We start from the raw sequence: 72,089 nt of genomic DNA, 5'->3' as shown, positions 1-72,089 counted from the left end.
TCAACAAAATGATAAGACAAATAAAAACAAAGGGAAAAAGATTGATAGACATTGCAAATTTTGTAATCGAGATGGCCACTTAGAATCCAAATGCTTTAAGAAGATGGAAGCCTTGGAAGCAACAATGAAGAAGCATAACATCCATTTGGCGCAATCTTCAACTTCAACTTCATCTTCAGGAATGGCACTTTCTGCATGTGGTTGTCAAGCATCTCAGTCTGGCTATGCACTAAATGTATCTTCTTCTTCTCATTCTCATGAGTGGCTCATTGATTCTGGAGCTTCTTATCACATGGCCAAAAACAAAGCCATGTTTTCTTCTTTAAATGATTGTAACACCAAAAATATATATGTTGGTGATGATAGATCTCTTAGTGTTGTAGGGACTGGAACTGTTCATCTAGACAATGGTCAGTTTAATGATGTATTATGTGTTCCAACCTTATCCTGCAACCTTCTATCTGTATATCAGATAACCCATTCAGGTGAAGGTAAAATCGTTGAATTTTCACCTCACGATGTTGTAATTAAGGACCTAAGAGATCCTAGACATATTTTAGCTACTGGCATTGCTGATGATTCTACAAGGTTGTATAAGTTTCACAACTTTGGGTCATCAAATCTTCCCTCAGTATTTGTTGCTCATAATGATGAAGTGAGCAAACTTTGGCATGAGCGATTTGGTCACTTAAACTATCGCTCTCTTCAAAATCTATGTAAAGAAAATATGGTGACAAGTCTTCCAATGGTATATTGCAGAGATGGTGTTTGTTCCGGATGTGTACTCCGAAAACATCATCGGGACAATTTTGAAAAACGTGCCTCTTGGCATGCCTCAGCCCCTTTACATCTCGTGCATAGTGATTTATGTGGTCAACTTCCAGTTGCTTCATTCTCTAGCTACAAGTATTTATTAACTTTCATTAATGATTTCTCCAGATGCACTTGGGTATACTTCTTAAAACTCAAGAGTGAAGTATTTTTTTAGCCTTTAAGTCCTTTGTCAAAAAACAATCTGGACATCAAATTCTTAAGCTAAGATCTGATAATGGCAGAGAATATGTTAAAAATACATTCATCAACTTTTGCACTGATAATGGAATTCAAATGACACATACTGTTCCATATACTCCACAACAAAATGGTGTAGCTGAAAGGAAGAATCGCACCTTAAAGGAAATGGCTAATTGTATGCTTCAATCTAAAGGACTTAGTCTTAATTATTGGGCAGAAGAAATTAACTGTGCAAATTACATAATAAATCGCATTCCTATTAAGGTTTTAAAGAATATCACTCCAGAAGAAGCATGGAGCTCAATCAAACCAGATGTAAGTCACTTTCGTGTTTTTGGAAGTGAAGCATGGGCCCATATTCCAGATGAGAAACATAAAGCTTTAGAACCTAAGAGTGAAAAATGTATTTTTGTTGGATATTCTGAAGATGTCAAAGGATATAGACTTATTCCACTTAAGTCCAAAAATGTTATCATTAGAAGAGATGTAAAGTTTGCTGAAATTATATCGGCCTGCGAGCCTAGTTCGGCGGATGTGCCACCTCTCCCTATCTCTTCTACTTTTGAAAATATTTCTTCTTCAGATGATGAAAGTGAGGATGAAAATCCTCCCCCACCTTCTTAGGATCCTCCTTCAGCTCCTCAGCTTCAAAAATGGGTCCGTGCTACTCGGGATGCAGTAGGTGATCTTGCTGGTGATCCTACAGATCAGCGACGTACACGTTCTCAGTTCGAGAGAGCCTCTTCTTTACTGGCTCAAGCTTCAGTGAATTATGATCCTGACACCTTTGCAGAAGCTTCAAGCCATCCAGATTGGGAAGCAGCTATGAATGAAGAATACCATTCATTATTGGAAAATGATACATGGGATCTTGTTCCTCTACCAAAGGGACGAAAACTTGTTAGATGCAAATGGGTTTACAGAACCAAGTATTGACTAGATGGGAAAGTTGATAAACATAAAGTTCGTCTTGTTGCTAAGGGTTTTTCACAAGTTGAAGGCATTGACTACACTGAAACCTTCTCCCCTATTGCCAAAATGAACTCTATCCACCTTGTTCTTTCCCTTGCTACTTCTTTCAAATGGGAAGTCCATGAGATGGATGTTAAATCCGCCTTCTTGCATGGGGACTTGCATGAAGAAATCTATATGGAACAACCTATTGGATTTATACAAACAGACTCCAGCCTTGTATGTCGGCTTAAGAAATCTCTTTATGGTCTCAAGCAAGCTCCTCTAGCTTGGTATGCCAAAATGGATAACTTTCTTTTAGAATCTGGCTTCTCTAGGTGCCATTCTGACAATACTGTCTACACCAAGAAAGTCGGCAAGTCTCTTATCATTCTTGTTCTTTATGTTGATGATCTTATCCTGATTGGTAGTGATCCCAACCTTATAAACCATGTGAAGTCTAGCCTTAAAAGGAAGTTTGAAATGACAGACTTAGGACACTTACATTATTTTCTCAGTCTTCAAGTCTTGCAATCCAAGGAAGGTATTTCCATTTCTCAGTCCAAGTATGCCTGTGATATTCTACGCCATTTTCACATGGAAGACTGTAAGCCAGCCCCTTCTCCCTTTCAGTCTGGAGTCAAACTTTCAGTCACTTTTACTTCCCCTGAAGTTGATGCTACCTTATACCATCAACTTGTAGGAAAACTTTTGTATCTAACCCATACTCGTTCTGACCTTTCCTCTGGCGTTGGCCTTGTTGCTCGGTTTATGCAAAACCCACATGAAAGTCATTGGAAAGCAGCTAAAAGAATACTTTGTTATGTTCAAGGTACAGTTCAGTTTGGGATTCATTACAGTTCCGAAGCAGCTCCTCTATTGGTCGGTTTCACTGATTCTGATTGGGCTGGTGACCCTGATGATCGGAAGTCTACTGCAGGTTATGTGTTCACTCTTGGTTTAGGACCTATTACAAGGGCTTGCAAGAAACAAGGTGCCATTTCACTTTCTTCAGCAGAAGCAGAGTATCATGGTGTTGTAGAAGCTAGTAAGGAAGCCTTGTGGCTTCGTCAGATCCTGTCAGAGTTTGGCTTTCAACAGCAACATCCGACTACACTTTGGTGTGATAATCAAAGTGTCATTCAGCTATGCAAAGATCTAGTCCAACATCAGCGCAGCAAACACATTGAACTGCACATGCACTTCATCAGAAAGCTCATTCATGACCATGTTCTTGAAGTGCAATATTGTTCAACAGATGATCAAGTTGCAGACATCTTTACAAAGGCTCTCACAGAGGCGAATTTCACTAAACTTCGATTTATGGTTGGAGTTCAGGAAGTTGTCACTAAGGGGGGATAGGCTCTAGTGCCTCCTTCCTTCTCTTATTGTGTCATATTTGTAAATCCTTCAATCCTATCCCAAGTTGTTCTTAAGGGGGGATGTTAGGATATTCCGACACAAAGGAAATAGTTAAGTACAACTTGGTCTAGTATAGAGTTAGGTATAGAGTTAGGTAAAGTGTGTTTCTTTACTATGTACATTTTGTAACTTACAATCCGACGGTCATGATATGTAGTGATCTGACAGTTCATTCTCTCCTCGGTATTACTGACACTTGATCCATGGCTTAGCACCCAATTGGTCTAGGATCTCTATTTAAAGAGCATGGAGGGTCATTTGTAGGGTAATTCGTCTATGAGAGAAGCATATGTAAATTTTCATTCTTTTATTAATAAATTGCCTGAAGTGGCCGCGTTGGCTCAGGCCGTGGACTGTTTCCCTCTTTGAGGGTTTTAACCACGTCAAAATACTGGTGTATTGATCTGTGATCTCTTTGTGAGCGGTGTCCTTTGGTGTTCTGTCTGAGGAACTTGCCCTGTAAATTACTACAATTATCTTGCCTCCAGAGGATATTTTGTTATGTACTACATATGAATGGGATGAATTTTACAGCTTTCATTGTTCAGAATAATTTTCGATTTGATCAATCATGTTATGTAATTTAAATATTGAGATAATTGAATGGTAAAGGGGAACACATTCTATAATGTATTTCAGACCACAAGAAATGATTAAAGATGATTTTGGCTTGAAATCTATTTTGCCTTGTTTCAATTGATTGAAAAGGTTGTCACAGAGGAGAACATGTATGGAGGGCCTAATGATGACCATATCGAGTTCAAAACTCTCCATAATCTGTTGGGTCTTAAAATAAGTGCATCTTAAAATGTTTACTCAATAAAATTCAAAATCCTCCATTAGAGTGTCGATTATATACACATACACCAACAACTACATGTAGAAAACAAAAGCAAGATCATAAGGGTCGCAATGGGCATGGTTGTATATTTGAGTATCCTCCCATTGACAAGGCTAGGTCATATGACCTCTTATCTACCAAAATGCATTTGCTAAAGACCATTGTTCATTTTTATGCATTTTCCTGATTGCTTTTTTTTCAAAATGATTGTTTCCTTTTACCATCCAAGCAGAGTTGAGGTTCAAATGGAATAATGCTCATCAATTAAAATTGTGCAAGGCTAAGTTGAGTCAAAATTCTCATTTCTATAGTCTATTTCCCACGGTGACTCTCACCCCAAACCCTTCCTCATAAAATTTGAAGTCAAATTTCCCATTGATATAGTTTATTCCCCATCCTTAGCCAAAAACCCAACAATGCCTAGGAAAGGTTTGGCTTGGTTCAGACTTCTGAAATTCGAGCCCCAAGGAGCCCAACCTTAGCTGCAACTGCAAAACTTGACCTACTGGAATGAAGCTATGTAACCTCTTGGAAACTACCCCAAATCACTAAGATGATCCCTCCTATGAATCTCCTCCCTTCCTAGCTTTGAATCTAGCCTATAGCTCTTCTCCTCAAGGTCCATGTATTGCCTAGACTGACTCTCTACGCTGTCTTCCAAGCCTGTAATTCGAACTGTAGGAATTAACAGGGTAAGTTCCTCAGACAGAACACCAAAGGACACCGCTCACAACCAGATCGCAGATCAATACACCAGTATTTTTGACGTGGTTAAAACCCTTAAAAAGGGAAACAGTCCACGGCCTGAGCCAACGTGGCCACTTCAGGCAATTTATTAATAAAAGAATGAAAATTTACATATGTTTCTCTCATGCACGGATTACCCTACAAATGACCCTCCATGCGCTTTAAATAGAAATCATGGACCAATCGGGTGTCAAGCCATGGATCAAGTGTCGGTAATACCGAGGAGAGAATGAATCGTCGGATCACTACATATCGTGACCGTCGGATTGTAAGTTACAAAATGTACAACGGTAAAGAAACACACTTTACCTAACTCTATACTAGACCAAGTTGTACTTAAGAACAACTTGGGATAGGATTGAAGGATTTACAAATATGACACAATAGGAGAAGGAAGGAGGCACTAGAGCCTATAGGTCCATGTATCACAACCAGATCGCAGATCAATACACTAGTATTTTTAACGTGGTTAAAACCCTCAAAGAGGGAAACAGTCCACGGCCTGAGCCAACGTGGCCACTTCAGGCAATTTATTAATAAAAGAATGAGAATTTACATATGTTTCTCTCATGCATGGATTACCCTACAAATGACCCTCCATGCGCTTTAAATAGAAATCATGGACCAATCGGGTGTCAAGCCACGGATCAAGTGTCGGTAATACCGAGGAGAGAATGAACCATCGGATCACTACATATCGTGACCGTCGGATTGTAAGTTACAAAATGTACAATGGTAAGGAAACACACTTTACCTAACTCTATACTAGACCAAGTTGTACTTAACTATTTCCTATGTGTCGGAATATCCTAACATCCCCCCTTAAGAACAACTTGGGATAGGATTGAAGGACTTACAAATATGACACAATAGGAGAAGGGAGGAGGCACTAGAGCCTATCCCCCCTTAGTGACAACTTCCTGAACTCCAACCATAAATCGAAGTTTAGTGAACTTCGCCTCTGTGAGAGCCTTTGTGAAGATGTCTGCAACTTGATCATCTGTTGAACAATATTTCACTTCAAGAACATGGTCGTGAATGAGCTTTCTGATGAAGTGCATGTGCAGTTCAATGTGTTTGCTGCGCTGATGTTGGACTGGATCTTTGCATAGTTGAATGGCACTTTGATTATCACACCAAAGTGTAGTCGGATGCTGCTGCTCAAAGCCAAACTCTGATAGGATCTGGCGAAGCCACAAGGCTTCCTTACTAGCTTCTATGACACCACGATACTCTGCTTCTGCTGACGAAAGAGAAATGGCACCCTGTTTCTTGCAAGCCCATGTAATAGGTCCTGAACCAAGAGTGAACACATAACCGACAGTAGACTTCTAATCATTAGGATCACCAGCCCAATCAAAATCAGTGAAACCAACCAATAGAGGAGCTGCTTCGGCACTGTAATGAATCCCAAACTGAACTGTACCTTGAACATAATGAAGTATTCTTTTAGTTGCTTTCCAATGACTTTCACGTGGGTTTTTCATAAACTGAGCAACAAGGCCAACATCAAAGGAAAGGTCAGGACGAGTATGGGTTAGATACAAAAGTTTTCCTACAAGTTGACGGTATAAGGTAGCATAAACTTCAAGGGAAGTACAAGTGACTGAAAGTTTGACTCCAGAATGAAAGGGAGAAGGGGCCGGCTTACAGTCTTCCATGTGAAAATGACGTAGAATATCATAAGCATACTTGGACTAGGAAAGGGAAATACCCTCCTTGGATTGCAAGACTTGAAGACCGAGAAAATAGTGTAAGTGTCCTAAGTCTATCATTTCAAATTTCCTTTTAAGGCTAGACTTCACATGGTTTATAAGGTTGGGATCACTACCAGTAAGGATAAGATCATCAACATAAAGAACAAGGATGATAAGAGAGTTTCCCACTTTCTTGGTGTAGACAGTATTGTCAGAATGACACCTAGAAAAGCCAGATTTTAAAAGAAAACTATCCATTTTGGCATACCAAGCCCGAGGAGCTTACTTGAGACCATAAAGGGATTCCTTAAGTCGACATACAAGGCTAGAGTCTGTTTGTATGAAGCCAATGGGTTGTTCCATATGGATTTCTTCATGCAAGTCCCCATGCAAGAAGGCAGATTTAACATCCATATGATGGACTTCCCATTTGAATGAGGCAGCATGGGAAAGAACAAGGCCGATAGAGTTAATTTTGGCAACAAGGGAGAAGGTTTCAGTGTAGTCAATGCCTTCAACCTGTGAAAAACCATTAGCAACAAGACGAGCTTTGTGTTTATCAACTTTTCCATTTGGTCCATACTTGGTTCTGTAAACTGATTTGCATCTAACAAGTTTTCGTCCCTTTGGTAGAGGAACAAGATCCCATGTATCATTTGCCAGTAATGAATGATATTCTTCATTCATAGCTGCTTCCCAATCTGGATGGCCTGAAGCTTCTGCAAAGGTGTCAGGATCATAATTTACTGGAGCTTGAGACAATAAAGAAGAGGCTCTCTCGAACTGAGAACGTGTACGTCGTTGATCTGTAGGATCACCAGCAAGATCACCTGCTGCATCTCGAGTAGCACGAACCCATTTTGGAAGCTGAGGAGCTGAAGGAGGATCCTGAGATGGTGGGGGAGGATTTTCATCCTCACTTTCATCATCTGAAGAAGAAATGTTTTCAAAAGTAGAAGAGACAGAGAGAGGTGGCACATCCGCCGGACTAGGCCCGCAGGCCGATATATTTTCATCAAATTTTACATCTCTTCTAATGATAACATTTTTGGACTTAAATTGAATAAGTCTATAGCCTTTTACATCTTCAGAATATCCAACAAAAGTACATTTTTCACTCTTAGGTTCTAAAGCTTTATGCTTTTCATCTGGAATATGGGCCCACGCTTCACTTCCAAAAACACGAAAGTGACTTACATCTGGTTTGATTGAGCTCCATGCTTCTTCTGGAGTGATATTCTTTAAAGCCTTAGTAGGAGTGCGATTTATTATGTAATTTGCACAGTTAATTGCTTCTGCCCAAAAACTAAGACCAAGTCCTTTAGATTGTAGCATACAATTAGCCATTTCCTTTAAGGTGCGATTCTTCCTTTCAACTACACCATTTTATTGTGGAGTATATGGAACAATATGTTGCATTTGAATTCCATTCTCAGTGCAAAAGTTGATGAATGTGTTTTTAACATATTCTTCGCCATTATCAGATCTTAGCTTAAGAATTTGATTTCCAGATTGTTTTTCAACAAAGGCCTTGAAGGCCAAAAATGTGTTAAATACTTCACTCTTGAGTTTCAAGAAGTATACCCAAGTGCTTCTGGAGAAATCATCAATGAAAGTTAAGAAATACTTGCAGCCAGAGAATGAAGAAACAGGAAGTGGACCACATAAATTACTATGCACAAGCTGTAAAGGGGCTGAGGCGTGCCAAGAGGCACATTTTTCAAAACTGTCCCGATGATGTTTTCCGAGTACACATCCGGAACAAACACCATCTCTGCAAGATACCATAGGAAGACCTGTCACCATATTTTCTTTACATAGATGCTGAAGGGAGCGATAGTTTAAGTGACCAAATCGCTCATGCCAAAGTTTTCTCACTTCATCGTTATGAGCAACAAATACTGAGGGAAGCTTTGATGACCCAAAGTTGTGAAACTTATACAACCTTGTAGAATCATTAGCAATGCCAGTAGCCAAAATCTGTTTAAGATCTCTTAGGTACTTGGTTACAACATCATGAGGTGAAAATTCAACGATTTTACCTTCACCTAAAAATGAGTTATCTGATAGACAGATAGAAGGTTGCAGGATAAGGTTGGAACACATAATACATCATTAAACTGACCATTGTCTAGATGAACAGTTCCAGTCCCTACAACACTAAGAGATCTATCATCACCAACATATATATTTTTGGTGTTACAATCATTTAAAGAAGAAAACATGGCTTTGTTTTTGGCCATGTGATAAGAAGCTCCAGAATCAATGAGCCACTCATGAGAATGAGAAGAAGAAGATACATTTAATGCATAGCCAGACCGAGATGCTTGAAAACCACATGTAGAAAGTGCCATTCCTGAAGATGAAGTTGAAGTTGAAGATTGCCCCAAATGGATGTTATGCTTCTTCATTGCTACTTCCAAGGCTTCCATCTTCTTAAAGAATTTTGATTCTAAGTGGCCATCTCGATTATAAAAATTGCAATGTCTATCAGTCTTCTTCCCTTTGTTTTTATTTGTCTTATCATTTTGTTGAAATGATTTTTCATTTTGGGGCTGAAATGGCTTAGGACCCTTGTTTGGTTTAGGACCATTCTTTTTAGGATATGACTTCTTAGGATTCTTTGAATTTGGTTACTGCTGGGCAGCTAACGCTTTCTTAGAAGAGTTTCCAAGATTAAGAAGACCAAGGTGTAAGAGTTTTTCTTGTTCTCTTATTAAAGAATCACAAAAAGAGTCAAAGGAAGGGGACTTGTAGTCTGTTCCTTGAGAAATGAAGACTTCTCTTGTGGAATGGAAGGTGGAAACAAACACAGAGTAGGTTGGTCCCAACTTAGTAAGAATGGAATAGATAAGGTTACTATCTTCTTTCTTAACTTTAAGACCTTCCAAGAGATATCTAAGGGTCTTGAACTTGGACAAGAAATCTTCAATGCAAGAAAAATTATTAGGGTCCAATGTAAGCAGCTCATTTTCAAGTTGATGGGCTCTAAGTTCATTTTTAATCCCAAAAACTTTATTGATTTGTTTCATTGCTTCATCAGGAGTATCAAGTTATGCAATATGGAATCTAAGATCTGGAGAAATAGACATCCCTATCAATCCACGTGCTTGATATTTCCTATTTTCCCATTTAGCAGCCTTATCTTCATCCTTCGGTTTCTTTTCTTGGCCTGAGGCTATTCTGTAGAGACCTTTACTTCTAAGTAAATCCTCAATGTAGGCCAACCATTGGAAGTAGTTGGTGCTTTCAAGGGTAACTTGGTATTGACTTTCCATTTCAACAGAAACTGAAGCTAAAGATGCTGAAACTAAGTGTTACAATGGATAGATCTCGAAAAATTAGGCCGGTTTAAAAAAAAGGCTCTAAAAACGGCTTCTGGATGAAGAAGTTATGGCTTTTTGAAAAAAGTTGATGAAGTTGCCGACGAAGTGTGGGAATGTGCGGAAATGAAAAAGTCCGCCCCCACAAAATGGAGACTTGAACCCAAGACCTCTACTCTCTTAAAATATCTTTGAACCAATTGAGCTATACAAAAAATTTGAGAGAGAGAGAGAGAGAGAGAGAGGGGGAGGGGTGCTTTGGGTTGCGTGCTTTCTTTGAGAAAGCTCTTTTTCCCTACAAAACAAAAAACACAAAACCCAACACGGACATGCAAATAAAACGAACCTTATGGCTCGAATTTAGCTTTAGCCGAAAAACTTAATATTTTCAAAAATGAACCTTGCGGCTCAAAGTTAGCTTTAGCTGGAAACTAAATATTTTTGTCAATGTTTCTGATTTTCCGAGATCACACTAAGGCACAGGGAAAAGAGCATACACATGAGAAAAATCCTTCCTTTCTATTTCTGATTTGCCCAGATCGCACAGAGTCGTAGGGCAAAGAGCATACACAGAAATGAAAGGTATAGATCCGGTAAAAAAAAGGCTAAATAAACCGAAACCGAAATAAACAGAGAGAAAATAATTGTAAACTGCAAATAAACACTGTATACCTCCAGATCTTAAAAATGACGTAGCTAGTGCTACCAGAAACCTTTTCGCATGAAATGAAAGGGGTTCCTCACTGGAACAGACGCTCCCAACGCAACAGAGTAGTCCTCTCGGATTGAAAACAGTCAGAAACAGTAGATGTAGGAAATGGCATTCGGAAACATTTCTACCGGCTTCAGATTTGGATCACCAACGGACGCGGCCCTTAAATAGCTCTGATACCATGTAGGAATTTATAGGGTAAGTTCCTCAGACAAAACAGCAAAGGACACCGCTCACAACCAGATCGTAGATCAATACACCAGTGTTTTTGATGTGGTTAAAACCCTCAAAGAGGGAAACAGTCCACGGCCTGAGCCAACGTGGCCACTTCAGGCAATTTATTAATAAAAGAATGAAAATTTACATATGTTTCTCTCATGCATGGATTACCCTACAAATGACCCTCCATGTGCTTTAAATAGAAATCATGGACCAATCGGGTGTCAAGCTATGGATCAAGTGTCGGCAATACCGAGGAGAGAATGAACCGTCGGATCACTACATATCGTGACTGTCAGATTGTAAGTTACAAAATGTACAACGGTAAAGAAACACACTTTACCTAACTCTATACCTAACTCTATACTAGACCAAGTTGTACTTAACTATTTCCTATGTGTCAGAATATCCTAACACGAACCACCTATTTTTTGTCCTCTCCTACTCCAGAAGTCCTGAATGCTGACCTAAGGGTGACCTTTGAATTCCCTAGTTTCTCTAGCTAATGGTTGGCTCAATGTAGCTCTTTCCTCAACTGCGTATTCTCTACTATTAACCCAGAAATACGCACTTCGTGGTGATGGCTGAATCGATGTGTTGTAGATGCTTCATAGAACTCCTCCAAATTCTATGGAACTACCCTCTTAGGGTGGCAATTGAATTCCCCCGAAGGTAAGGTTGAATCTCCTGCTTGAGAGATTCATGGCTAAATGGCCAGTTCACTCGGCTAAGCAGCTCAGGCAAACAATCAAGTAAAATTTGATATGCAAGATGAATGAGTGAGAAAGTGAGAGGCTCCTCCTCCTTATGAATTCGCGAGCCTTTCTTTGCCTCATGTGGGACCCTCCAACAGCTATATGAATTCTCTCCAAGAAATTTGAATTTCCTAGTATTCATTCCCTCGTGGGTGGAACCCACCTTCCACTAGCAAACTAATCTGGACATATTTTCTCCTAAGTCCCTAAGTCGAAACTGCTTGGGTCCTCTTCTTTGCCAAAATTATGGAAAATTATGTAGAGATAAGCCTGTTACAAATTCTTTTGGGAAGGGACATGACAGTCATCCCCTCTCAAATGTTGCTTGCCCTCAAGAAATTTCAGAGCTAGGTGCTCCAAAATGTGCTAACCTTCCAAGGTGGCATCCTCATCCGGAAAGTTCTTCCAATGTACCAAGAACTCCCTGATGGTCCCTCAACTTCCTCTCTCTCCTCTCTAAAATGGTGTCAGGCTCCAAAACCAAGTGCCCCTCATCATCCAATGGGGGTAACTCTAGTGTTGTTGTCACCTGTTGCCCCAACACCTATTTAAGGCATGAGAAATGGAATATATTGTGAATCTTGCTCCTCGGAGGTAGCTCCATCTCATAGGCCACCTCCCCAACTCACCTGACTACCCTGTATGGCCCATAAAAATGGGGTTGTAGCTTCTTGGCCACCCTTTGCTTCAACATGGACTACTTGTATGACTGTAATCAAAGGTACACCAAACCCCCCTCCTCGAAATGTCTCTCGGATTAGTGCCAATCTGCGTACACCTTCTACTGGTTTTGCGCTATCACTAAGTTATCCTTGAGAGCCTTGAGGATGTATTGGATCTCTTAGATCCAATATTTGGCCTTTGGGTCCAAACTATCTCCAAAAACAACATCAGCAAAAGATAATGCACCATAACCATACACGACATGGAAAGGATGAAGACTATTATGATTAGTCTTCACCTGAAACCTGTTACCCCCTAGATATTATCGGAACTTGGCAAATGCATGCTTGATGGCAAACATTTCTTTTTCATATATAGAATAGGACTGCTCATGGCATAAGAACTTCCAACTCTTGAAAGTAATGGGGTGCCCATCTTGAGATAGTAATACTCCAACTCCCTCTTTGGATGCATCACACTCCATGGTGAAGGGCTGCGAGAAGTCCAGGAGTGTTAAAACTGGACAAATTCTCATCACCTCCTTTAGGCAATCAAAAACTTCTTATGCCTCATCTATCCTTGCGAAAGCCCTTCTCTTGGTCAAATCTGTCAGGGGAGCTTCCAACTACGAAAACCCCTTGACGAAACTTTCGGTAATAAATCCAGATTGCTAAGAAGCCCCTCAACATTTTCACATCTCCATGTACTAGCCAATCATGGATAGCTCATATCTTCTCCTCATGGAATTTCACCACATCTGCACCAATGATATGCCCTAAGTAGAGCATCTCTGTCAGGCCAAACTCACACTTGGACAGTTTGGCATAAAACTGCTACTCCTCCAAAATATGTAAAATTTCCTCTAAGTGCTGGAGATGCTCCTCCTAAGTCCTGCTGTAAATCAAGCTATCATCAAAGAAAACTAGCACAAATCTCTGCAATTTCATCTAGAACACATGGTTCATACATGACTGAAAAGTTGTCGGGGTAGTGGTCAACTCAAATGGCATGACCAGGAACTTGAAGTGCCCATAATTGCATCGAAGAGTCTATCTTGGGGATGTCCTAAACCCTCACCCTGAACTGGTAGTACCCTGAACGTAGATCTATATTAGAGAAGTACTTGGTTCCTCTAAGCTGATCCATAAACTCATTAATGCGGGGGATGGGGTACCAATTCTTTAGTGTCTTCTTGTTGAGGGCCTGGTAGTTAATGCACATGCACAAGGTTCCATCCTTCTTCTTCACCAACACTACTAAAGAAGCAAAAGGATTGGAACTTGGCCTGATGTGGCCAAATGCCAACAACTATTTTATGGCTCTTTGAATCTCATCCTTATAGGCCTTAGGATGCCTATAATGGGTAGTGATCACTGCCTGCACACCCAACTCTAGCTCAATGGTGTGCTCGAAACCCCTATCTGGTGGCTGCCTTGGTGGAATATCCCCAAACACCATTGTGCACCTATCCAAAAAGGCTTGTATATCTGGAGGTGGTCGCTGGACCTGCCCTCGAACCTCTAAAACCCTTAGCTCCACTACCCGTGCTATGTTCCCATGTCATAGATCTGCCTCCATCATATGCACTGAGACTGTCTAGGGTGGATATGAATGCATGCCTCTAAGGACCACCGATTTGCCATCCCACCTGATGAACTCCATATCTAGTTTCTTCCAATTAGTAGTGACTCGCCCAAGGGAGTGCAACCACTGGACACCCATAACCACATTGTTGTCTAGCACATTAACCACAAATAAATGGTTAGCCATATAGTATTTCCCCATAACTAGTGTCAAAGAAGGCACATACGGAGTGCACTGCACGGTATGGTCACCTGGTACCAAGACCTATGTCACAAGGTTCGTCGAACTTTAACCTTGAGGTTTGAATTTTAGCGAACCTCAAAAAAGTTTTGAGGTTCGAAAAACCTCATCAAAGCTCATAGCCAATGACCAAGTTGATAGATCAAAGCTCATAAACTCATGTCACAACTCAAGCTTGTATTTTATCCTTGCAGTTTCCACATTTTTGATGGCATATTTTATGTTTATTGATGTTGATTTGTTACTATTTTATCCTATAATTCATTTTAAATTAATATATGTTTATATATATAGACAAACCTAATAGCGAACCTCATCAAAAAAATTGAACTCAATTCGAACCCAATCATTGTCGAACCCGAACTCAAACACGAACCATGTGACATTGACCAAGACTAAAAATCCCTCAAAATCAGTCATGGTGAGGCCCCTCCTCTAAACCAACTAGGCATCTATGAAGTTGTAGGTAGCCACACTATCAACTAAGACCAACACCCATTGTCCTTGTATAGTGCCTATGATCCTCAATCTCAAGAACTTGGGGACCTTGCATAAAGAAGCAAGGACTCCCTTGGATGGGGAAAAGGATGCCCCTCCCTGTGGAGGTGGTGGTGGTGGTCCCCTATCTGCCAGACTCTCACCATCTCCCATACCACACTCCTGCTCCACATCATCCTCTTGGTCACTTTTTGAAAAGACCTCAATATAATGTGCTTTGCTAGCTGTGTACAACATGGCCTCGTGCCCAGGGCTCTCGGCAAGTGAAGCACAACTTCCTCCTCCCGAGGTCCTTCTGTGTCTCATCATTTAGTTGCCCCTGTCCATGGGTGGTTATCTGAGGTGGGGGTCTAGTGTCATGCCCCTTCTATGGAAAAGGGGTCCATGCAGGAAAAGGTGCTCTGGTCTTGGGGATGCCCCCCTGCAAATACCTAGTGCACATAACTGCCTCCTACAGCATGGAGGGTCTACATGACTTCACCAGTCCATGCAAAGGCTCAAGTAAGCCCTCTATGAAGTTATATACCCTTTGAGCATCTGGTAGGTCTAAGACCATCACTAAAACTTGCAGAAACTTTGAAATGTAGTGCTCTAGGTTGCTTGTCTGGCGAAGTTGGGTTAGCTCCCTGAAATAGGCCTCCAAATCCCTTTGGTCAAAGTGTTCCACTACCCTCTTGGTGAAATCCTCATATAAAGCCATGTTGGCATGCCCTAGGGTGGCCAAACCATGAAACCACCAGTAATGGGCTTCCCCCTCCATTTGCAACATGGCCATTTTGATGGCTTCTAGCTCTGTTATCTGGTTGAGCTAGAAATAAGTATCAATATTCTCAACATAAGCCCAAGCAGTGCACTTGGTAGTGCCATCGAATGTAGGGAAGTACATCTTCCCTATGGTCCTTTGCGGCACATAGCTCTACGTGCCCTGTCCTCCATAGCCCTTACTCTTCTCATTTCTTGAGCTTGTAGAAATGTTTGAAAGGGAGTGCTTCCCTGAAGTCTGCACCCATAGATTCCCACTCTCGAAAGTGTTCTCCCATCTATGAGGGGTCTTCAGCCCCTACTAGTTTGAACTGTGCCATAGGCATGATAGAGGGAAGTGTGGCTATAGTTGGCCCACTAGCTGATAGTGGTTGTTCTACTGTGAAGGGTGATCGAATTACTGAGAGGCTCCAGAAGTTTCACCAAATAAGAATCCCCTAGAGGTGGTTCCCTCCTGGTTTTGCATTTTTATCTCCTCTAGCATCTCTTTCTGGCCCTTTGCTAAATCATTCAAAGCCTTCAAGAGGCTTTCAAAAGCCATCTCCTCCCTTCTCTTGGGATCTACCATATGTTCCTCTGCTACCACTGCTTTCCCCTTGTCCTTTGTGTTTGGAGTGATTTCTATCTCTCTTTCTCTCCTTCAGTAAATTTTCCTCCTATATGAAATGTTCTGCTGGTCCCCTTCTCTCATAGGAGAAAATCCCCACAGCTGAGCCAAGACCTAGGCTTTAATATCACTATAATGTTCCTAAATAGGAAATTAAGTGATAAACAAAGCATGCAAACAAGCCAACAATCATAAAGGCAAAATTCACATCAAGAACCCATGAAAAAGCTAGAAATAAAGAACTGTTGAGACATTTTATTAATTCTTCAAGGGAAAATACAATGATAAAATAGAATGGTGCACCTGGGCTTGTCTCTGAGGACAAGCATGAAAAAACCCAAGTGAGAAAATGTTAATCTAAAGGTTGCCCAACTGCTACACCAAAATTAATCTGCGCTGCATAAAAACTACGCTTTTTGCTGGAATCGAAGGGTTGGAATCACTCCTTCCCATGCTCAGAAAATTATAATATTTAAGCTCCTTTCTCCTTAGCCAAGACCCACCAAAACCTAGGAAGGGTTTGGCCTGGTTCAGATTTCTGAAATTTGACCCCTGAGGAGCCCAACGTTAGTTGCAACTGCAAAACTCGGCCAGGTGGAATGAAGCTGCGTAACCTCCTGGAAATTGCACCAAATCACTGAGATGATCCCTACTATGAATCTCCTCCCTTCACATCTGTGAATCCAACTTCTAGCTCTTCCCCTGAAGACCCACGTATTACTTGGGCTGGCTCTCTGCTTTGTCCTCCAAGCCTTGAATTCGAACCACCCATTTCTTGTCCTCTCCTACTCCAGAAGTCCTCCTAAATGCTGACCCAAGGGTGACCTTTGAATTCCCTGGTTTTCCAGCTAATGGCTAGCCTAGTGTAGCTCTTTCCTGGTGATGGATGAATGGAGGTGTTGTAGATGCTTCCCGGAACTCCACCAAATGCTATGGAACTAGATTCCTATGGTGGCATTCAAAGTCGAAGTCCCTCGAAGGTAAGGTTGAATCTCTCGCTTAAGAGATTTGTGGTTGAACATCCAGTTGACTCGGTTAAGCAGCTCGAGTAAACAATCAAGTAAAATTCGATATATGACTTCGTGGGCCTTCCTTTGCCTCATGTGGACCCCTACAACATCTATGCAAATTCCCTCCAAGCAATTTGAATTGCCTAGTATGCATTCCCACATGGGTGGACCCCACCTTCCACTAGCAAAATAATCTAGCTGTATTTTCTCCTAAGTCCCTAATTCAAAACTATTTGGGTCCTTTTCCTTGGAAAAATTGTGTAGGGATAAGCCTGTTACAAATGCTTTTGGGAAAGGACATGACAAATTTTGTTGTTGGATAGAAATATCCATAGGAGTCTTACACCAAACATATAAATGGCTATTTTATGTCACAATAAGAAGCATTAATATATGAAGATGTGGCAGACCCCAAGCTTTGTGCATTCAACCCATTGCTTTTTCTTTCATGGAAGATTAAACCAATGGTCAAGCATGAACACATCAAAGGTAGCAACTAGATTCATCCTAACTCTTGTTATTTCAAAAGTGATAGTAAACAATCTCTTCAATCTAAGAATTAGATTAATATTATTGTTGGTTATAACTAAATCATCAATATACACAACAATAGTCAACGTATCACCATGATCATGTAATACATAGATATTGTGATCAGATTCACAATGTTTGAATCCAAGATTGAAAAAGAAATGATTAATCTTTGCATACTAGTCCCTGGGGGCCTACTTCAAACCACACAAAGACTTCAACAATCAACAAAAAAGGTTGGAATCTTCAACAAGGTTGGAGACTTCAACAATCAACAAACAAGGGCCATGTCTTGTAAGCACAAATGAATCCAACCTCAGGCTAATAGAGACACCTCTAGAGGACATTTGATAATATGCTAGATTTCCTTGTTTGTCCATGATTTTAGGGTCAAGGACCTAAATTTTCAGCCCCGTACTCACCCCACAAGGGATTTTTGGGACATTTCCATAGTCTTTTGAATGGCGACATCGATTCCCAACACCAAAGAAAGGAGAACCCTGTTCTTCTTCTTCACTCTACAATTGCTTTTCCTCTTCCTTACTTTCTTAGAATCCTTTGAATCACAACACCTTGTTCACAGGAGGGTTTCTCCTTGAAAACCTCAACACCATTCTCAACATCAATTTGACCTTCCTCCATCACTGGGGCAAGGCTCTGCGTCCTTTCCACTGCATAAGAGGATCTCGGCCTGATGTAGTTTGTGTAAAAGAATTCACATAGGGGTTTCTATCATTGTATCATATAGGGATGAATCCCCTAAAACTAAGGATCTTTCGACTCAAGCTCTTGGCCTTATCAACACATCCAAAGCTTTTTCTTCAGAGAACAACAAGAATATTGGTCCATTCAACAAGCCTTCTCAGGTCAGACTTATTGGAAGATAGGGATTGAATATATATATGAATGAGTCCATATTATATCTTCATGGCTGTCAACCATATGAATGCTTAGAGTGGCTACATCGTACATAAGGATAGTCTTAAGATCAAAAGGAGACTCTACTCCACGGCATAATTTTCCAAATTTACTTGGTTCCTCCTGAAGAGCTTAATGGATCTGCAACAAAACTCGGGGTCTAGGACAAAGTTTGACCACTTTGTTTCTATATATGTCTCATAAATTAAAGGTATTTATTGCAATAATTCTTTTTATCCAATTTATGAGATCATGTCAAATAATTGGCAAATTATGTTGTACCAAAACTGATACCTAATGTTAGATGTGTTAAGCATATAGATCATTCGAGATTATGGTGCTATGACTAACTATGACCTATCATCATAATTCTTTTCTCTTGTAATAAAGTCATAACATGTGAATATTGATTCCATACATAACATGAATCATATAGTTGTGACATATAACATTGATGGCCTATACTTGTGCAAAAAGAATTAACTTTTTCAAAGAGATCTCTATAGTACAAGACACAGACCTGTAGATGGTGGAGGACTCCTTTTGAGGTAAATGAGCCATAGACAGATGTGAGTTGTAGTCCATTATCTAATGAATATTGGTCACCTATGCATGCTTGAATCACTCCTTCTGTCTAAACAACTATCTTTGATAAGATGTTTTAGGTGCCTTGAAGAAAGATATGGGTGCCATTTCAATACTTCTTCTAATGCTGACTGTATCTATGAATATATGCCAATATTGATTTTCCTACAAATATGATGCCATCTCAATTTTGCATAAGAGCTAATATAGGTATCCAACCCTCTAGCTAGGGCTTCCTATTTTCACAGTATATTACTTACGGTGGACTAATTTTCCTTTTGAGACTTCAACTTTCATATGAGAGAATTTTCAAAGCAGGTTTAGGACTTGTCCAAGAGTCAAGAACTTGAATTCCTTTAGGATGACACTCTTTTACTTTGATTGTGATGCATGCCACTTAGTATTCTCCTTATGCTGCTAAGACACCTGTAGATTTTTCTCTTTGCAAACTGGGCCCACAAACTTTCAGCAAGCACAAGAAATGTTTCTCAAGTAGATCTAATTCTTCTTCAATATATGAGGACTAGTTTTTCTTTCAGGGTGTCATGACTCATAACTTAAGACAGAGAGGCTGCTATAGGCCTTCTCAAAGATATATATATATATATATATATATATATATATATATATATATATATATATATATATATATATATATATATATATATATATATATATATATATATATATATATAGTCCTAAGTATGCTCCCTTGATTAGAGCTTCTTTAATCAGTGAAGTAGAAATTTCAAATTGTACCTCTATGCACAAAGATAATTTTATCTTTCAAAGTCAGCTTCTAGGATACTTGTTAAGACTAAGATCTCTTATTTATATATACCTAGAATGTTGTAAATTCAGACCACAAAGATAATGCCTTCTAGGTCTGTTCTTCGATATTAAAGAAGACTCTTTGTGGGTTCACAAAATACACAGATATTGAAGATGATCTTCGCTTCTTTGTCACTATTAAGACTTGGATTTCAGATCTTGAAGATAACTCCCTTTATAAAGACTATCTCTACAAACTATGATTTGGTTGAGTACAAAGTGTTAAACTCGGCCAGAAGAATCAGTCCTGCTGTTACTAACTCCTTGATTACAATTTCAGATTTCATGCCCAACATTTGATTTAATGTCTCAAGGAGCTTGGTCCTTGGAATGCTTATGATTTTTGAAGAGATGAAGCCTTGTCAACAAGTTTCTTGGTGATTGCATTCTTCTCTTTCTTGGGCCGATATTGATTAGTTGGTCACTTGGTAGTAACAGTTTCCCCTTACATTAGGACGAAAGGAGAGTAAAGATCGAGTTTCATTGACTATATGGTTGGAGCTGAGGAATAGAAGGTCGAAACAATGGAGCTATGTGCACTTGGAGCATGGGATATAAGATATGTAGAGGTGAACTTTACTTTTACTGGGGAAGGTAGAAGAGGAAAGGGGTTTTCACCTTTCAAAGTATCTACTTTAATGGCCTATTCTTGCCAGAATGTTGTGTGCAATTGGGCCTCAAACAAACAAAGGACCACTCAAACAACTTCAAGATTTGGGTTGATTTCTAAAAGTCTTGATGTTTCCCACATGTTTATACAGTAGGGAGCTTTGATTCCACACCATGTTGCACAAGTTATGAAATCCTATACAAATAAAAAACAAGCACTGAATTTCTTCACATGGGTAGCTCATAAACCAAATTCCTGCACCACACAGACGCGCACAATTCTATCCTAGAAATTCTGAGGTCAGCCCACATGTTCAATTCAATGAAAGAATTTTTGGATTTGATGGAGGAAAAACACTGTAAGCCTAATTCCTTGACTTTTATAACAAATTTTTTGGGTATTTAGGTCCAGAGGAGTTATCCAGCAAGTTCCTCTAGCCCTGGAAGAGAAGAAACGATCTGGGTTCGTGCTAAATAGCATTTCATACAATGGTTTGATAACTCTACTGTTAAAATCTAGATTTCAGAGAGAAGCCATGGATGTATACAAGAAGATGATACCATAAAACTTGTACCCAACATGAAATGATATTCTGCACTTATGAGTTCCTGCGGGGAAAGGGACAAAGAAGATAGGTATCAAAACTTTTTATAGAAATGCAAAGGCTCAGCTCGAAGCCAAACGTTTACACCTTCATAGTCTATATCAAAATTCTAGGGAGAGCTAGGAGAGTGGATGAAGCATGTGGTATGTTGAGAAAAATGAAGACAGAGGGCTATGAATTGGATATCATGGCCTTTACTACATTGATGGATGGTCTTTACAATGATGGTAGACTGAATGAGACAAGGGAATAGCTAAGTGAATGAAGAGAAGCAAATGCAAGCCTGATTCTGTTACATACAATACTCTAATCCATAAGTATTGTGATTTTGGAGACAGTAGTGTTGTCCAAGAGCTTTGGATGAGATGGAGGATAATGGGTGTATGCCAGATGTGATTACCTTCACTACTCTTATGAATTCCCTTTGCACAACAGGAAAAGTTGATGAGGCCTTTGGAGCATTGGATAAGATGGTGAAGAAGGGAAACTCTCCCAATTCGATTACTTACAATTCTTTGATTATTGGGATTCTCAAGACTAACATATTAGAAGAAGAAATGAAACTTTTGTAGGTAATGCATGCCGATGGATGAAAAACCACTTCTTCATGGATTACTATGTTAAGGAGGGCAAGTTCAATGAAGCATATCAAGTCTTTTGGCAGATGAAGTGGAAGGGCATTGCTCCTAATTTTGTTTCCTTCAATCTTTGTATTGATTGTCTTGGAAGAGCAGGAAAAGTTAGAGAAGCAAAGGATGATCTTGAAGAGATGAGATAAGTAGGCCTTTCTCCTAATAAGATTACATATAACATGATGATAATATGCTATTGCAAAGCAGGGAAGGTTGATAAGGCCACTGAGCTATTACAAACATTAAATCTTTTGTAGATACCACTGTCTCCATGACCAACCCAAATTCTTCCTTGATGCAAGGTCAAAAACTTATTGGTTGCATGGATGGAAGTCCTCTATCTCACATTTTAGGTTCTTTGGATCAAGTGCATGGACCCACTTATATCATGAAAGAAATGATATATCTCCTATCCATTAGACTCCTCATAGGAATTTTGTTGGCTACTATGCAACTTTTCACAGGTATCATCTTTATGAACCTACCTCTCACCAAGTGACTAAGCATAATTATGAGCCTTTTCATGATGAATGCTAAGATCTCTTCTATAGCTCCTTTCTGGTGATGAATCTTAGTTTGTATCCATGGAACATGCCTCTTCTTCTCTTGTTGGGTTGCTTGTTGATTACTCCCAACTAGTTGTAGTGAACCTTTCCACATCTCCATCTTGTGTTGGTTCACCTATACAAACTCCTCTGAGTTCATTCTTTGTAGTTATTGAATAGTCCAAGGGGAGTTGAGACTAAAGGGATTACTTCATCATCTAGTCCATCCTCTCCTTTGGATGTTTCTTCCAGCCTTCCTGTTGTAGGGAAAAGTATCCAATACGGAATGACCCTATCCCACTCTAAGGGTGATAGTACCTCAGCAACAACCGAAGCAAAGCTATCTAAGGTTTCTTCTTTATGAAAGTAAAACAGGGGAGAAAGGGATCCACTAACCGATGTCTTTCGCTAATGATTGATCCGATCTTCTCTCCTTGCTGCTTGCTCCCAGCTCCTTGCTCTTTCACTGGCCCAGCTACAAAAAGATCCTGCAAAAAGGCAAGAGAGGGAAACTACAAGAAGCATACATTCATAATTGATTCAAGGATTAGAATAAATCAAATACACAAGTATAACAATACACCATTGAGACACATGCATATAGAAGAACCTCAAATGCTTTATTAATGGAAGAAGTAAAGTTCAAGGAGTGTTACAACCATAAGAGGCCCAATCCAGCAACACCTCCCAGCAGAAAGAAATCTCCTCTTCACCTCCTTCAAAGCAATCACCCAATAGCTCTAAACTCAAACCAACAGCACTTCCTTACATTCACAAAATTCCAGCCTCCTTAGACCTCATGAGAGAGCTCTATATATAGGAGTTTTGGAGAAAGGATGAGTCAGCTTGAGAGATGACTAGTGTCCTCTCCCACTTCAGTTATACTTAAGTTCTTGAGTCCACTTGGAGATCCTTGCTTCCACTTGGAGTGTAAGAACCTCTTACTCATCACTAGGCGAATTCCCTGATCCAAGTGTCATTTTGGAAGCTTCCTGGGCATTGACACCTTGAGGAATGACTATGCCATTTGTCCAATCTCGCTCAGCGTAGGTAGCCTTTGTTGGATTTGACATTCAACGCAGGTACAGAGAGGGGTAGTTGAAATTCAGCGCAGATGCTCAGTGGAGCAGTTGACATGATCCAGAAATTGCTTTTTTTGAGTGTTTTCAGGTGGAGAACTGATTTTTAGTGCTGTGGTTTGCTGACCTTGTTCCTCTAGGGGTAGGAACAACATGTTTAGGGACTTTGGATCCCTTAGATTATGGACATTTCATGCTTCATGCTGCAAGGCACAAAAATGTCTATAACAGTTGCCCCCTAAAGCATGAGGTCGTTTATCGGGTGAAATGCTTTATCAGGAGGATCCGAAGTTCATTCAAACGCTGAGAGGTGACCTGTAATAAAATACAATACAATACATTATTTTTCATTCTGCTTTCATGATCTAGCTGAGGCGGGCATTCCCATGCTCAGCTTTATAAATTCATTTTGGTACATAGAACAGACGATCGTCTGATGGTAGACTGATAATTCTCTGCTGAAATTATCATCCTTTGAGTAGGATGATCATCTGCTGCAATGATGTACACGACAAATGTCTTTATATCTCCTGAATATATATCGCAGCCCGGATGGATGAAACTAGATCCGGGGTCTTCAAACTCGTTCGATCTTCACTCTAAGTACAAGTCGATCCATGTGAGAACTGCGCTGAAGTCGAACATGGAAAGACATCGCTTGATTACCGGTCAATGATGTAAACCGTTAACAAGTGCGAGAGGAATCACCGATAATGATAATGATCCTCAAGGTACTGCAGTACAATTCACGTGGTGTGAATAAAGGACTTAGCGTCGAACACCACGCAAAATCTTCTGGTCGAAGGTCATTGATGTATACCTGTCGCCGGAAGTGAGAAACTTGCCATTGAGGCATGCAAGCTTCAAAGTACTGAGGGGGTTGTTCCTAGATCAACTTCTTGGATAATAAGCTGAAGTCGACAAGAAGTGATCCGTCAAAGGAGGGCCTTAATGAATCCCACATCAGTGACACGGAACGGAGCTAATGATTTTAGTGGAGGTGAATACAATCTGTGACATATGATTCAGGGTGGCGATCATGGATGGATGAAGGATAATGTATGGCAGTGGATGGGACACAGTTGACTCTTTCTGAACGACATCTCTTGAACATATAACGACACTGATGCGATGGATCGGTAGCATTACCCCAAATGTGGATGGTTTGGCGAAGACCATGGTGATGAGACCGGTGAATGAAACAACCCAACCCGATGTGGTACGGAGGAAAAGTGTCATGTTCAAGAGCGACTTGCTACCATTAAAGCTTTGAGGTTCTCCCAATTTTTCCCCAGTCATTTTTGACCAGTACCTCTTTATTTTTGTCAAGCTTGAGGAGGATAACATATGCTTGTTCTATAACCTGCCCTTCGGGCAAGCCCATCGCTATATTTTAACGAGCCTGGCGATTAGAAACTCGTTCTCGTCTAAAGACAAGTTTGTCGCTATTTAATCATTTTAACGAGTCTAACGACAAGGAAAACTCGGTCCTTTTCATTTTTAGAGAGTCTGAAAAGGTACAGAAAGTTAACTCCAAAATTCCTTTTTCGTCATCTAATCCCTTAAGTCCGGAAAAGTATAAAACAATACAGAAGGGATGAGTTTTCGGTACTTTTAACGAGCTGAACAAAACAAGCGCTCGATCTTTTTGTGCAATAATCCCTCAGGTCCAAAAAGATTAAAATCTAGAGGAGGGATAGCTCTTCCGGTCGTTTAACGAGCTGGAAGGCCAAAACTCGGCAAACTTTTCATATTTTACGAGTCAAATGAAAAGAGCTCAAAGAAGACTCGTCTTTTGAGGAACGAGTGATAAACAGGGATAGCAGTAGATTCCAGGTACAGGTTGGAATTTTCCAATCACGGCAGTGTCACAAGGATGGCTAGGTGAAATCACTCTTCGCAGCTGTTCCTCAAAAAGGGTAAACAATCATATGGAGGTGAACGATCGGCCAAATGACGGTGGAGGTGACAGGTGCAAACACGACCAAGGCTTTTTATGGCTGATGAATTTACGATCACAATGGTTATTTACCGGTTCATTTTTTCTGGATGAGCTTGAACTCTAAGGGAAAGCCTGCTCACAATCTTATGTTTATTTTTTAACGAGCATGAACTATGTGCTAAAACTGCTCGGATCTTGCATTTGTTTTTTAACGAGCATGAACTATGTGCTAAAACTGCTCGATCTTGCATTTATTTTTTAACGAGCATGAACTATGTGCTAAAACTGCTCGATATACCAGTCATAAGATAAGAATGTCTCCTGTGAGATAGCTATTTTTTATGGAGCTTTATCTCACGAAGCTATGCTCCATATCCTTTCTTTATGCAAGTTCGGAAACGGCTAATCCTACGAGTTTAAAGGGTTAGACCTATAGGTTTAAAGGGAGGACCTAAAAATTTAAAAAAATAAATAGTCATCCCTTGCTTGCACTCCAAAAGATTGCATGCCCCCAGGTATAAAGTACAATTTCAAGGCTACCCCTACTTATCTGCTAAAACATTTGTTTTAACGGGTGAGGCTTACCTCTTTCTGGTTACCCAAAGATTGTTTTGTTAACTTCTTCAAACGAAAACATTTCTTCGGCGACGTCTACCTAAATAGACAACGGTGAATGAAAAGCAGATTATTCCACTCACATAACCTTGACAAAAGAATCTAGAACAACCCTCTCTCCTCTTCGGACGGGGTACGGACTAATCATATTCTCCCGCGGAAATTCTACCTTATACCCGAGGTTTTCTCTGCCTAAAGCAGACCAGGATGCATTACCCCTGGGTTCCAGTCCTATTTTTCCGAATCACTCGCACTCATCGGGAAGAAGGACTGGGGGTGGAGACATTTCTTGATTGAATAGACCATTCAGGGTTGGTATTTGACTATTTGTGATGCGTGATCCCGGAAATGAAAGTTGGTCTACGAGTTTGACTATTCTTTCTTCGTGTGGAAAACACATTACTCTAAAGAGTGAGGAGACTATTGCTCCCATGCAATATATATAGTCTCGTCCAAGGAGTAGGTTATAATCCAAGGGTCCTTGAACGACCATCACATTCATTTGAACGGTCTTCCCTTTCAATGTAACAGGTACATTGGGGAGGATCCCTAATGGTCGACTGGTTCCTTTATCAAAACCCGAGAGATTTCTTATCTCAGGCAAAAGCGCCGGGGAACCCGGTGCTTTCCAAGCAATAGAGGAAAGGATACTCACAGATGCCCCTTCATCAATGATAGTGCCAGCCATTATCATTCTGTATATTTGGACTATGATTCTGAATGGTATACTGGCTGGCAACCGGGGTCTGCCTAGTTGATTCCAATCAAAGGATACAACTAGGTTGCTTGGTGGTGGAACCGAATATACGGCCGGATATGACCCTGACGATGTTCCTTCCTGCGATAGAGGAATGGGCGCATTGCCCTGATGCTCATCAGAGTCTGTGGTTATGAAAAGAATCTGGATGGTGTCATCCTTATTCTCTTCAGTGAGGGTGTCATTTGAAGATGAATCTTCAATGACGGTGTCATCTGAAGATGAAACTTCTGAATGGAGAACCGGGTCAACTGCCGTTTCGACCTTTGGACTTTCGTCCGGTCTAGATTCAGTAGGTTCATTTTCAGTGACTGACGCTTCAACCGACCACTTGAGCGGGCCAACTGTATTTTCAACCAACGAAGGACTTGGCATGAGTTCTTTGTATCCAGGAGGAAGTTTCAATGGTGAAACCAGATGATCTTCCAAAACTCTTTTCGCTTCGTCTAAGAAGGGACAACGGTGGATGGCGTGATCGCCTTCACACAGTCTGCAGGGAGATCTTACTCCCCCTCTTTGTCTTGAACCTTCACTTTCGCTGGTTGACGGTAAGCATTCAACATGGCTATCAGAGGTTGATGCTCCTGAATTGTGCAAACGAGGGGACCAGTCCCTTAGTATCCGGGGAATACAGGGACAATCTCTATGGAAGTGGTCTCCTCTACATATGACACATGGCAATTTAGGCCCGGTCTGTGCTGTGTGTGGATTTTTGTCAGATGTCTTTTGCTTGCCCCCAGTCGCCTTAGGCTCCTTCTTCTTCTTCTCTCTCTTCTTCTTTTCCTTCTTCTCCATGGGAGCTTGGGTTTTGCCGGCTCTACCTTGCGAAGATGAAGGATTGGAGGAAGAGTTATAGGAAGTAGAAGGCTGGTGGGCAGCTCTAGACTGATCTAACTGTTGACTCGACTGTTCAGGAACCATGGTGTTCTGAACTACATTGGTTGAGAATAGCCAAATTGGCAGGCCAATTGTCAGTCCTGGAAGCGACAATGTGGCCATGTGGGGTGCACCAACTTCTCCCCAAGAGGAGAAAGGACTAGGATTTCCATCATGGGGAATTCCTTGGTTGGGGCGTTCCATTTTCTCAACCTACAGATCAACGCAGGAATAGGAGGTGATTATGTTCCTTTTAAAATAAATTTTATAACGACGCTTTAGACACAACTTGCTTTTTCATTTTTTAAGAGTCGAGAAAAAGCTAAAGATGACTCTAGTCTCCTTCGATGTTTTAACGAGCCCGAAGTGACAAATGCTCGGTTGGACTTTTTCAGTTATAGAGTTTGAAAAAGGCCAAAAGAAACTACTCTGGAGATCTAGGCAGAGGGTGTGCCAAACCTTTCGCGCAACCACAGAATACGTTTTACGGTACGGGTGGTCAATCTTCGTGAATGTTGTGTTCACTGCATCGCAATCAGTAGGGCGGCCGACACGGCTTCCTAAGGATAAAGGATTTGTTCCTATAGGGGTCTCCCAATATATACGTGACGGTACGTGGGAGCACAAGTTCGTATTGATACTTATCGCTTCACCGTGGAGGAATCACCCAACCACTCAACGCTAAGATATCACGTTTAACGACGCCGGAACACGTCTCTATCTTAGACCTCTATGTGTTTGCGTTATGTTTCAAAGAGTTGTTATGTAAATTCAATTCATTTTAAGTTGATCTTGTTTAGCAGTTTGCCTTTATGGATCACCACGAGATGTATAATACAACTTCCTAAATGCAGTCTAAGATGATAAGCAAGCTTTTCAATCTTTCAACTTTGAAAATCTTAACTACTGAGGGAAAATAAAGACATCATCTTTTCACACAGATCATAGAGCACACACTAATGCACTTTCTCCTAAATCAACATGCAAACTGTCAAAATGCACATGCACAATGCAGTTATTTCTTTTCTCTTTCTTAATGTTGATGTATTACAAAAAGAAAGCTGTTGTATAATTTTGAATTCAATTTCAAGTGAAAACAAACAAGCTTGTCCAAAATCAAAAGACACCTTAAGATTTACTTGTTTCAACACTAGAAATACATAAATTCAAACCATATGACGAAAGAAAAAGCTCAATCAGCTATGAACAGCAAACAAACTAACTCTTAAGATCAATACGACACTTATCATAGGTCTAGATCTAGGATGCCACAGCGAGACTAGTTCGCTTTTCGTTATGGGAAACTGTAAATGATGTAAGAAATACACAAAGAACAAACACAGTTTCTTTATACAACCTGAGGCAGAATAGTGGCAAGGAAAGTTGGTTTCAGATAGGTACATTGACTGATAACAGGCTGCAAAAACAAGGGTGAAAACCGGGCAAGAAACAGCAAGGAACCCCAGTAGCACAAGGCAAGACTGGTTCAGCGCAGGTAGTACACTGTCAGTTTGACATTCAACGCAGGTAACCCCTTCGGGAACTACGCTGAAATGCAGACTGCCTTCACAGTGCCTGCACTGAAGAACGAAACTTTCGTTTCTCTTGGTTTTCGGGTCACAGATTGCTCAAAAATTCACAGTTTTTGGCCAAATCAGAAGCTATCAATCAAGTACACACTAAAGGGTAATTAGGAGGATGAAAAGCTATCACTAAGAGCTGTTCAGAGTCCTTGTGGATCAGCTCTTCAAATCATAAACATGCCCAGAAACTGAGCTAGAGTAGCTGCCCTCTACTTTGCATTTGAAAGATCCAAATGCAGTTCGATTTGGTACTCCCTGTGTTTATGAAATGAATAGCAAAAACACAAGCAACCAACAAGATACGATCCCCAGCGGAGTCGCCAATTTGTTGTAGGGAAAAGTATCCAATACGGAATGACCCTATCCCACTCTAAGGGTGATAGTACCTCAGCAACAACCGAAGCAAAGCTATCTAAGGTTTCTTCTTTATGAAAGTAAAACAGGGGAGAAAGGGATCCACTAACTGATGTCTTTCACTAATGATTGATCCGATCTTCTCTCCTTGCTGCTTGCTCCCAGCTCCTTGCTCTTTCACTGGCCCAGCTACAAAAAGATCCTGCAAAAAGGCAAGAGAGGGAAACTACAAGAAGCATACATTCATAATTGATTCAAGGATTATAATAAATCAAATACACAAGTATAACAATACACCATTGAGACACATGCATATAGAAGAACCTCAAATGCTTTATTAATGGAAGAAGTAAAGTTCAAGGAGTGTTACAACCATAAGAGGCCCAATCCAGCAACACCTCCCAGCAGAAAGAAATCTCCTCTTCACCTCCTTCAAAGCAATCACCCAATAGCTCTAAACTCAAACCAACAGCACTTCCTTACATTCACAAAATTCCAGCCTCCTTAGACCTCATGAGAGAGCTCTATATATAGGAGTTTTGGAGAAAGGATGAGTCAGCTTGAGAGCTGACTAGTGTCCTCTCCCACTTCAGTTATACTTCAGTTCTTGAGTCCACTTGGAGATCCTTGCTTCCACTTGGAGTTTAAGAACCTCTTACTCATCACTAGGCGAATTCCCTGATCCAAGTGTCATTTTGGAAGCTTCCTGGGCATTGACACCTTGAGGAATGACTGTGCCATTTGTCCAATCTCGCTCAACACAAGTAGCCTTTGTTGGATTTGACATTCAACGCAGGTACAGAGAGGGGTAGTTGACATTCAGCGCAGATGCTCAGTGGAGTAGTTGACATGATCCAGAAATTGCTTGTTTTTGAGTGTTTTCAGTTGGAGAACTGATTTTCAGTGCTGTGGTTTGCTGACCTTGTTCCTCTAGGGGTAGGAACAACATGTTTAGGGACTTTGGATCCCTTAGATTATGGACATTTCATGCTTCATGCTGCAAGGCACAAAAATGTCTATAACACTTCCCTTGCTAGATGAGGTCATCATTGTTCTAAAATTTGGTGCATATTTTCTACTCACTCATGATAATACTTGTTGCTTGGATGGATGATGGTTACTTTCCCCTAGGAGCCATGATATTGGTGGGATTGTGGACACATATCTTGTCATTTCTATGCATTGCATGCTTTTGGTGATGGTTACACTTAGCCCTCGACATTTTGAAGTTGGTAATGGAGCCCATTCAGGTTACTTCAGTCATTTTGTTCACAGGATCGTAGTGGGTGTGCACTGTGAATTCACTTGAACTTTAACACCTAAGTTCAATATCTCATTAAAGTAAATGGATTACTAACAATGATACTAAACCCAAAAGTAAAATCACTAGTTCTTATAATCATTTGAGACATCAAATCTCTAACCAGTAAATTCATAGCTCACTAAATTCAAGGCTCACTACAATCGGAAATAACATTGTTCTCCCCATGGTAATTAAAATGTTGTGATGATCTACAAACACTAAATCTTTTGTAGATACCAATGTATCCATGACCAGCTCAAATTCTTCCTTGATGCAAGGTCAGAAACTTATTGGTTACATGGCTGGAAGTCTTCTATCTCACATTTTAGGTTCTTTGGATTAAGTGCATGGATCCACTTGTATCATGAAAGAAATGATGTATCTACTCTCCATTAGACTCCTCATAGGACTTTGGTTGGCTACTATGAAACTTTTCAGGGGTATCATCTCTATGACCCTACCTCTCACCAAGTGACTAAGCATCATGGTGCTCTCTTTGATGAGCCTTTTCATGATGATAGATCTCTTCTATAACTCCTTTTTGGTGATGGCTCTCAGCATGTATCCAAGGAACATGCCTCTTCTTATCTTGTTTGGTTACTTGTTGATGACTCCCAGCTTGTTGCAGTGAACCTTTCCACATCTCCATCTTGTGTTGGTCCATTAATACAAACTCTTCCGAGTTCATTCTTTGTAGTTATTGAATAGTCTATGGGGAATCGAGACTAAAGGGATTACTTCATCATCTAGTCCATCCTCTCCTTTGGATGTTTCTTCCAGCCTTCCCTTGCTAGATGAGGTCATCACTGTTGTAAAATTTGGTTCACATTTTCTACTCACTCATGATAGTACTTGTTGCTTGGATGGATGATGTTTGCTTGCCCCTAGGAGCCATGATGTTGGTAGGACTGTGGGCACCTATCTTGTGATTTCTATGCATTGCATGCTTTTCGTGATGGTTACTCTTAGCTTTATGCATTTTGAAGTTGGTAATGGAATCCATTCAGGTTACTTTAGTGCTTTTGTTCATGGGATCCTAGTGGGTGTGCACTGTGCATTCACTTAAAATTTAACACCTAAGTTCAATATCTCATTAAAGTAAATGGATTACCAATAGTCATATTAAACCAAAAAGTAAAATCACCAGTTCCTATAATCATTTGAGACGTCAAATCTCTGATTGGTAAATTCTTAGCTCACTACAATCAGAAATAACATTGTCCTCCCCATGGTAATTAAAATGGTCTGATGATCTACACACATTAAATCTATTGTAGATACCACTGTCTCCATGACCAACCCAAATTCTTCCTTGATGTAAGGTCAGAAACTTATTGGTTGCATGGTTGGAAGTCCTCTATCTCACATTTTAGGTTCTTTGACTCAAGTGTATGGACCCACTTGTATAATGAAAGACATGATATATCTCCCGTCCATTAGACTCCTCATAGGACTTTGGCTGGCTACTATGAAACTTTTCATGGGTATCATCTCTATGACCCTACCTCTCACCAAGTGACTAAGGATCAGGATGACTGCTAATATCTCTTCTATAACTCCTTTCTGCTGATGACTCTAAACATGTATACATGGACTGTGCCTCTTCTTCTCTTGTTGTGTTACTTGTTGATGACTCCGAGCTAGTTGTAGTGAACCTTTCCACATATCCATCTTCTGTTGGTCCACCTATACAAATTCCTCTGAGTTCATTCTTTGTAGTTATTGAATAGTCTATGGGGAGTCGAGACTGAAGGGATTACTTCATCATCTAGTCCATCCTCTTCTTAGGATGTTTCTTCCAGCCTTCCTTGCTAGATGAGGTCATCATTGTTCTAAAATTTGGTGCATATTTTCTACTCACTCATGATTATACTTGTTTCCTGGATGGATGATGGTGACTTGCCCCAAGGAGGCATGATATTGGTGGGACTGTGGACACCTATATTGTGATTTCTATGCACTGTATGCTTTTGGTGATGGTTACACTTAGCCATGGGCATTTGAAGTTGGTAATGGAACCCATTTAGGTTAGTTCAGTGCCTTTTTTCACGAGATCCTAGTGGGTGTGCACTGTTCATTCACTTGAACTTTAACATATAAGTTTAATATCTCATTAAACTAAATGGATTACGAACAACCATATTAAACCAAAAAGTAAAATCACTGGTTCCTATAATGATTTGAGACATCAAATCTCTAAATGGTAAATTCTTAGTTCACTACATTCAATGCTCACTACAATCAGAAATAACATTGTTCTCCCCATGGTACTAAAAATGGTGTGATGATGTACAAACATTAAATATCATTTGTAGATACCACTATCTCCATGACCAACCCAAATTATTCCTTGATGCAAGGTCAAAAATTATTGTTTGCATAGCTGAAATTCATCTATCTCACATTTTAGGTTCTTTGGATCAAGTGCATGGACTCACTTGTATCATGAAATACATGATATATCTCCTATCCATTAGACTCCTCATAGGACTTTGGTTGGCTACTTTGAAACTTTTTAGGGGTATCATCTCTATGACCCTACCTCTCACTAAGTGACTAAGCTTCATGGTTCTATCTTTGATGAGCCTTTTCATGATGACTGCGAAGATCTCCTCTATACCTCCTTTCTGGTGATGACTCTTAGCATCTATCAATGGAACATGCCTCTTCCTCTCTTGTTGGGTTGGTTGTTGATGACTCCCAACTGGTTGTAGTGAACCTTTCCACATCTCCATCTTGTGTTGGTCCACCTATACAAACTCCTCTGAGATCATTATTTGCAGTTATTGAATAGTCTATGGAGAGTTGATACTAAAGGGATTAGTCTCATTTGGATTTTTCTTCCAGCCTTTCCATCCTAGATGAGGTCATCATTGTTTGTACTTCATGTTGAGGTGTACAACCTAGCAATGCTTCTCCTTCTGGAATGTAGTGATGCCCATCTTTGAGATGATACTGTTCATGTGGATGTACAAAAGTTTGTTGATGACGGTAACAAACCCCTTGCTACATTGTTTCCATATTTTCTTTAATTGTTTATTTCTTGGTGATCTCATGCTTCTTATTCTGGGTTGATCATGGTGATGCATGTGCCTTTCATTTAGATGTAGATAGTTTGTCTCGATGCATATTTCTTTCCACTCATAGTTTTATGGATTATAGTAGCATGATCCTGGGCACATGAATCAGTATGTGTGATATTATGAGGATGATGTGCTCGCAAAGTTTGTCTCAATGTTTTGAAACTTGTCCATAGTCCCAAAGGAAAGATGACTTAGCACTTGCACACATACTGAGATTATTGGCAGTAGTAAAGGGACAACAAATAGGCTTAGTCTGGATGCTCTGATGTCATAATTATGACTGGAAAAGATAGAAAAGGCTAAAATATGACCTAGCTACTCATGTACTGACTTTTAAAATCATGTTGGAATTCCTGATAATAAATATGTTGTTAGGCTCAGTGGTGTGATGTTCTTTGTTAGCCATTTGTTATAGACTGGCTAATCCTGTTCCAATTGATATATGTTGTTCTATGATAGTGAATTTGAAAGGAAAATGGCAAGAATTTCACATGGATCTATTCACTTAGCAACCTATATCCAAATAATTACACCAGCATTCATTCTCAGGTTTGATATTGTTGCATGCCCAACCAATTTGTCCAAGAACTAAACAGATACATAACTTGTCATGTAGGTTTGACATCCAAGAATATTTACACTTCATTTGTAAATCATTATGCAATTGTAGTGTTCATGATACAATGTTACATTGTAGCTACAAAATATTGTATTGATTAGGTCATAGGATTGAACTCTATCGCATTTGTTTTCACAATTCGATCCCTGCTATTCTTGTAGCTCATTCTCTCGTATCCAAAATAAATGTACATATGAACCAATCTGTCTTGACTCTTAATCTGCATTATCTATATCACAAATTTTTCATATTATTTTTTTATTTTGACCTTGCGATATCTTACATAATTTATGTAGCCCTTGATTTTTCCAGAGTACCCATAATTTTGTATGATAATTAATGGTTATTCCATACTAATCTATTGGACCTACATTGTTCCCAAATTCAAATGTTATAGGTTTGGCAGTATTATTGCATGTTTCCGATATTCCTCCATCAATTTTCTACCTATGCATTTGCCACCTTTAAAATTAGGGTTCCATGATCCACATCAACAAGATTGGCTTAGAAAGGAAGCTGCAAAGGTACTTTATGATACAAATTGTACATATCGGTAGACGTTTGCTAATTAATATATGCGTATCATACCTATGGTGTAGGACCCCCCAGATCCAAACTAATGCACATTTTGATGCAAATGAACAGGTTGCAGATAAAGTGAAAATGTTGTTTAGAGAGGTTTTAATTTGTTCGAATAGAAAATCGGCACATCTAGATCATTTTATTCTAGTATTAAAGTTTTCGGATCGAGGAAAATTGCAGAGCTTGAAGGAATGTTGCATAAAGAGAGAGTTGAATTTGAGGTGATATTATAGATGTATATAAAGCTGGTTTAGTGTACTTTAGGTTGTCCAACATGAGAGTATGCTAGAATAATCTTTCCACTTAATGAATATTTCCATATTTTTTTTTAGAAATTGCTTAGTTGGAAATAATTTCTTCATAGGGTTCATTCTTTTGATGCAATCTATCAACTCAAAACACGGTTTGTTACAATAGGCCATCATTAGTGTTGGGCATGTTGGAACTTGGAAGACCTGATATTTCAAAGTTAAATAGTATAAGGTGTTTTCTTCTTTATGAAGCCTATGAATAGGATCGTTTTCTTTTCCATTTAGATTCATCTCTTAGAGTGAAAAACTCTCTTACCAAATTGGAATCTAGTTCACTGGAGGATTTTAAGATTCCACATGAGGAATGTGATTCTAGCATAAATGAAAAAGTTGGATACCGTCATGGTACAGTCAAAGATAGTAACAATGCTAGTGGTGGTTTTGGCATTTTGATGACAGGGGACACATGCTCCATGGTTGATGGAAATTTTTTGGATAGAGCTATCTATTTTGGGAATCTTCAGGTCAAAGATATCCAAGATAGTGACAAGCATGTTTTAAATAATGGATCTAGGCAAATTTACATGATTAGTAATGTGGGAAATTCCTACTTGTGTGACCATTTAGAGGGAATTGGGACTGTGAATGGAAAATTAAATTAAGGCACAGAAATTATTAAATTGGCAGAAGGTAAAACAACCTAGAATATCTGGATGAGGTGGAAGGAGATCCAAACATTAGAGATTCATCCAATATAAGTAATGGTACCATGTTTGATACTTTTGATACAGAGAATGGTGAATGGGATACCAACATCCATGTTTCCGAGACAATTCCTTTTGAAGCAGTTGATAGTAGGGACAATACAGCCGGTTTGGATGAAATTATTGCACCCTCTCAGAAACTGTCAGAGTAGGATTATCCTATCCTCACTTATCTGTTAAATACATTAGATGCAATTTGGACAGGTGAAGGACAATTAGTAAAAGCTCAGGCTGTATCTATGACATCAAAAGGGCAGGAAGGTTGGTTCTTCCACACTGGCTATTGTTGCCGGTGGCAGTGAATTGATTGACAAAAATTATTTTAATCCAATTCAAAAAATTGCAATAGGAGACAAGATGATGTTCGAATCTGCCTAAAACATGCATGATAAAGGTGGAATAGAGGTACCTGAGAAAATCATCCCTCCCTCACCAGTAAAATCATTAAATCTATCAGAAGAGTTTCGAAGCTGCATTGGAGTAGCTATGTGAAACTTACCAAAAGGTTACAACAAGAGTTTACAAGAAAATTTATTGGGGTCAATTAGAGTTGACTCTTAGAGAAGATATAGTCCTATGTTTGTCTTATCAGTCAATCATCTGGGTGGTAGTGTAGTGGGTAAGCTGATTTTACCAACCAGTGTCAATGATATGCTTGTTGTTGTTTATGATGATGAGACAAAAAGCATAATAGCATACACACTAAGCTCTCAAGAATATCAGGCTTGCCTATATGACAAGGTACCTGATAGTGAGAAGTAGAACGAAATAGATAGGGATACATAAGAGGAATGTACAGATTTATTTGGTATCGGTGGAGTTGTTTCAAATCTACTTTATTTGTCAGATGGCTCCTTAGACTCAAGTAAAGCTCTTTCTAAAAAGAGAAGTCTAGGATATGAGGATATTTACACATATGGCTCCAAAGGGAAATGGGGTTCAGATTCATCACTATATATAAAAGACACATGCAAAAATATCCTTTCATGATGAGGGTCCTCCTATAAAAGTTAAGTACTTGGTAACCCGTTATTATGAAAAACAATTTGATGCCCTTAGGAAAAAGTGTTGTCCAATAGAGATGGACTTTAGATTGTCAACTAAATAGCTGCAAGAAATGGGGACCTCAAGGAAGAAAGAGCAATGTGTTTTTTGCAAAATCCTTGGATGAAAGATTTATTATTAAGAGAGTCACCATGATAGAATTGGAATCTTTTATGATTTTTTCAGAATATTTCAAATGTCTGTGACTCAATATGTTCTAGAAGTCCCACATGTTTTGTAGATATGCTTGGTATTTATTAGGTTGGATACTTATATTTTTGTTTGTTCTATATTTGACAATTACCTTTTGCAGACTCCTAGAGAGTTTACCAGGCTTTGTTTCCTTCATTATGTGTGTGCATGCTACATAATGTGCTCATCTTTCAGGTCACTATAAAGAATGAAAAAGGTGACAAAGAGATTAGGATGAATTGATGGTAATGGAAAATTTGTTGTTTGGAAGAAATGTAACACCGGTTTATGACCTCAAAGGTTCCAGTTGCTCGCGTAACAACGCAGATTAATTAGGCAACAACAAAGCTTTTTTGGACTAGAATCTCTTAGACACCATGCCAACTACTCCAATATTTCTTCAGAATAAATCCAAGTGCCTTTTGGAGAGAGTAGTCTAGAATGGTACTTCATTTCTCATGGTAAATATAGTTTTCATTTTTCTTAATCAACCATAGTTGTAATCTTAGTTTGAAATTTTTGTTGAGCTAGCCAATTATCATGATTGTGTGCAATGCGTGTTTGTAGTGAATTGATGTCATGAATTATTCATTACTTGTTGGATTTGAAGAGCATTGGGAGATGGTTTTAGGTAATAATAGACTCATACATTTGCTTTGAAATATATTTTCTCATATTTGATTTTCTATTTTAGGTAACATTATCAATAATTTCATCTCCTTGGGCTAGAGCATGTATCTATCAACGTTTCATAGATGAATACACTAACTTTTTTTTCTTCGTTTCAAATTTCAATACATGAAGTTTAGTTTACATTGGTGATAAAGTCAATGGTTCTTTCTATTATGTTTTTTATGCAAGAAACTTACCTAATGATAATATCCTAATGATTGTGACATTATTACAATTGACAAACTGAGCACTCTTTACCAGAGGTGTATGCTCTTGATATTTCACTTTTATGATAGGACCAAGCAACAAGTATTGGTAGTCAAAGATTTCATTCTTTGTGACCATCATTTATGTGAATAGGTCATGGGTTCCTTGATTTGAAAGGTTTGGAGAAGCTCATTTTAAGTTGCTCATGTAGATCTAGCTATTAGCTGAAGTAAAATGTGGTCATCTTCTTTTTCTTTTCCTTTTTAATTCTTTTGATAATATATTCTCGTTGAATATTGTCTTTCATTTGCTAGTCCAATTATCTTCAATGCTCTAATATTGAACTTGCTTTATGCCATGAATAAATAATTCTGGTTGATTTTAAAATGCTTCCTTGACTTATTTTCTCCAACAAATTAAAGTTAATTGTATTAACATCATTTTATGAACTCAAAAGGTTTCTAAATTCATTTGAAGGTGATATGATTTTGTTTGTCCTTGATGAGGAGTATCAAGACGTTTGATTTCATGTTTTTATCCTTTCAATGGTTGGAAAATTGTAAGCAAGTATTGATTTCTTGTTTTTTCCATTAAGGTAGATTGGGCTTTTGGTCTTTATGCTCACTTTGTGTCCATGTTTTTGCAGTGATGCACTAGAAATATGCATGGTCGTTAGTTGGAGCCAATGTTTATCAAGAAATAGTGTGAGCTTTAAACATGTTGCTCGATTAATGGGAACATCTCCAGTCACCACTCATTAGATTGGTGGTACTATGATTTTGGTCTTTATGCTCACTTTTGTGTCCATGTTTTGCAATGGCTAGAACTATGCATGACTGTTAGTTAGAGACAATGGTTATCAAGAAACAACGAGCTTTAAACATGCTTCTCCCTTAATGGAAACATTTCTTGTCACATTTCATCAGATTGGTGGCACTATGGATAGTCAGTGATTGACCAAGCCCAACATTGACCAATGCCACTTTAATGTACTATGGCTGCCATCTCTATTTAATGTACTTTAAACATGTTCAAATTAGTAGATTTCATCATTGGTTATTATTTTTCTTATCATCTTTATTTTGCCAACTCTAATCCTATTACCTATGGATCTTTTTGTTATTCCCCTAGATCTATTCTTGCAAGTCTAATTCTTTAAAGGGTGCTAGCTCAATGCAAGAGCACCTGTTTTACAAGTAGGACATTGGTGGTTCGATTACATCATGCCTTGATATTCATATGGAATGGCGATCATTAGTTTTTGGTGATGGAGGTTTTTTTACTATCACCAATGAGCTTGTGGTGACATTTTTCAACCATCACCAAAATATGAAGTGGTGACAGTAAATGAATGCCACCATATATATATGCATCAATAGTGATGGCCATGAAAGATCCATCACCATAAATCACTGATGTTCAGATGAAATGGTGACGGTTAGTGAACATCACCATATATATATGCATTAATACTAACGGTCATGAAAGGTCCATCACAATAAATCATTGTTGTTCATATGAAATGGTGACAGTCACTGCCCGTCATTATAATCATTATTCGTGACGAACCTTGAATGTCACCAAATCTACATTTTTGGTGACGCCACCATTAGTGACTTTCAAATTTTTGATGATGGAGGCTAAGGTTCATCACCATTGCTAATACGAAATGGTGATGGTCACCATCCATCATTATAGATCATTATTGGTGACGAACTTTGAATGTCACCATAACACTTATACTTTTGGCGATGCCACCTTTGGTGACATTCAGTTTTTAGTGATGGAGGCTCTTTTCACCATCACCAATGAGCTTATGGTGACATTTTTTGACCCTCACCAATGTCCTTTTTTCTTGTAGTGAATGGTCAATCATCATCAACCATTGTCACCTATGGAGTATCATGGACAACAATCACCAACCTTTGTCAACCATTATGATCCATAATCAAGCATGGTTAACCATTTTCAGCCATCATCAACCATACTCAATGATTTTCAACCATATTCAACCCTTATCAATTATAACTTGACCATATTTAATTATATTCAACTAAAATCAACTTGATGTATTAATCCTCTTCAAACAAATCTATATTCCTCTTCAAACAAATCTATATTCCTCTTCAAACAAATCTATACCACATTAGTAAATATAATTTATATATATAAATGAGAACCTTTTCTAATTTTTTACATATCAGACTATATATAAAAAGCAAACTATATATAAAAATAGAATCAACTACAATAAACGTGAATGTGGTAGTTATATAACAAGGGATATAGGAGCAGTAGTCAATGCCGGATCTGAAGTGAAAACTATAAGGTAGCGATAGTGCCACAACTCCAAAGTTTACAATTTTTTTGTGCACATACCTAAATGACCTTCTTTCTTAGGCTTGTATGATGAGAGTGATACTAGTTCTATGAGTACTTCTACTACTTACAAATGATATTATGATTCTTCATCCCATGATTTTATCCAGCCATGTACGGGTACTGCTTTATTCTTCAGCTGAGCATGTGTAGTGGTGCATATTGATTTATTTCTTAGTCTACTAGAACCAATACTTGTATGGCCTTCTTCGACTTATTATACCACCCTTATTTTATTTAAATACCATAGTTCTAGTTATCACACTGGGGTGAATGTGACATCATCGTTATTCAATCTTGTTATTATGCCTCATGCCTCATCTGTACTTTCCTTGTTGGAAATGTTGTCGAGAAAGCTAAGGCACAACACTTCAGTTGTGTAAAGTTATGACAATCCATTATTTCTTCACTAGGATAATAAAAGATGAATAATAAAAAACAAGGAACACTATATACATTGTATATGTATTTTCCTTTCGCAAGTTCTATGGTGTGCATTAAACACACCCAAGAAATCCAAATGTCAATTTTTTTACAGTGAAAAAAATATTGAAACGCACTTTTCATTTCAGGAGTTATAGATGAATATACACAACAAAATTAGAAATAAATGGTCATTGGCAGATAAAGACTGGCTCAAGTTGTTTGGAAAGGAGGTTTACAAAAACAAAAATTTGGGGATACACATTTAGAATGCATGTTTTTGTATTTATATTTCCTATGCCAAAGCAAAGGGAAAACTAGTACCAAACTAGATTGGTAACTCCTTTCTAGTCCATAACTATTGGAAGATCACCTTACTGGTCTATTATCATGCCAACATAAAATTAGTCCAAGACAAGATTCCCACATTGATATGTTCTTATTGCAAAAATAATAATGAGCATTAGAACAAGTATTATTACTATTATTATATATGAAGAAATGTACCAATAATGCTCGTTGTATATGTGTGTACACTACACTCTCCTTCTCAATGGAGTTAAAAGGTTACAACATTGCTTAAGGTTGCATTTTCCTTGAGTGATAGTTTCCACTGTAGAGGAATCAAAGGTACAACATTTTGTAAATTATTTCTTTCAATCATTTAAGAATGAATTGAAACTAAATTCTTCATGAATTAAACTGGAGTGGGTAGAGGATTAAGTACATTATTTAGGATTCTCCTTTTCACTTCTATATCCTTAGGTTACTCCTTCAGATTATGACATTGGTCCATATATGTCCATGCACAAATACCCATATCAAAAGCCAAATTAATTAATGTGGTTGACTATAGATTCATCTCAGCTTTTTAAACACAGAGGAATAAAAAGGGGAAAATATAAACATTTTTTTTGTTGAATTAGGTATTTCAACCTTGAATTTCATGGTTTTTCATGAAATAATACTTCATAATACAATAATCTCTAATTGAACTATGCCTAGGTTGATAAGATTTAAATCTTAATCTTTAACAAAAACTAGAACTTTTATCTTCAGTCTGCCTCAACCTACAATATACTCTTTTATTACTCTGTTCTACAACATCTTCAAATTACATGTCAAATGAAAATTGAACTATGCCTAGGCTGACATGATTTAAATATTAATATTCAAAAAAGTATAGAACTTTTATCTTCAGTCTATCTCAACCTGCAATATACTCTTTTATTACTTTGTTCTACAACATCTTCAAATTGCATGTTAAACTTTGATTTAGATGGTTTTATACAAATGCTAGTAACAGTTTTACAGTTCAAAATAAAAGGCTGAAAGCATGAAGTTCATACTTGGTGAGAAGTTCCTACAACTATCCCATATAGAACTCATTGTACTATAGTTCAAGGACATAAGTAGGCTCATGGAGATCCCAAGGAGATAGATACATCACAAAAACCATCCCTCCCACCTAGGCTGCCTCTGCCAAATCATTGACAACAGCCCCCTTATCGTCTTCCCATGAGCCACTTCTAACAAAATGATTGGTGTAGGTTATTTTTGAGAGGAAAAATCCATCATAGTGCTTAGCAGTCAGGATCATTAGAGAGAATATAACCTCCTTGGCTACCAAGTCCCATTGAGAAGCATTGAGGGACTTTGGATTGAATAGTCACGTATCCTCCTATCCATCCACCCATTCTCTATTAGTAAATGTTTTCATGCTGAAATGAAAGAACATTTCCATCTCTCGTTGTTGCCATTTGAGCTTCCTGGCATTGGGAAGACACTGCCATATTTAGGATAGTCTGCATAGTACAAGTCAATATTAATGTGTTGCATATTTTTATGATGAATATTTACCATAAGAAACTATATCATTTTTATGTAGCCCTAACACCCATTCTTGTACATTTTCATGTAGTCCTAGCACTGCTTCTTATACTCGCTTCTCCTTGTTATGTTCCATTCTTGTTCCAAATCTTATCCCATTGTTGTTCCAAATTCTAAAGTAAAGGAAGAGACAAATACAAAACCTACAATAGATGCACATTTTTTTGCAATTGTTGGCATATTTGAACATATATTTGAGCCTTTCCAAATCCAATCCCATCCTTGTTCCAAATTCTAAAAGTAAAGGAAAAGACAAAGACACAACCTACAAAAAATGCACATTTTATTGCAATTGTTGGTATCTTAGAACATATATTTGAGCCCTAATGAAAAGGAAAAGACAATGTCACTTTCTCAATCAATATTAACCTTGTGTCCTTTCTAATCAAATTTCTCACATATCAAGGAGCCTTCGTTCTATAAATGTGGAAGTTTCCAATGAAATTGCAATAACAGTCCTAGTTGCTAAAAGTTATGTACACCAAATTTGATTCAGAGTGAGTTTGGGGTTAATTTGGAACTGTTTGTGGGCTACTTTCAGTGGATTTGACATCTACATCAGTAGTCTATATATCATCTAAGATATTGGAGGATATTTGTGACCAAATTGTTGTGCCCATTCAAAGGCAAAGTCAATAAGATTTAAAACCCTTGTAATTTTTCTCATAAATTTGTTGATTGGATAGGTTTTTCAATTGTACCTTTGCTATTGAGACACTATAATAGCCCCAAAAAACAAAAAATACCTTGCAAGGACCCGTTGTGATCAAGTTGATGTGAGAAAAATACAAAAAAAAATTGTAAAGGAACTCAAAGGAGGAGATACATAGATTGAAACTACATTAAGTGGGCATTCATGGCAACTTACACTATCCCATGATGTTCAAATGATGTTAGATAATAAATGCAAGAGTCTACTATGGATGTTATCATGGAAAAGACCCTAAAAAATAGATTAATGATGACATAAGGAGTAGGGTATAGATTCCCTTTAGTGAAAGTGGAGGTTGAAACCCTAGTTTTGAAGCCACCTCCATTGACTTCATATGAAATATGTTTGTCATTATTTAAGCATTTAGATAAGGTGGTTGTGGAGATGTGATGCAAAATTTTGTACAAGTTATCACTGATAATGTTTCTAACTATGTTGTTGCCAATATGTTGTTGGAGGATATAAACACACCACCATTTTCAAGATAACATGCATTGCAACATTGCCTACGCCTCTAGTTTGAGGATATAAGTAAGGAACTTTGAGTGAAGAAGGTTATAGATTAGGAAAAATGCATTCCAAAATATATATACATCCATTCATGGATATTGAACTTGATGAAAAACAAATGGCAAGGATCTTGTTAGTCTATCCATCCCCATATTTAAAACAAATTTACTATGTTGCAATCTATGATTTCCCAGAAAAAAACTCGAGAAGTATGTTCAACAAGCCTAATGGGAAGTATGTAGTGTCTTTGATTTTCACTGAGGTCATTTGACATTGAGGATATGGAAAACCATAGGTAAATAGGACTTATGTAGAGATAATCTAAGGAGATTTCTCTTCAACCATGAATTGAAAAAAACTAGTTTGTTGTTATCCCGGGATCACTTGTATATGTAAATAGAATACCAACCTAAAATTTAGTATTTAATCCTCACAAACATAAAATATCTCCCTAAACCAATAGTTGTATTAAGGCCAAAAGGTACATCTTTTGGACACAGATTTATGCTAACTTAGAGTTATCTCAATTTTTTATGGATAATGGAAACTAGAAGAACTTGGTATGATATTAATCATGTTGCAATTAACTACTATGCCACAACTACATCTATTGGAAAGGTACATTAAGTGCATTTGAAGTCAAAATTAGTGCAATCTGTCTGTAGTGAGATTGGAAACAAGAACATAATATAGACTAGAAAACTCTTTTGTGATAGGGAAATATGATGTAGCAACTTGAACCCAAAGGCTCTTCATTCAGATTATCAATAACATGCACATTACAAAAACCATGTATTTATAACAAAGAGGAACAAACTATAGCAGTCAAATGGCTAATAACAAGTAATTTTTAGAAATGGAAAAGGAATTGAAAATGAAAAATCCCTTTGGAAAGATATATAACATGATAAAGAAACAAATTGAAAGACATAATGAAGGTGACAACTAGTCCTTAGCATTATAGCAAAATGAATGCATTAAAAATGCTTGGAATAATTGGAAGAAAAAAAACACAAATTGTTAACATATTTATGTGAGTTTGAAAATGACAACGAAGGAAGAAATAAGAGAATTTATATTACTCCTAATATATTCTGATGCATTATGTTCTCATATTGTTTGAACACCATCTTCTCCTCATTTCCATTCTCACATTGTTCCTCATCTCTTTTATTTCAATGGTAGGTCGTTGATTCAGAAATCTAGTAGTTACATATCGGCAGAGAAATCTAACGGATACTTGTTCACACACCCATCAAAGGCACATAGATAAATATACACATTTTTTTGTCAATAAGAAACTTCCTAGCTAAGAAATTTTTAATATCTACTGCACTCCACCAAACATAACTTGGATCTAAATAAAATATGCATATTGTTATAGACATTTTTGAGCACTGCAACCCCAAGCATGAAATGTCCATAAACCAAGGGCTCCTAAGTCCCCAAAAGTGTTGTTCTAACCCATAAAGGAACAAGGTCAACTGATTACAGCTTCTCCCAGAAGTTCTCCATGAAAAACTGCTCAAAACTGGTCAAAACAGGATCATTTTAGCTGCTCCATAGGAAAACTGCATTGCATCTCACCTAAGTACACTCTATGGGTGCGTTGCATTTCAAAAAGCCCTTCTATGGGGTGCAATGAGCGAGAAGTGACAAATGGCAGTGTCAATCCGCGAGGTGGAGAGGCATGGAATCTTCCAGAAACTTCTCCTGTGACACTTGCCTCTCTGAATTCGACCAAGGATGAGTAAGAGATCATCAATCTCCAAGTGGAAGCAATAACTATTAGAGGGAAGACACTAATCAAATCACAAGCTGACTCATCTCCCTTACAGATATCTATATATGGATCCCTCATCCCAGAGATCTAGGGGGCTGGAATTTTACATCTTGTAAGGAATTGTTGTTGGTTTCTTGAGAAAACATCATAGTGTTGGGTGATATAAGCTTTGTATGAGGTGAAGAAGGGCTTACTTGCTAAGAGGATGATGTTGGGTCAGAACAATTGGTTGTAACTCCCTTAGCTCTTTCCTTATTATCAATGAAAGATATTCAAGTTTTCCTCCATAATCTTGTGTCATTTATGTTTTATGCATTGGTATGGTAAATTTACATCTGATCCTAGATTTTTTATGATTATAGATCCATGTTCTTGTATAGTGTTATGCTACTGTGATCCTACAAGTACCCTATGAAGCTGGGCGTACAAGGGAGCAAGTAGCGAAAGACTCTCAAGAGAGAGAGGAATCGAACTAGGAGATAAGCGCAAGACAGAGGTTGGTCTTCTTTGTTCTTCTCTCATCTATATTTCATAAAGGAAAAACGAAAGTAGCTTTACTTTGTTTGTTTCTAAGGTAGCTACCACACCTTAGTGGGATAATTAGTTCTGTGTAGACACTTTTTCCTGTAACAAAATGGCGACTCCACTGGGGAACGACTAGGTTGTTTGTTTATCTTCTTTGTTGTTTATTTTATAAACTTACAGACGGAGCCTGAAGTCGAGCCAGGTAGCTTTCGAACTGCATTTGCTATGCGAATTCAAAGTAGATAAATGTCGCTTCAGTCAATCTCTGGGATTTGTTTATGAATTAAACAACTAATTCACAAACTCTCTAATTGCCCTCGTGGTAGCTCTTGGAACCTCCTTAGATCTACCCCTGATTGTTGGTTTACTGATTACCATTTTCTCGGCCAAAACCCCTAAACTGAACTGCAAACTTTGACCCGGAACCCAAGCAAAGTTTCGTCTCTTGCCCAGCGCAAGCTCTGTTCTGTGAATCTAAAATTCAGCGCACTTCCCGAGTGTATTAGGTGCACTGCATTTCAAGTTCCCTGTGTTACAGGTGCGCTGATCAGACTAGGCATTGTTCCTCATTTTTGGTTTCTGTGTTCACTCTTTTCAGTTCTATTCATGAGTTTTGCTGTTTCTAACCAATATATCTCTGTTTGAAACCCATTTCCTTGCTGATATTCTGCCTCCATTGTGCAAAAGAACTGTAAATGTTTTTTTGTATTTGTTGAGTCATTTTCAGTTCTCCTTTGCAAAAAGTAACATAATTGTACTGTCGTCCCTTGATTTGAAAGTGTCGCAAGTGTCATTTTCAGTCATAGGAAAGAGTTTGGTTTCTCTTGATAGTCGATTACCCTGTTGCTATTTTATTTGGTCTGAATTTGTAGTTTTTTCTAATGTCGAAAGCAAGTATTCATTTCCACATCATAAAGTGTTGTGATTGTCTCCACTTTTTATTTTGAAAAGAAACTTGTTAGTAATTGTTGCTTGAAAAGTAATTCAGATTTGCGCATTAGCGTTCTTTTTACCATTCACATACTAAGAAAGCCGAAAAAAATACATGCATGTGCATTTGCATTTAGACTGTTTGATTGGTTTGATTTAGGACAGTGCATTTAGTGTGTTCTCTTTGATCTTTGTGAAAGAATACCGTCTCTCTTTCCTTAGTAGCTAGGATTTTCATTGCACAAAGAAGATAAAAGATTGTTTATCATCTTAGATTGCATTTTAGGAATTGTACATCTACATCTCGCGGTGAACCTGAAAGGCAAATTTCTTAAGCAAGATCAACTATAAAATAAATTTAAAGAATCTAACAACGCTTTGGAACCTAACGCACAACATCTAGAAGTCTAGGCTAGAGACGTATTCCGGCGTTGTAAATCCTGGTAACTGTTGTTCTCGCCGAGGGTTGGGTGATTCCTCCACTTTGAGACGATAAGTGCCAATACGGACTTGTGCTCCCATGTACCGTCGAGTATATTTTTGGAGACCACAATAGGCTTAATCCTTTATCCATAGGAAGCCATGTCTGCCGCCCTATCGATCGCAATGAACTAAACACAGCATTCGAGAAGATTGACTGCCGTATCGTAAAAAGTATTCTGCATTTTTGCGATTGGTTTGGTAATCCCTCTACCTAGATTTCCAGAGCAGTCCCTTTCGTTCCTTTTCAGACTCCTTAATGGAAAAGGTCCATCTGAGCACTTGTCACTTCAGGCTCATTAAAAATCGAAGGCGACTAGAGTAATCTTTTGTTTTTTCTTGACTCTTTAAAATTGAAAAAACAAGTTGTGTCAAAGCATCTAAAACTTATTTTAAATGGAATAATCATCACCCTTTCCTACGTTGATCTTAGGTTGAGAAAATGGAATCCACCAACCAAGGAATTCCCCTTGGAGGAAATCCTAGTCCCTTCTCCTCTTGGGGAGATGTTGGTGCACCCCATATGGCCACATTGTCGCTTCCAGGATTGACAATCGGCTTGCCCGTATGGCTCTTCTCAACCTCAGTCGTTCAGAACACCGCAATTCCTGAACAATCGAGTCAGCATCTAGACGAATCCAGAGTTACCCACCAACCTTCTACTTCCTCTAATTCTTCCTCTCCTCCCTCCTCTTCACTTGATGGGGTTGGTAAAGCCAAAAATCAAGTACCTGAGAAGAAGAAGGAAAAGAAGAAGAAAGAGAAGAAGAAGAAGGATCCAAAAGTGAAAGGGGGCAACCAAGCATCGTCTAGTGAAAATCCACACACTGCACCGACCAGGCCTGAATCGCCATGTGTCATTTGCAAAGGAGACCACTATCATAGAGATTGTCCCTGCATCCCTCGGATCTTAAGGGACTGATCTCCTCGTTTGCACAACCCAGTGTCGTCAACCTCTGATGATCATGTTGAAAACACACCGTCGACTAGTGAAAGTGAAGCCCCAGGACAAAAAGGAAAATATAGATTTCCTTGTAAACTGTGCGAAGGCGATCATGCCATCCACCATTGTCCCTTCTTAGACGAGGCTAAAAGAGTTTTGGATGATCATCCAGTTTCACCGTTACAACTTCCTCCTAGATATAAAAAACTCTTGCCGAGTCCGTCACTAGTTGAAAATCCGGCTGACCCACCCAAGTGGTTAGCTGAAGCACCTATCACTGAAGACAAACCATCTGAACCCATACCAGATGAAAGTCAAAAGGTCAAGGTGGCAGTTGACTCGGTCTTGCCTTCAGAGGTTCCATCTTCAGATGATACAGTCACAGAAGAGAATAAGGATGACACCGTCCAAATTATTTTCGTAAGAACAAACTCCGATTAACATGGGGCAATTTACCCATTCCTTTATCGTAGGAAGGAAGTTCATCAAAGTCATACCCGGCCGTCTATCGGTCCCACCACCAAGCAACCTAGTTGTTTCCTTCGACTGGAATCAACTAGGCATACCCCGTTTACCGGCTAGTGTACCATTCCGAATTATTGCTAAAATATATAGAATGGTTATGGCTGGTACCATCATAGATGAAGGGGCTTCTGTGAGTATCCTTTCCTCAACTGCTTGGAAAGAACTTGGTTAGCCATCGCTTTTGCCTGAGAAGAGAAACCTAACAGGCTTTGACAAAGGAACCAGTCGACCGTTAGGGATCCTTCCCAATGTGCCCATAACATTGAGAGGGAAAACCGTTCACATGAACGTAATGGTAGTTCAACGACCCCTGGATTATAATCTACTCCTTGGACGAGAATATATTTATTGCATGGGAGCCATTGTCTCATCACTCTTTAGAGTAATGTGTTTTCCGCACGAAGGAAGAGTGGTCAAGCTCGTAGACCAGCTTTCATTTCCCGGATCACACAAATCAAATAGTCATATGCCATCTCTGAATGGTCTTTTCACACAAGGAATGTCTCATCAATCTCCAGTCCTTCCACTTGATGAGCATGAGTGATTCGGAGGACATGACTGAAACCCAGGGGGCATGCACCTTGGTCTACTTCGGCAGGAAAACTTCAGGTATAGGGTAGGTTTCCGCGAGAGATATATGACTAGTCTGTACTCCCGTCCGTGATTGGAAAAGGGGGTTAGACTGGAATAAGATTTCCTCGTCAAAGTTATGTGAGTGGATTGTCTCACCTTTGTCTATTTCAGTAGACATCGCCAAAGAAGTGTTTTGTTTATGGTGTGAATAGAACAATCTTTGGTAACCTGAAAGAGGTAGACCTGTCCTGATAAAACAAATGTTTTTCTGGAGATTTGAAATGTGACCTTGAAACTCTGTTTTATACCTGGGGGCATGCAAACCTTTTGGTGTGTAAGTGAAGAGCGATCATTTATCTGTTTTTTGGATTGGTCGTTTCCTAACTTACATAAAGAAAGGATGTGGGGCAAAGATTTGAAAAATTGTCGTTTTCATATATGAGACATTCCTATTATACGACTGGATTAATCAAGTAGTTTTAGCACATAGTTCAAGCTCGTTCAAAAATAAACATAAGTCATGAGCAAATGTTTCCCCCAGTGTTTAAGCTCAATAAAAAAAAAGGAACCGATTTCTGGTAAATAACCATCGTGAATGTAGTACTTTAGCCTTTAAAGCCCTGGTCGTGTTCTCATCATCACCTCCACTCTGTATTGGCCGATCATTCACCTCCATTTGGTTGTTTACCCCTTTTGAGGAAAAGCTGCGAAGAGTGATCCCACTAGCCATCCTTGTAACACTGTCGTGATTGGAAAATTCCAAACCTTACATGGAATCAGCTGCTACCCAATTTTATCACTCGTTCTTCAAAAGACGAGTCTCCTGCCGAGCCATTGGCCTCTACAGCTCGTTAAAGGGACCGAAAGTGCTATCCCTCCTTTAGATTTCAATCTTTTTGGACCTGAGGGATTATTACACAAAAATATCGAGCGCTTGTTTTCTTCGGCTCGTTAAAAGTATTGAAAATTCATCCCTTCTATATTGTTTTATACTTTTTCGGACTTAAGGAATTAGATGACGAAAAAGGAATTTTGGAGTTTCCTTTACATTCCTTTTCAGACTCTCTAAAATTGAAAAGGACCGAGTTATCTTTGTCATTAAACTCATTAAAACTTAATAGCGAAAAACTTGTCCATAACAGACAAGAATGAGTTTCACTATCGCTAGGCTTGTTAAAACATAGCGATGGGTTTGCCCGAAGGGAAAATTATAGAACAAGCGTATGTTATCCTCCTCAAGCTTGACAAAAATAAAGAGGTACTGGTCAGCAATGACTGGGGAAAAATTGGGAAGAAAACTTGAAGAAACTTTGTTGGTAGCAAGTCGCTCTTGAACATGACACTTTCACTCCGCATCCAAGTCGGGTTGGGTTGTTTCATTCACCGGTCACATCACCATGGTCCCATCACACCATCCACATTTGGGGTTAATGCTACCAATCCATCACGTCAGTGTCGCCGATATGTTCAAGAGAAGTCATTCAGAGAATTCACCTGTGTCTCACCTGCAACAATACATTTACACTCCATTCTTTCATGACCGCCACCCTGAACCTTATGTCATTAGATCGTTTTCACCTCCATTAAAATCATTTGCTCCGTTTCGTGTCATTGATGTGGCATTCATTAAGGCCCTCCTGTGACGGACCACTTCTTGTCGACATCAGCTCATTATCCAAGAAGTCGATCTAGGAACACCCCGTTCAGTACTTTGAAGCTTGCATGCCTCAATGGCAAGTTTCTCACTTCTGGTGATAGGTTTACATCAATGGCCTTCGACTAAAAGATTTTTGCGTGGTGTTCGACGCAAAGTCCTTTATTCACACCACGTGAATTTTACTGCAGTACCTTGAGGGTCATTATCATTATCGGTGATTCCTCTCGTGCTTGTTAACAGCTTGCATCATTGGCTGGTAATCAGGTGATGTCTTTCCATGTTCAACTCCAGAATATCTCTCACATGGATAGACTTGTACTTCGAGTGAAGATCGAACGAGATTGAAGACCTCAGATCTAGTTTCATCCATCCGAGCTGTGATATATATTCAGGGAAATAAAGACATCAAATGTACATCACTGTGTTGATGCCTCGAAAATCGTTGCAACAACATAGGGGAAACCACCTGGTCCGGACCTTGATACAGCTCCTTTTCCGTTTGGAATAGTGGCTCCGACTGGGGATAATGGGACCAATTTCCCAAAAATTATAGGTAGACGGGATGGATGAGTGACTTATAGAATATGCTGGCAATAAGTGAATAACTAAAAGTATTGGCAAAAATATTCTAACTATGATCTATCCCGGGAACTTATCGATTTTCTAACGTGTAGCGTTTGATGGTCTGAGCTTTTAGACAGGCATATAGATGACTCTGTCTCTAAACATAGATATTAAATTATTCAAGATTGCTGTGCATAAATAGTTACACAAAGCGATAACAGCGAAATTACTACACTTTATCATTTATATCATTGTTACATGCATGATTAAAGGAAAAGGCAAATCGCAAAACATCCAATAGTGGGCTGAGATAGAGATTTGTTGTTACAGCGCATACATGTATTCAATAATAGCAAGAATATATGACATAACAATTCATATAAAAGGAATGACTTCAGACGTAGATAAAAGTACCATATGAGCTGTGGGACATTCCCAAATATCAATCGCTATTAGCAGTTCTTCCTCCAACACAGAAATCGTCCTCCATAAAGGCAATAGTGCACAATTGCATTAAAAAATTTGATGTCAAATTCAGAACAACTGGTCCAATTTCATAAAAGAATAGCGACTGAAGCACAGTAGTGCAAACTTCAGCCTATTAAGTCTGTTACAAAATTTTACGACCCTTTCCAAAACAATGAAAGGGTCTATAAATACTAATCTAATTTAAATATCTACTAAACAGAAATCCTACTAAGCTGGTATCAATAATTCTTGATCCTGTTTTGGCTAGCGATCTGGCAAGCGGGAGGGTGACTCATTAAGTCGGCTACTTTCCTTTGAATCTGAGCTGATTTATTGCAAGCATTGGCTCAACTTCTGGGGGTTTGTTGAGGCGCGAACTGAGCTGTGCAGCGTAGGTGGCATCTTGGATATCGGGAATTATACACCCGATTGCGTCTGTAAGGCACTTTAGGGCAGATCTCTGTGTATGTGTCTTGATTAAAAAGAACCAATATGCATCTGAGGTTAAGCTTTTAACTCCAGCGATTAATCTTCCTTTTTCCTCTAATTCTTTCTCTAATGTATTTGTAGTTGTCATCTTTCCCGGTTTACATTGAGAAATCATATTGGCCAGGTAAAGAGTGTTATTGACTAGATCCACTAGATTGCTGGCCGTTGATTTACATCTTGAAGCCGCCCTTTCTGCTTTCATCACTTGAGTGTGCCATTCTGTGAAAAGTATATCTTTATGTGTTTCTATGATCCTGGGAAAATTTGCTGCTTTTCCTAAATCAGTATCTTGCCAGTCAAGATATGCAGTAATGGCTTCGTCCGCTTGATCTAGTTCAGTCCTGGCCTTTTCTACCTGCTGATTTATTGCTATAGTTAGCTCACACAGTGGCTCAGCTTGAGTGATCTGTTGACATAAGAGTCTGACCTAAGATATCAACGCATTGTTTATCAATAATGCCTCTGATTTAAACTCTTTTACCTGCGACGTGCCCTTCATCTTTTCCAGCTGTGATGACATTTGAGCAATTTGCTCATCTTTGGTCTTTATCATTTGCTCATTCGTCGCTCTCAAATTTTCCAACGCCTCCGACAATTCTTTTTGTTTCTGGATCGCACCCTGATCAATCCTTTGCCTTTCCGCTTGCAATTGCTGAGTCAACTGATTGTTCTCTTGCTGTTGCGCCAGCAACTGTTCTTCTGCTTGTGCTGCCCTTTGCTTTGTTTCAACCAATTCTGCCTGTAACGCAAAGATTTCTTGGTCCTTATTCTTCAATAGAAGGCTCACCTCCGATGCTTTGTCAATTGTTGCTGCCGAATAAGCGCCCACATACTGTGATAGCTTTGTTAAGTCATCGGAGGGATCCAATTCCTCCTTCCATACTACATTACCCGTGACCGTTTGTTCTGGGAAGATAGAAGGTTTATCAATCCTTCGTCTCTTCCTTGATCGCTTTACAACTGCCCTGTGTCTTGGGTTGTAGAAAACATCCAATGGCGGAATATCTTCTATCTGTAGAATAATCTGGTCAGAGGGGTCTTTTGGAATAACTTCAACTTCCTTAGAACTTGGTGGGCCGCTGGTTCCACTTAGAACCTGAGGAGAGGTAACATCCTGTGAATCAGTTGTTTTGGAGGTGTCTATTTCTTTTGAACCTTCCTTTCCACTGATAATAAAGTCAAATTGCTTCCACTGTTGAAGCAATTCAGGATCAAAGGTGGTTTGTTTCTGTTTTTTGGCATGGGACTCGCTCCGTTCTTTTTCCTGCTCTTTCCTCTACTGCTCTTCTTTTTCTCTCCTCTATTTTTCTTCTTATTTCTTTTTCTGCCTATCTGTCAGTTCTTTTTTCTGTTTCTCTTCTTGTTCCCTCTTCTGCTTTTCCTCTAGTTCTTTCTTCTTTCTCCCTTCTTGTTCCATTTGTGTTCTCTGTTGTTTCTCGGCTTGTTCTTTCTTTAGCCTCTCCGCCTGTTCTTTTCTCTGTCTTTCTGCCTGTTGCTTCTTCTGCCTCTCCTCCTGTTCCTTGAACTGTTCCTGAACAGGTCCGCTTGATGATGTCGCTGGGGTTGTTGCCAGTAAATCCAGAGGCAGAGTTTGCAACCTCTGTTCTCTGAGTTTATTGAACTCAGTTAATCCCTCATCATTATATCGCATCCTAGCGAGTTCTTTAGCATGACCTATTGATTCGGAGGCAACAAACAGGTCATCAAACATATCTTCCTGATGCTCAAACCTTGTTAATTTGGCCTGTTCTAATGCAGTGTAAGCAGTCTTTTTTGGGTCGTATGGTCTGTTTGGGATCGTGGCCAGAGTTAAAGACTGAAGCTTCGTGGCTTCTTTTTCTGCATGTTTAAGATCATGCAGAGTATAAACACCACATCTGAAGGGAAAAGATGGCCATCCCTTCTTCTTTTCTCTTTTGAGAGTCTGTGTAGTACTCTCAGCCATGATTTGATATGCAATTTCCCTTGCTAGCAGCTTATCTGGAACATATAGAGGAAGAACATGTGGGTCGGCTTCACTTCCGAAAACTCTGATATAGGTGAAATTTTCTTCTCCAAACCAACTTGCTACTGCTGGTAAATCAAAGGAAGCTTGATAGGAAATTTTTGAAATGGGTTTATCAAAAATGGAATAGTAAATGGGTACCATAAAACCATTACAGATTTGATACAGGTGGTGTTTATAAGAAGACTTCCACAATTTTTGATGATATATATGAATGGGTGAAGGGTCCTGTGCAGTCCACCTCCACCCGAGAACAGGAAATTTGGAATTGAAACAAAGGGTGTCTAAGATATATGCACTATAGTAGAACGGGGGCATTTTCCTTTCTGAAACAACAGTCTGAGATATAAAATCACGAACAGCTACTGCTAATTTATCCGAAAGAATAGTAGCCCAATCCATAATCCAACTGTTTACTGCTGCCTCCATTAAAGGAACCATTTCAATGGTAAAATTGGCAGAATCATGCAATCCCCACAGCCTACACATCATAATCCCCGCATAACAATAAGGAGAAGCCAAAGAATCGACCGAGTACTTACCGGAGGATTCGTGCTTGTGCTTGTTGGGATTTTGCCTCCAATCCTTGATAGGTTCAGATTCGATCTCATTCTCGCTTGCAAACTTCTCCAGGAAGGCCTTGTTATATATTTTCTCTGGCTCGGGCAAATGATACATTTGCCTTAGGTCATCTGGCTTGAATGATCCAAAAATCCTCCCATCTCTGGTATTAAAAGTTCTGTCCAAGATGGGGATTTCTTCAATCGCCCATCGCACAACGTCTGTATAGGGAAGAATCTGTTCTCTGGCCGCTATCCTGTGAAGGAAAGAGTCGGCCAAATCTTTGAGAGTTGCATCAGACTTCTTGAGTAAGTCCACACTAGCTTCTGTCACTGTCTTTTTTGGTTGCTCAGCTTCAATTAGGTTATAAGTGCCTTGCCAAGTAACTATAGTGAGCCCCGTGCATGTAGTATCGGATATTAGGCCCTTCTTCTTGTTTGTGGCCGCTTGTCCTGCAATTGGTGTTGCGGAAGCACTTGCAGTCTTCTTGGACTTCTTTCCCATCTTCTCAGGCCTAGCTTCTATGAATGAATTCTGCACAAAGAGGCAATTGGGCGTAATACACAGAGATAGCGATGAAAAACTCTTAAGTGATACAGCACACATGAATAGATACATAACTGAAGGATTTAGCTTTTAAAATGGGCGCGGATACAATCCGTAAAAATATTTTAGGACATGATCTTATTAATTAGCCGTTTTCAATCTGTCATTCCTTAAATGCCCATTATATCGTTATTTGGGTGAACGATTCACTTAAGCATGCAATGGACGTTTTGGCGGTTGAGCATAGATGAAGGATTGCATGAGCGATCAAGCTTTTATTACCAATGAATTGTGCCATCCCATCACTTAATGGCTCTTCGTTGAAAACCGCGGTTTATCAGATCGCAATTGGGGGTATGATTAGTGCGCTTTAATGGTGTGTATTGGATATCACCGATCGCCGAATGCGATATCGCATCGGTGAAAAGCTTTGAGCGCAATAAGACTTGGGTGAGATTGTCGCCGATACCCGATTCCCGATTGTGCATCGCATCGGGACAAGTCTTTGGGAACATCACAACTGTTGTAGCGTGTCGCCGATCACCGAATTCGCCGAATGTGTATCGCGTCGGGACTATTGGCATGGGGCATTATAACATGTACATGGAATATCGCCGATCGCCGAATGCGCCGAATGCGCATCGGCGGAAAGCTTTGGGGTGCTTAATTATAATTCATGTGTCATTGCGATATGCGATCTTGCGATCGCTTTATCGCAATGACAAATCATTACATGATTTCTTTTTAAGGGTCTGTCCAAAAAGTTTTATAAAGTGCATTTATTCATTTATTGGACTTTTTTGGATTATAATAGCATTGATACCAAATTAAATTCTAAAGGGACCCATTTCATACGTTAATATTTATAAGTAAAGATGATATGAAATGGGGGGTTCTTGTAGAGCACAACAATTGGCGATTCGCTGGAAGAACCAGTTATCTCTTTCAAAAATAGAAACATTTAAGCTTTTTCAGAAAATAGAGTTTCAATCAATGGGGAAATTTCTAATATAACTAGATTTCAATATATTCTGAGAAAAATGAAACTATTTTGTTGACTTCCTCTTTTCTAAGAAAATAAAAACATTTGAAGCTTTGAAATAGGTCTTTATTGGTTTGTAATGATAAAATAGAATACCTTTCCAAATCAGCTTTTTATAGTAAACTCATCTATCATAGGTAGAGCCTCTGCTGCCAGCAAACATCTATAGTCTCGACAGGGATACTTTTTAACCATGTGATTGTCCATTGTCCCATCCAATTAAGAATGTGATTAACAGAATGAATTGAAAATATTTTTTCATATTTTGTATTTCATTTCCTTTTTCTTCTTTGTCATTGATAAGATAAAAATCCATTGTCCTGGTTTGGTGGCCATCTGTTGACAATGCCACTCACTGATAGTAGTTTAACTGAACAAGCCGGCTCGTGATGAGACCCCTTGTCTTGTAATTTCAAGCCATTACCCTGTTTTGGTTTGCAGTATTGGTAATGTCAGATAAACTATTTCTCTATGAACGTGGTAAGCAGGCTTATAATAAGACCTCTTATCTTAAATATCTTATATTTTAGAATTACACTCTGAATAATCATAAACTTTAGTGAATGGGGTGAACAATCTTCTTCTTAAGAGTAATGGATGACAGAGTAAGAGTTGAAGATGCTGAGATTGGATTGATTCCTATCTTAGTATGGATAACCTTTAGAGACCAATTTAAAAAAACAGAAAATGGTTTACAATATTTCTATGCTTTGAGAGGAGTTGACAAAATTTAAATTGTGATTTCAGAATACAAAGATATCTAATTTCCTAGAAATTATCCTTTTTGGTTAAAAGTTCTATCGTTTTAAAAGCAAATGTTCATTCTCGTTCTATGGGGACAACTTTTCAAACACAGTAAAAGGTCAATGGGAGACATCTCACAACCTTATTTCTTAAAATCCTACAAACTATAAAATCCTACTGAAATGAAAGGAGAAGGGGTTACCTTCTCAGTGAAAGAATTTCTTCAAGACAAGGCCATTAACAGGGAGAGAATCTCTCAAACCTGATAAATCTTGCAATATAAAGGTTGAATGGCCTATCTTCTCACAGATCTGAAATGGTCCAAGCCACAACTTCTGGAACTTGGAGTGTTTACCCTTGTCTTCATGGGCTTTGTCCCATTTCAGAACTAAATCACCGACTTGGAATTGTTTTGAACCGGATGAGACTGAATCAAAAGCTGCTTTGATGACTTGCTGATGTTTAGCATGGATAACCTTGGCTTTTTCTCTTTCCTCTACTAATTTTAGGATCTGGTCATGTCTAAACTGAATAGAAGAGGAAGGAGTTTCCTCAATAAACTGCACTAGGGCTAAAGAAGGAAGAATAAGATTTGTAGGTAAGATTGCTTCTTTTCCATAGACAAGATTAAATGGAGAAGTTCCAATAAAAGCTTTCTGTGTTATCCTATCAGCCCATAATGCGAACACTAAGGATTTGTGCCAATTTCTTTGATTTTGTTCGATGGTTCGCTTAATGATTTTAATCAGATTCTTATTAGTAGATTCTGCTAAACCATTTCCTTGGGGATAATAATTAGCAGAATATTTTAACTTAAATCCTCTTTTAATGGCAAAATCAAACATAGCATTGCCTGAAAAGTAAGATGCATTATCAAAAACAAGAGCATTTGGGACACCAAACCTGGTAATAATGAATTGGTCTATGAATTCAATGATTGCTTCAGAATTTGTTGTCTTTAAAGGGATTGCCTCAACCCACTTTGTAAAGTAATCAGTAGCAGTAAGGATATACTTATGCTATTTGGAAGATGCTGGAGTAATCTCCCCAATGATATCCAATCCCCATTGCTCAAATGGCTGTTCAATGTTGATTGGATGCAGGGGGAAAGTTGATTTACGTTGTCTTCCGCTAGCAGTTTGACAATTTAGACATTTCCTTACATACTCGTGAGCATCTTTAAACAAAGTAGGCCAATAGTAACCAGCATGAATAATTTTGTGAGCTGTTGTGTCAGCTCCGAAATGTCCTCCTGTGGTCCGTCATGTAGCTCCTGCAAAACCTTTTGGGCTTCAGGTTTTTCAAGGCATCTTAACAAGATAGAATCATAATTTTGTCTAAAAAGTACGTCATCAATGATTGTAAAATTCTTCGCTTTTAATCTAATGGCCCTTTTGTTTTTGTAAGACAAATTCGGAGGTGCATAACCATTCTTTAGATAAAAGATTAAATTTGCATATTGAGATCCAGAATCAGTAACACTTATCTGATTAATTTCTTGAGTTTGATCTGTATCGCTTGATTCTGGAATGTTGGATGCTCCTGCCAATATCCTGCAAAAACCTTGGCCCCTAACAATCTTTGCTGGCTTAATTTCTAGGTCATACTCTTGAAGCGCTGTGACCCAATTTGCCCTTTTTTCACCCAGCTCTTTTTGGATTAATAGTTTCCTAACTGCTGGGAAAGGAACTATTATTTTTGTATGGGTTTTTAAAAGAAAGGGTCTATAATGTTTGACCGCTTTAAATACGGCAAAGGCTTGTTTTTCTACATCGGAGTAATTTAATTCGGCACCCTGAAGATTTGAACTGAAGAATGATATGGGTGCTTCTAAATTGTGAGCATTTGGCTGCGTGAGAACTGCAGCATAAGACACATCGGATGCAATGGTATACAATGTAAAATGATTAGAAAAATTTGGAGTATTCAAGGCTGGGGCATTGATTATTGATTGCTTGATAACATCAAAAGCTTGCTTTTCTTCTGATCCCCACTTGAAGACTGAATTCTTCTTGATCATTGTCTGAAGTGGTAATACAATTTGAGAAAAATCTGGAACAAATCGTTTAACAAAATTAATCTGGCCTAAAAATGACTGCATCGACTTTTTATTGTGTGGGAAAGGGATTTCAGAAATTTCCTTGATCCGATCAGGATCAATATAAATGCCATCTTTGGATACAATAAAGCCTAAGAGTTTTCCTTGATCAAGAGCAAAGAAAGACTTCTTTGGGTTCAGAGAAATACCATATCTTTTGCATCGCTGAAAGATTTGATTTAAGTCATGCAAATGATTATATCTGTTTTTAGAATATACAGTAATATCATCTAGATAGACGACTACTGTTCGATTAATCAACCCTCTAAAGATATATCCATAGCTCTCTGGAATATCGCTCCTGCATTTATGAGTCCAAAAGGCATTTTCTGATATGCATATGTTCCCCATTTTGTTCTGAATGTGGTTTTAAGTTGGTCATCAGGATGAACCAGAACTTGGTTATATCCTGAGAATCCATCAAGAAAGGACATCAATTCAGAGCCTGCTACTAATTGGAGTATTTGCTCCATAGTAGGTAATGGGAAGTTATCTTTCAAGCTTGCTTTGTTCAGGGTCCTGAAATCAATACAAATTCGAATGTCGCCATTTTTCTTTCTGACTGGCACCATATTAGAGACCCAGTTTGAGTGTCGGACCGGAAAAATAATCTTGGCTTTCAAGAGCTTGTTAAGTTCCGACTTTATCTGGCTCTCCAAATTTGGATGTATTTTTCTTAACTTTTGCTGAATCGGTTTCTGATCAGGAAGCATAGGAATGGTATTCTGGATAATAGATGTATCATATGTCTTCAAATCATCATACTTCCAAGCAAAGACCTGTTTGTTTTTTCTTAACAGTTTAATAAATGCTTCCTTTTCTTCCAAGGAAAGTCCTAATCCTAAATTGATGTTTTGAGGAGCATGATCAGTACCTAGATTTATCAATTCAAACCTAAGGGTAGAACTTTGAAGCTTTGCATTAATTACAGGTTTAAACCTGTCTTTGATATCATAAAGATCTTCGAGCTTTACCACTGGTTTAGGAATTGAATTTTCTTGAGGTGTTTCTTTCATCTGTAGATCATGGTCATTTTCCTCAATAATTTGATTGTCATAGGACTTTTCGGAAGTTAGAAATTGCAAGATATCTTCATCGTGGTTAAATACTCTCCAATTAGTGACATTGTCGGGAATTGAAGGCCTAAAAAGTAGTTCTACGGAAAATCTATCAAGGCTGTAGTCTTCAGAAGGTAGAAGCTTAGAAGCTACATTGGCTAGTAGGTCGGCTGCCGAGTTTTGCGACCTAGGGATGGAAGAAATGTTAAATGCTGAAAAGTGTGAGGTAAGATCCTGTACTAGCGATTGATAATGCTTGAGGTGACTTGAAAGACAATGAATTGCATTCCTCACCTGTTTGACAATGATTTCCGAATCGCCGAATACTTTTAGATATTGCACTTTAAGGCCGATTGCTTTATATAATCCCTGGACTAAAGCTTCATATTCGGCTGTGTTGTTAGTGCAGTCAAATTCTAACCTACAAGACAACATTGTCTTTTCTCCTTGTGGACTAACCAAAATGCAACCTGCTCCTGAGCCCTCGCTGGACTTAGAGCCATCAAAATATAAAGACCAAAATAAAGGAGTATTAACAAAAATATTTACATTTTCCTCAGCATCATTAAAACATCTAGACTTATCAGTTTGTGAAAAATTTTCAATCTGAGATGTAAAATGATTGACTGAAAAAGGAGATGGTTGGGCAACAAAGTTGCCAAAGAATGACTCTGACGAATAGTTCCCCAAAATGTTGTTGTTGAACGCTACAGGTTGGTTTTCTTGCTCAAATTCAGTAACTGTGTGGGTCATATGCTTCTCTCGATCGATCCTTATTTGATTTGGCTTTCCCTTGTAGGGAAGCCACATATGTGACCAATCTGTGGAAATATACCCATGCAGTTTTTCGGACCAATCTCTACTCAAAATTAAACCATAGAATTCAGGTATGTCAGCGATTAAGATATCAATCCTCTGTACAATCCTGGGATCGGCAGACAACCTGATAGTTACGGAATTAATTTCTCCCACAACCTGTACTTTGGTTCTGTCCAACTGTACAATATGAATAGCAGACTTCTGGGGTTCTATGTTCAGTTTAGAGCAAACTGAAGCTGGCATTATATTAGATGATGCCCCTGAATCAATTAAACAGTTGTGCAGGTTTCTGTTATAAATCTCATAGGTCAGCAGGAAGGGTGGAGTATGAGAATTCGATCTATCTCCAATTAGAACTGAATCGGTAGCTTCAACCATACCTGAAGGAGGTTGGCCTGAATCGTTGGCAGCTCTTGCACTGGGAAGGGGAGTAGAGGGAACATCATTCAATTCTTTAAGAAGTAATTTTTGCTGATGCTTTAATTTACTAAGCTCAAACATAGTTATGTTTGCCTTAGTTTTCTTCATGTCATCAACAATGTTATATTCCATTGAATCGGATACCACTAATGTCTTGGATGTTGAAGGAGAATTAGAAGTTGAAGGCTGGTTTTGGGGAACTACTACAGGCGACTTCTTTGGGGGAACTTTTTCCTTTGTTGTGGTAGCACCTGCACTCCTTTTCTTTGAAGTTGCCTGGGCAGGTTCAGAAGTACTTTTACTTCTTGTAGTAACCGGAAAGGCTTCTTCTTCATTCTCGGTATCAGAGTTTGGGAGTATAAAATCCCACATTCCGTGGCATTCAGCTACTTCTTCCTCATCATCGGTTTGTGAGGTTGTTTCCTCTTCCTCTTCTTCTTGCTCTGAATCTGCGTTAGATATAACATTGGGTGGCTTTGTTTCAGTTTTCTTAAAAGTCCTAAATGGTCTTTTGTTTGAGGTTTCGGCCACCTGCTTCTTTATTTCAACCATTTCGTTAGACAACGTTTTAAGGACTTTTTGTAAACCCTCCATGTCGTACGGGTCCTTTGGGGTTTTCTTCTTGGAATCCTCTTTAAATGAGACTTTTTTAGCTTTTCTATCTTCCAAAGCAGCTTTCTTCTCTAGAGCGTTGATGCGGTTTTCAACAGCAAGTGCTTCTCTCATGTTTTCAGCTAAGGTAGGTTTCCCAGCCCTGTCCACAAAAATGGCTATGTTGGCAGGTAGGGCGGTAATATACCATTCGCTTCGAATTTGTTCACTTGGTTTGGAAGCTGTAGGGATTTTATTCAGGAGTTTATTAAATCTGGCATTAAATTCCTTTATTGGTTCCCTATGCTCTATTCTCAGATTGGAGAGGTCGTTTATTAAAGTAGCTAAGGACCTATCATCTCCATATTTGGTAAGAAACTGCTCTTGGCATGTGTTCCAACTGGTAATTGAACCAGAGGGTAAGGAAAAATACCAGGATCCTGCTGATCCTTGTAAGGTGTAGGGGAAGAGTCTTACAACAACATCTTGCTCTGTCACTCCTTTTAAGTTAACTGCTAACATAAAATTATTAATGTGTTCTTCAGCCTGGGTCCCGTCATCTGGGTTAAATTTAGGCAGCCATTTTTCAGGAGCATCTGGTAGATCATGCAATGGTGCAGGCATGTTGACTGCACCTGGCCTAGTCCATGGGTCTGCCATTATAATAGCGACAGTGGTTGACACTACTGTTGGGATTCCAGATGTATGGGAAGGGATTAATGATGAGGAGTGAACAGGTTGGGATATTGAGGCTTCTAATCCCTAGTGAACGACAATTTGTAATGGGGGAGTGGATGGTTGACCTCGCAGAGGGGAAGATGCAATGGAGGACGTGGATGAAAGCTCTTCACTATCAGATCCTTCAGTAATTTTCTTCGCCTTTTTCCTTTTGGGTAAAGGGAACTCAGTGGGTTCAATACCGAGTTTTTCGCTCTGAAGTCTGGTGAGAGGATGAGTCAGATTGAACTGCGAAGTCGCACTGCTTTGTGATACCTCAGATTTCTGTGGTGAAATCGAGAAGCTCTGAAGTTTATGGATTAGAGACTGGACTTCAGGTGATTCAAGACTTAATTGTTCTGGGGTATGATGGGTTTGAGCAGTGGTAGTTGATTCCCCTTCTCCTTGTTTGGATACCGGCGAACCAGTGTGCAAATGGGAAGGTCGAGGGGATTCGGAGGGAGAATTACTCTTAGAATGGCTTATAGGTTTGGACTTATGTGCCATTCACAGTTGAGGCCCTCCTTCTAGCGCCAATTATGTTGATGCCTCGAAAATCGCTGCAACAACATAGGGGAAACCACCCGGTCCGGACCTTGATACAGCTCCTTTTCCGTTTGGAATAGTGGCTCCGACTGGGGATAATGGGACCAGTTTCCCAAAAATTATAGGTAGACGGGATGGATGAGTGACTTATAGAATATGCTGGCGATAAGCGAATAACTAAAACTATTGGCAAAAATATAATAACTATGATCTATCCCGGGAACTTATCGATTTTCTAAAGTGTAGCGTTTGATGGTCTGAGCTTTTAGACAGGCATATAGATGACTCTGTCTCTAAACATAGATATTAAATTATTCAAGATTGCTGTGCATAAATAGTTACACAAAGCGATAACAGCGAAATTACTACACTTTATCATTTATATCATTGTTACATGCATGATTAAAGGAAAGGCAAATCCAAAACATCCAATAGTGGGCTGAGATAGAGATTTGTTGTTACAACGCATACATGTATTCAACAATAGCAAGAATATATGACATAACAATTCATATAAAAGGAATGACTTCAGACGTAGATAAAAGTACCATATGAGCTGCGGGACATTCCCAAATATCAATCGCTATTAGCAGTTCTTCCTCCAACACAGAAATCGTCCTCCACAAAGGCAATAGTGCACAATTGCATTAAAAAATTTGATGTCAAATTCAGAACAACTGGTCCAATTTCATAAAAGAATAGCGACTGAAGCACAGTAGTGCAAACTTCAGCCTATTAAGTCTGTTACAAAATTTTACGACCCTTTCCAAAACAATGAAAGGGTCTATAAATACTAATCTAATTTAAATATCTACTAAACAGAAATCCTACTAAGCTGGTATCAATAACTCTTGATCCTGTTTTGGCTGGCGATCTGGCAAGCGGGAGGGTGACTCATTAAGTCGGCTGCTTTCCTTTGAATCTGAGCTGATTTATTGCAAGCATTGGCTCAACTTCCGGGGGTTTGTTGAGGCGCGAACTGAGCTGTGCAGCGTAGGTGGCATCTTGGATATCGGGAATTATACACCCGATTGCGTCTGTAAGGCACTTTAGGGCAGATCTCTGTGTATGTGGCTTGATTAAAAAGAGCCAATATGCATCTGAGGTTAAGCTTTTAACTCCAGCGATTAATCTTCCTTTTTCCTCTAATTCAGGGTAGCATGTTTGCTCTAATGTATTTGTAGTTGTCATCTTTCCCGGTTTACATTGAGAAATCATATTGGCCAGGTAAAGAGTGTTATTGACTAGATCCACTAGATTTCTGGCGGTTGATTTACATCTTGAAGCCGCCCTTTCTGCTTTCATCACTTGAGTGTGCCATTCTGTGAAAAGTATATCTTTATGTGTTTCTATGATCCTGGGAAAATTTGCTGCTTTTCCTAAATCAGTATCTTGCCAGTCAAGATATGCAGTAATGGCTTCGTCCGCTTGATCTAGTTCAGTCCTGGCCTTTTCTACCTGCTGATTTATTGCTGTAGTTAGCTCACACAGTGGCTCAGCTTGAGTGATCTGTTGACATAAGAGTCTGACCTGAGATATCAATGCATTGTTTATCAATAATGCCTCTGATTTAAACTCTTTTACCTGCGACGCGCCCTTCATCTTTTCCAGCTGCGATGACATTTGAGCAATTTGCTCATCTTTGGTCTTTATCATTTGCTCATCCATCGCTCTCAAATTTTCCAACGCCTCCGACAATTCTTTTTGTTTCTGGATCGCACCCTGATCAATCCTTTGCCTTTCCGCTTGCAATTGCTGAGTCAACTGATTGTTCTCTTGCTGTTGCGCCAGCAACTGTTCTTCTGCTTGTGCTGCCCTTTGCTTTGTTTCAACCAATTCTGCCTGTAACGCAAAGATTTCTTGGTCCTTATTCTTCAATAGAAGGCTCACCTCCGATGCTTTGTCAATTGTTGCCGCCGAATAAGCGCCTGCATACTGTGATAGCTTTGTTAAGTCATCGGAGGGATCCAATTCCTCCTTCCATACTACATTACCCGTGACCGTTTGTTCTGGGAAGATAGAAGGTTGATCAATCCTTCGTCTCTTCCTTGATCGCTTTACAACTGCCCTGTGTCTTGGGCTGTAGAAAACATCCAATGGCGGAATATCTTCTATCTGTAGAATAATCTGGTCAGAGGGGTCTTTTGGAATAACTTCAACTTCCTTAGAACTTGGTGGGCCGCTGGTTCCACTTAGAACCTGAGGAGAGGTAACATCCTGTGTATCAGTTGTTTTGGAGGTGTCCATTTCTTTTGAACCTTCCTTTCCACTGATAATAAAGTCAAATTGCTTCCACTGTTGAAGCAATTCAGGATCAAAGGTGGTTTGTTTCTGTTTTTCGGCATGGGACTCGCTCCGTTCTTTTTCCTGCTCTTTCCTCTGCTGCTCCTCTTTTTCTCTCCTCTATTTTTCTTCTTGTTCCTTTTTCTGCCTATCTGTTAGTTCTTTTTTCTGTTTCTCTTCTTGTTCCCTCTTCTGCTTTTCCTCTAGTTCTTTCTTCTTTCTCCCTTCTTGTTCCATTTGTGTTCTCTGCTGTTTCTCGGCTTGTTCTTTCTTTAGCCTCTCCGCCTTTTCTTTTCTCTGTCTTTCTGCCTGTTGCTTCTTCTGCCTCTCCTCCTGTTCCTTGAACTGTTCCTGAACAGGTCCGCTTGATGATGTCGCTGGGGTTGTTGCCAGTAAATCCAGAGGCAGAGTTTGCAACCTCTGTTCTCTGAGTTTATTGAACTCAGTTAATCCCTCATCATTATATCGCATCCTAGCGAGTTCTTTAGCATGACCTATTGATTCGGAGGCAACGAACAGGTCATCAAACATATCTTCCTGATGCTCAAACCTTGTTAATTTGGCCTGTTCTAATGCAGTGTAAGCAGTCTTTTTTGGGTCGTATGGTCTGTTTGGGATCGTGGCCAGAGTTAAAGACTGAAGCTTCGTGGCTTCCTTTTCTGCATGTTTAAGATCATGCAGAGTATAAACACCACATCTGAAGGGAAAAGATGGCCATCCCTTCTTCTTTTCTCTTTTGAGAGTCTGTGTAGTACTCTCAGCCATGATTTGATATGCAATTTCCCTTGCTAGCAGCTTATCTGGAACATATAGAGGAAGAACATGTGGGTCGGCTTCACTGCCGAAAACTCTGATATAGGTGAAATTTTCTTCTCCAAACCAACTTGCTACTGCTGGTAAATCAAAGGAAGCTTGATAGGAAATTTTTGAAATGGGTTTATCAAAAATGGAATAGTAAATGGGCACCATAAAACCATTACAGATTTGATACAGGTGGTGTTTATAAGAAGACTTCCACAATTTTTGATGATATATATGAATGGGTGAAGGGTCCTGTGCAGTCCACCTCCACCCGAGAACAGGAAATTCGGAATTGAAACAAAGGGTGTCTAAGATATATGCACTATAGTAGAACGGGGGCATTTTCCTTTCTGAAACAACAGTCTGAGATCTAAAATCACGAACAGCTACTGCTAATTTATCCGAAAGAATAGTAGCCCAATCCATAATCCAACTGTTTACTGCTGCCTCCATTAAAGGAACCATTTCAATGGTAAAATTGGCAGAATCATGCAATCCCCACAGCCTACACATCATAATCCCCGCATAACAATAAGGAGAAGCCAAAGAATCGACCGAGTACTTACCGGAGGATTCGTGCTTGTGCTTGTTGGGATTTTGCCTCCAATCCTTGATAGGTTCAGATTCGATCTCATTCTCGCTTGCAAACTTCTCCAGGAAGGCCTTGTTATATATTTTCTCTGGCTCGGGCAAATGATACATTTGCCTTAGGTCATCTGGCTTGAATGATCCAAAAATCCTCCCATCTCTGGTATTAAAAGTTTTGTCCAAGATGGGGATTTCTTCAATCGCCCATCGCACAACGTCTGTATAGGGAAGAATCTGTTCTCTGGCCGCTATCCTGTGAAGGAAAGAGTCGGCCAAATCTTTGAGAGTTGCATCAGACTTCTTGAGTAAGTCCACACTAGCTTCTGTCACTGTCTTTTTTGGTTGCTCAGCTTCAATTAGGTTATAAGTGCCTTGCCAAGTAACTCTGGTGAGCCCCGTGCATGTAGTATCGGATATTAGGCCCTTCTTCTTGTTTGCGGCCGCTTGTCCTGCAATTGGTGTTGCGGAAGCACTTGCAGTCTTCTTGGACTTCTTTCCCATCTTCTCAGGCCTAGCTTCTATGAATGAATTCTGCACAAAGAGGCAATTGGGCGTAATACACAGAGATAGCGATGAAAAACTCTTAAGTGATACAGCACATATGAATAGATACGTAACTGAAGGATTTAGCTTTTAAAATGGGCGCGGATACAATCCGTAAAAAGATTTTAGGACATGATCTTATTAATTAGCCGTTTTCAATCTGTCATTCCTTAAATGCCCATTATATCGTTATTTGGGTGAACGATTCACTTAAGCATGCAATGGACGTTTTGGCGGTTGAGCATAGATGAAGGATTGCGTGAGCGATCAAGCTTTTATTACAAATGAATTGTGCCATCCCATCACTTAACGGCTCTTCGTTGAAAACCGCGCTTTATCGGATCGCAATCGGGGGTATGATTAGTGCGCTTTAATGGTGTGTATTGGATATCACCGATCGCCGAATGCGATATCGCATCGGCGAAAAGCTTTGAGCGCAATAAGACTTGGGTGAGATTGTCGCCGATACCCGATTCCCGATTGCGCATCGCATCGGGACAAGTCTTTGGGAACATCACAACTGTTGTAGCGTGTCGCCGATCGCCGAATTCGCCGAATGCGTATCGCGTCGGGACTATTGGCATGGGGCATTATAACATGTACATGGAATATCGCCGATCGCCGAATGCGCCGAATGCGCATCGGCGGAAAGCTTTGGGGTGCTTAATTATAATTCATGTGTCATTGCGATATGCGATCTTGCGATCGCTTTATCGCAATGACAAATCATTACATGATTTCTTTTTAAGGGTTTGTCCAAAAAGTTTTATAAAGTGCATTTATTCATTTATTGGACTTTTTTGGATTATAATAGCATTGATACCAAATTAAATTCTAAAGGGACCCATTTCATACGTTAATATTTATAAGTAAAGATGATATGAAATGGGGGGTTGTTGTAGAGCACAACAATTGGCGATTCGCTGGAAAAACCAGTTATCTCTTTCAAAAATAGAAACATTTAAGCTTTTTCAGAAAATAGAGTTTCAATCAATGGGGAAATTTCTAATATAACTAGATTTCAATATATTCTGAGAAAAATGAAACTATTTTGTTGACTTCCTCTTTTCTAAGAAAATAAAAACATTTTAAGCTTTGAAATAGGTCTTTATTGGTTTGTAATGATAAAATAGAATACCTTTCCAAATCAGCTTTTTATAGTAAACTCATCTATCATAGGTAGAGCCTCTGCTGCCAGCAAACATCTATAGTCTCGACAGGGATACTTTTTAACCATGTGATTGTCCATTGTCCCATCCAATTAAGAGTGTGATTAACAGAATGAATTCAAAATATTTTTTCATATTTTGTATTTCATTTCCTTTTTCTTCTTTGTCATTGATAAGATAAAAATCCATTGTCCTGGTTTGGTGGCCAGCTGTTGACAATGCCACTCACTGATAGTAGTTTAACTGAACAAGCTGGCTCGTGATGAGACCCCTTGTCTTGTAATTTCAAGCCATTACCCTGTTTTGGTTTGCAGTATTGGTAATGTCAGATAAACTATTTCTCTATGAACGTGGTAAGCAGGCTTATAATAAGACCTCTTATCTTAAATATCTTATATTTTAGAATTACACTCTGAATAATCATAAACTTTAGTGAATGGGGTGAACAATCTTCTTCTTAAGAGTAATGGATGACAGAGTAAGAGTTGAAGATGCTGAGATTGGATTGATTCCTATCTTAGTATGGATAACCTTTAGAGACCAATTTAAAAAAACAGAAAATGGTTTACAATATTTCTATGCTTTGAGAGGAGTTGAAAAAATTTGAATTGTGATTTCAGAATACAAAGATATCTAATTTCCTAGAAATTATCCTTTTTGGTTAAAAGTTCTATCATTTTAAAAGCAAATGTTCATTCTCGTTCTATGGGGACAACTTTTCAAACACAGCAAAAGGTCAATGGGAGACATCTCACAACCTTATTTCTTAAAATCCTACAAACTATAAAATCCTACTGAAATGAAAGGAGAAGGGGTTACCTTCTCAGTGAAAGAATTTCTTCAAGACAAGGCCATTAACAGGGAGAGAATCTCTCAAACCTGATAAATCTTGCAATATAAAGGTTGAATGGCCTATCTTCTCACAGATCTGAAATGGTCCAAGCCACAACTTCTGGAACTTGGAGTGTTTACCCTTGTCTTCATGGGCTTTGTCCCATTTCAGAACTAAATCACCGACTTGGAATTGTTTTGAACCGGATGAGACTGAATCAAAAGCTGCTTTGATGACTTGCTGATGTTTGGCATGGATAACCTTGGCTTTTTCTCTTTCCTCTTCTAATTTTAGGATCTGGTCATGTCTAAACTGAATAGAAGAGGAAGGAGTTTCCTCAATAAACTGCACTAGGGCTAAAGAAGGAAGAATAAGATTTGTAGGTAAGATTGCTTCTTTTCCATAGACAAGATTAAATGGAGAAGTTCCAATAGAAGCTTTCTGTGTTATCCTATCAGCCCATAATGCGAACACTAAGGATTTGTGCCAATTTCTCTGATTTTGTTCGATGGTTCGCTTAATGATTTTAATCAGATTCTTATTAGTAGATTCTGCTAAACCATTTCCTTGGGGATAATAATTAGCAGAATATTTTAACTTAAATCCTCTTTTAATAGCGAAATCAAACATAGCATTGCCTGAAAAGTAAGATGCATTATCAAAAACAAGAGCATTTGGGACACCAAACCTGGTAATAATGAATTGGTCTATGAATTCAATGATTTCTTCAGAATTTGTTGTCTTTAAAGGGATTGCCTCAACCCACTTTGTAAAGTAATCAGTAGCAGTAAGGATATACTTATGTTGTTTGGAAGATGCTGGAGTAATCTCCCCAATGATATCCAATCCCCATTGCTCAAATGGCTGTTCAATGTTGATTGGTTGCAGGGGGAAAGCTGATTTACGTTGTCTTCCGCTAGCAGTTTGACAATTTAGACATTTCCTTACGTACTCGTGAGCATCTTTAAACAAAGTAGGCCAATAGTAACCAGCATGAATAATTTTGTGAGCTGTTGTGTCAGCTCCGAAATGTCCTCCTGCTGGTCCGTCATGTAGCTCCTGCAAAACCTTTTGGGCTTCAGGTTTTTCAAGGCATCTTAACAAGATAGAATCATAATTTTGTCTAAAAAGCACGTCATCAATGATTGTAAAATTCTTCGCTTTTAATCTAATGGCCCTTTTGTTTTTGTAAGACAAATTCGGAGGTGCATAACCATTCTTTAGATAAAAGATTAAATCTGCATATTGAGATCCAGAATCAGTAACACTTATCTGATTAATTTCTTGAGTTTGATCTGTATCGCTTGATTCTGGAATGTTGGATGCTCCTGCCAATATCCTGCAAAAACCTTGGCCCCTAACAATCTTTGCTGGCTTAATTTCTAGGTCATACTCTTGAAGCGCTGTGACCCAATTTGCCCTTTTTTCACCCAGCTCTTTTTGGATTAATAGTTTCCTAACTGCTGGGAAAGGAACTATTATTTTTGTATGGGTTTTTAAAAGAAAGGGTCTATAATGTTTGACCGCTTTAAATACAGCAAAGGCTTGTTTTTCTACATCGGAATAATTTAATTCGGCACCCTGAAGATTTGAACTGAAGAATGATATGGGTGCTTCTAAATTGTGAGCATTTGGCTGCGTGAGAACTGCA

Source organism: Pinus tabuliformis, chromosome 9 (genome assembly GCF_031772625.1).
Source record: "Pinus tabuliformis cultivar Carrire ecotype Pingquan chromosome 9, CPIR1, whole genome shotgun sequence".
NCBI classification, from domain to species: Eukaryota; Viridiplantae; Streptophyta; class Pinopsida; order Pinales; family Pinaceae; genus Pinus; species Pinus tabuliformis.
This window is presented reverse-complemented; position numbering follows the sequence as displayed.